The sequence below is a fragment of the Mizuhopecten yessoensis genome, unplaced genomic scaffold, assembly GCF_002113885.1.
Source record: "Mizuhopecten yessoensis strain PY_sf001 unplaced genomic scaffold, ASM211388v2 scaffold4723, whole genome shotgun sequence".
Classification (NCBI taxonomy): Eukaryota; Metazoa; Mollusca; class Bivalvia; order Pectinida; family Pectinidae; genus Mizuhopecten; species Mizuhopecten yessoensis.
The window spans coordinates 14602-71942 of record NW_018405689.1 but is presented as its reverse complement, the minus strand read 5'-3'; the positions used below and the strand labels follow the sequence as shown (position 1 = coordinate 71942).

At 39.0% G+C, this 57341-nt stretch overlaps 2 protein-coding genes across 2 annotated transcripts in view; both read right to left on the bottom strand.

The window, feature by feature from the left end:
• The window catches only part of LOC110449639, a 31239-nt gene extending 29623 nt beyond the window's left edge, over positions 1-1616 (bottom strand). Inside the window, exon 1 of the mRNA XM_021496624.1 lies at positions 1338-1616. The gene's annotated coding sequence lies outside the window, so the exon portion shown is untranslated. The remainder of the gene's footprint in view (positions 1-1337) is intronic.
• A 14080-nt stretch (positions 1617-15696) lies between these two features.
• LOC110449625 lies at positions 15697-55826 on the bottom strand. Its single transcript, XM_021496602.1, has 25 exons — positions 55435-55826; positions 53911-54192; positions 52094-52333; positions 50537-51165; positions 50028-50110; positions 49681-49825; positions 48552-48651; positions 45916-46131; positions 39639-39777; positions 37764-37924; positions 37239-37467; positions 35705-35784; positions 34707-34770; positions 31729-31923; positions 30354-30453; positions 27925-28072; positions 26370-26524; positions 25670-25815; positions 24836-24985; positions 24024-24201; positions 22619-22809; positions 21800-22033; positions 21123-21237; positions 17680-17902; positions 15697-17157 (listed from the first exon to the last, which is right to left on the bottom strand). The coding sequence occupies exons 1-25, from the start codon at positions 55761-55763 to the stop codon at positions 16914-16916; spliced, it is 4776 nt and encodes a 1591-aa protein (XP_021352277.1). The 5' UTR covers positions 55764-55826; the 3' UTR covers positions 15697-16913.
• Between the last annotated feature and the right edge of the window lie 1515 nt (positions 55827-57341).

Here is a 57341-nt window from a genome sequence, read left to right as displayed (position 1 = left end):
ATTGCCAAATCCTGTTACTACAAGATCAGGAACATCGGCTGTATTCGGCAGTTTCTAACTGCAGATGCATGCAAGATTTTGGTGCATTCACTTGTTACCTCTCGGTTGGATTATGGTAACGCCCTGCTCTGTGGTATATCTGACAAACGAGCTAGTTACTCGTACTCGAAAGAGAGAGCACATCACACCTGCGCTTTATTCGTTGCACTGGTTACCTGTACGATACATGTCGCAGTACAAAATTCTGGTATACACATACAAGGCACTGAATGGAACAGCTCCTCAGTACCTACAGGAACTTGTTACCCTGTATCAGCGGTCAAGATCACTGCGGTCGGAGTCAGAATCTTTGTTGTGTGTCCCAAAATCTCGTACTGTGACCTACGGAAACAGATGCTTTGGTAGGGTTTCGGCTACGTTGTGGAGTAGCTTACCATCTGCTATCAGGAAGCCAAATACCCTGGCCAAGTTCAAGAGGGACATAAAAACTCACCTCTCCACGTCTGCAATTTAGAATCTTTGCAAAGACGTCATGTAAATACCACCCTTTTATTTGTTCAAATATGTGCACATTGCTTGTTAAATGTATGAAAGTGATTGCAAGCCTTTGTTGTTTGTTTACACAATTATAACCATTACTATTATCCATATGTTGTAAAGCGCCTTAGAGTAATCTTATAAATTATATAGGGCGCTATATGAATGCTGTATATTATTATTATTATGAGAATCAGTTAAAATTGACAAAGAGAAAGGAAACCAACATTCCTCTATAAGGTCTTGCTAACGAATCTCTTCATCTGTAATGAAGTAGATAATGATATTTACGATCGAACCCCACTTTCCTCTATTGGACCCGCACATCTGTCCCTTAGGGATATTAACTCTTCATTTTTGCAAAATTGAATTCTCAGGTTTGGCAAAGCAATCCTTCACGCCAATTTAGGTTACAATTCCATTCAATCGTACTTTACGAGCTGTCTTTAAAATTCACTGTCTCCCATTGGGCTCCACACTTTAGATATCTGCTGGTACGTCTCATTGAATTAGGTTTGCCAGGGGATATTTTATACACATATTGATAATAGCCCTTCCCTCAAACCTAATTATATGCCTCATAAAGATTGTCTTCGCATTTGTAACGGTGCCAAAACATTAAAATGTTGAAAAAGTACCGATATATAAGTATTCACAGGAGGAATTCTCAAACATAAGAGCAAAATTGTGTCCTTCATTAGAAGAATCAATTAGATTAAATGTAATAAAGTATTCTGACAGATTGGTTTTAAGTATTTAAGTGGCCGTACTGTTCCCGTCACACGTACACACGTACTAACCGTAGATGTGGAGGGTTGACTCGTCCGATACCATCGTTAACCTGAGGACATGTGGGAGTCCACCGAGTCTCGGCCATTTAAAAAGTCTCAAGTTTAATCCAGTACGACTTTGTAATTAATTCTCTCTTTTTAATACGAAAGGACACGGCCGAGATATCACTTAAATGGATCCTCCTGACGTGTCTGTTTCTTACTCTTACGACTTAACATTTGTTTGAGACCAGAATACACTCAGACATTAAAGTATAACCCGTAGTCTCTGTTGGGGGATATAATGGGTCCGACTCCTGATCAGATATAGGTAGGTAATTGTACCAATGTATAGAATGTACACAACAGTATCGCACATAATAATCTGGAACAATGACACGGGGTCACAGTCTACTGAGCTGATTTAATACTAGTGTACCAGGGAATTCAAACACATTTTAATTACACGGAGTCGATCTATAGTCAACACTATACGGTATGATCAACCAAAAATCGCACTAAAGCAAAATTGAGAATAAGATATAAAGTCAAACCTTTTCATGCAACCGATTCGATCAAAATCTTTCATTAAGCAACCACCTTTAATATTTTCCATTGCCATGCTTCTTTGTTAACTGAACGTGAGAGCCCACTTTTAAGCTTCCTCATTTGAACCAGTATTAAGAGAACATCTGTATAGGGAGAACACCTGTGTTAAGAGGACATCTGTATTAGGAGAACACCTGTTTGAATAATAATCTGTATTAGGAGAACACCAGTGTTAAGAGAACATCTGTATAAGGAGAACACCTGTATTAGGAGAACACCAGTGTTAACAGAACATCTGTATTAGGAGAACACCAGTGTTAAGAGAACATCTGTATTAGGGGAACACCAGTGTTAATAGAACATCTGTATTAGGAGAACACCAGTGTTAATAGAACATCTGTATTAGGAGAACACCAGTATTAGGAGAACACCTGTGTTAAGAGGACATCTGTATTAGGAGAACACCTCTATTAGGAGAACACCAGTGTTAAGAGAACATCTGTGTTAGGAGAACACCAGTGTTAAGAGAACATCTGTATGAGGAGAACACCTGTATTAGGAGAACACCAGTGTTAAGAGAATTTCTGTATTAGGAGAACACCAGTGTTAAGAGAACACCGGTATTAGGAGAACACCAGTGTTAATAGAACATCTGTATTAGGAGAACACCAGTTTTAATAGAACATCTGTATTAGGAGAACACCAGTGTTAATAGAACATCTGTATTAGGAGAACACCAGTTTTAATAGAACATCTGTATTAGGAGAACACCAGTTTTAATAGAACATCTGTATTAGGAGAACACCAGTGTTAAGGGAACATCTGTATTAGGAGAACACCAGTGTTAAGGGAACATCTGTATTAGGAGAACACCAGTGTTAATAGAACATCTGTATTAGGAGAACACCAGTATTAGGAGAACACCTGTGTTAAGAGGACATCTGTATTAGGAGAACACCTGTAATAGGAGAACACCAGTGTAAAGAGAACATCTGTATTAGGAGAACACCAGTGTTAGGAGAACATCTGTATTAGGAGAACACCAGTGTTAATAGAAAATCTGTATTAGGAGAACACCAGTGTTAATAGAACATCTGTATTAGGAGAACACCAGTTTTAATAGAACATCTGTATTAGGAGAACACCAGTATTAGGAGAACACCTGTGTTAAGAGGACATCTGTATTAGGAGAACACCAGTGTTAATAGGACATCTGTATTAGGAGAACACCTGTATTAGGAGAACCCCAGTGTTAAGAGAACATCTGTATTAGGAGAACTCCAGTGTTAAGAGGACATCTGTATTAGGAGAACAACCTGTATTAGGAGAACACCAGTGTTAAGGGAACATCTGTATTAGGAGAACACCAGTGTTAATAGAAAATCTGTATTAGGAGAACACCAGTGTTAATAGAAAATCTGTATTAGGAGAACACCAGTGTTAATAGAAAATCTGTATTAGGAGAACACCAGTGTTAATAGAAAATCTGTATTAGGAGAACACCAGTGTTAATAGAACATCTGTATTAGGAGAACACCAGTGTTAAGTGAACATCTGTATTAGGAGAACACCAGTGTTAAGTGAACATCTGTATTAGGAGAACACCAGTGTTAAGGGAACATCTGTATTAGGAGAACACCAGTGTTAAGAGAGCATCTGTATTAGGAGAACACCAGTGTTAACAGAACATCTGTATTAGGAGAACACCAGTGTTAATAGGACATCTGTATTAGGAGAACACCTGTATTAGGAGAACCCCAGTGTTAAGAGAACATCTGTATTAGGAGAACACAAGTGTTAAGAGAACATCTGTATTAGGAGAACACAAGTGTTAAGAGAACATCTTTATAAGGAGAACACCTGTATTAGGAGAACACCAGTGTTAAGAGGACATCTGTATTAGGAGAACACCTGTAATAGGAGAACACCAGTGTAAAGAGAACATCTGTATTAGGAGAACACCAGTGTTAAGAGAACATCTGTTTTAGGAGAACACCAGTATTAAGAGAACATCTGTATTAGGAGAACTCCAGTGTTAAGAGAACATCTGTATTAGGAGAACTCCAGTGTTAAGAGAACATCTGTATTAGGAGAACTCCAGTGTTAAGAGAACATCTGTATTAGGAGAACTCCAGTGTTAAGAGAACATCTGTATTAGGAGAACTCCAGTGTTAAGAGAACATCTGTATTAGGAGAACTCCAGTGTTAAGAGAACATCTGTATTAGGAGAACAACTATATTAGGAGAACATGTGTATTAGGAGAACACCAGTGTTAAGAGAACACCTGTATTAGGAGAACACCAGTGTTAAGAGGACATCTATATTAGGAGAACACCAGTGTTAAGAGGACATCTATATTAGGAGAACACCAGTGTTAAGAGGACATCTGTATAAGGAGAACACCAGTGTTAAGAGGACATCTGTATAAGGAGAACACCAGTGTTAAGAGGACATCTGTATTAGGAGGACACCTGTAATAGGAGAACACCAGTGTAAAGAGAACATCTGTATTAGGAGAACACCAGTGTTAAGGGAACATCTGTATTAGGAGGACACCAGTGTTAAGAGAACATCTGTATTAGGAGAACAACAGTGTTAAGGGAACATCTGTATTAGGAGAACACCAGTGTTAAGTGAACATCTGTATTAGGAGAACACCAGTGTTAAGTGAACATCTGTATTAGGAGAACACCAGTGTTAAGTGAACATCTGTATTAGGAGAACACCAGTGTTAAGTGAACATCTGTATTAGGAGAACACCAGTGTTAAGTGAACATCTGTATTAGGAGAACACCAGTGTTAAGGGAACATCTGTATTAGGAGGACACCAGTGTTAAGAGAACATCTGTATTAGGAGAACAACTATATTAGGAGAACATCTGTATTAGGAGAACACCAGTGTTAAGATAACATCTGTATTAGGAGAACACCAGTGTTAAGAGGACATCTGTATTAGGAGGACACCAGTGTTAAGAGGACATCTGTATTAGGAGGACACCTGTAATAGGAGAACACCAGTGTAAAGAGAACATCTGTATTAGGAGAACACCAGTGTCAAGAGAACATCTGTATTAGGAGAACACCAGTGTCAAGAGAACATCTGTATTAGGAGAACACCAGTGTTAAGAGAACACCTGTATTAGGAGAACACCAGTGTTAAGAGAACATCTCTATTAGAAGAACACCAGTGTTAAGAGGACATCTGTATTAGGAGAACACCTGTGTTAAGAGGACATCTGTATTAGGAGAACACCAGTGTTAAGAGAACACCTGTATTAGGAGAACACCAGTGTTAAGAGGACATCTGTATAAGGAGAACACCAGTGTTAAGAGGACATCTGTATTAAGAGAACACCTGTGTTAAGAGGACATCTGTATAGGGATAACACCAGTGTTAAGAGGACACCTGTATTAGGAGAACACCAGTATTAAGAGAACATCTGTATAAGGAGAACACCAGTATTAAGAGGACATCTGTATTAGGAGAACACCAGTGTTAAAAGGACATCTGTATTAGGAGAACACCTGTATTAGGAGAACACCAGTGTTAAGAGGACATCTGTATTAGGAGAACACCAGTATTAAGAGAACATCTGTATAAGGAGAACACCAGTATTAGGAGGACATCTGTATTAGGAGAACACCTGTATTAGGAGAACACCAGTGTTAAGAGAACATCTGTATTAGGAGAACACCAGTGTTAAGAGGACACCTGTATTAGGAGCACACCAGTGTTAAGAGAACATCTGTATTAGGAGAACACCAGTGTTAAGAGGACATCTGTATTAGGAGAACACCTGTATTAGGAGAACATTAGTATTAAGAGGACATCTGTATTAGGAGAACACCTGTGTTAAGAGGACATTTGTATTTGGAGAACATCTGTTTTAGGAGAACGCCAGTGTCAAGAGGACATCTGTATTAGGAAAACACCAGTGTTAAGAGGACATCTGTATTAGGAGAACACCTGTGTTAAGAGGACATCTGTATTAGGAGAACACCTGTATTAGGAGAACGCCAGTGTTAAGAGGACATCTGTATTAGGAGAACACCAGTATTAAGAGAACATCTGTATTAAGAGAACACCAGTGTTAAGAGGACATCTGTATAAGGAGAACACCTGTTTGAATAATCATCTGTATTAGGAGAACAACTGTGTTAAGAGGACATCCGTATTAGGAGAACACCTGTATTAGGAGAACTCCAGTGTTAAGAGGACATCTGTATTAGGAGAACACCTGTATGAGGAGAACACAAGTGTTAAGAGGACATCTGTATTAGGAGAACACCTGTATTAGGAGAACTCCAGTGTTAAGAGGACATCTGTATTAGGAGAACACCTGTATTAGGAGAACACCAGTGTTAAGAGGACATCTGTATTAGGAGAACACCAGTGTTAAGAGAACATCTGTATTAGGAGAACACCTGTATTTGGAGAACACCAGTGTTAAGAGAACATCTGTATTAGGAGAACACCAGTGTTAAGAGGACATCTGTATAAGGAGAACACCTGTTTGAATAATCATCTGTATTAGGAGAACACATGTGTAAAGTAATAACCTATACAAGAATGACACCTGTTTTAATAGAACACCTGTATTAGCAGAACACATGTATTAAGAGAACACCGGTATAATGAATTTACACGTGTTAAGAAAACGGCTGTTTTAAGAGGATATCTGTATTAGGAGAACATATGTGTTAAGAAAACACCTTTATAGGAGATTACCTGTGTTAAGAGAACACGAGTGTTAACAGAACACGAGTGTTAACAGAACACGAGTGTTAACAGAACACCTGTATAAGGAGATTACCTGTGTTAAGAGAACAATAGTGTTAACATGTACAGAACACCTGTATAAGGAGATTACCTGTGTTAAGAGAAGACGAGTGTTAACAGAACACCTGTATAAGGAGATTACCTGTGTTAAGAAAACACGAGTGTTAACAGAACACCTGTATACGGAGATTACCTGTGTTAAGAGAAGACCAGTGTTAACAGAACACCTGTATAAGGAGATTACCTGTGTTAAGAGAAGACGAGTGTTAACAGAACACATGTATAAGGAGATTACCTGTGTTAAGAGAAGAACTCTGGATAGGAGGGAGATATGATCCGACAATCTGCAACATACTACTTTGGCTTCGGACTAGTGGGTAGACGAGTGGTGATATGGGCCCTCTACTACCAATCGGCTGGTCACACCATGCATACTGGTTATGTATACTCTTACGAGTATACTTCTTTGTGTATCCCTGACACTTTGGCGATGGATGTCCGCGCTGATATCAGTGTCCCCTTATTGGACTCCGGGGTGGGCGGGGACACAGATAGCGAACTAATTAAAAAACACACATAGGTAATGAAAAAAACGCTGAAAAAAATCCTACAACTACCAACTTTCCACAGTTCACCGTCATGTCGTCAACCACTCGTGGGCTCCTCTTCTGTTGAGGAAGGGTATAAAAGGGAGAGCTAGGGACGTAAAGTCCGTCAAAACTCTCCTCATCGAGTTTTTTCGCAAGCAGTAGGCGACTAACCTACTGGGCACCACCAGATTTGGAGGTATCAGCGTTACAGTTAAACCACATCGATCTATGAACAGCAGCAGGGGGTAATCGGATGCCCTGCCCTGCGCAATGACGCTGATACCGCCATACTGGAGTACTTCCAGGAGGAGGAGATCCCAGTCTCTGAGGTGCGACGGATATTGTCCAAGAAAAAAACAAGTTCGTTCCAACAGACACGTTTGTACTGACCTTTGCTACACCATCGTAGTACTATCTCCGGCGATGTAGGCGGAAGACCGTTTGCCAGTATTGTGGTCGTGAAGGTCATGATGATCAAAGCGACTGTGGTATTGCCAACCTGCGTTGTGTTAACTGTGAGGGAAAAGCATGCTGCTTCGTCTTGAGACTGTCCTGCCTGGAATTGCAAGAGAGATATATTGCGTGTCAAATATACCCGAAATGTGTCTTTTCCCAAGGCTAGGAGGATAGTGGAGAGCACGGACGTAGCTGCACTCTCATATGCACAAGTGACGAAAGTCCTGTCGCCGGTTGACAATGTCAAAGTCAAGGATGCGTCGGTTCAAGTGTCTGAAGACATACCTGCCTGGGGCTCACAAGTCCCAGACATGGCTGGCTAACAGAACTTGAAAAATCATCACGGGAGATCCATCCCGTTTCACGACAAAAACAAAAACAGATAAACCTCACAAACAACCAAAAACGACACCACTATCAACAGTCAATGTTTCAAAAACACCTTCCTCTTCGGGAGAAAACCCTACAAACCTTGGCCAATCTAGGGCACATATGCGTTTGCAGCGATCTCGCTCACTTTCCTCTGTACCTCGATCCCAACTAAGGTCAGAGGCAACATCACCAACCAACAGACCTTTTTTTTTTTTTTAAATAGCCAGGGGCAAATCTGACGGGCCCGATCTAAAGGTTACTTATGACAAAGGATCAGAGGACCCGACCCGACAAACAGGTTTAATGTCCTAGTGGATCTCGATGATGATATGGAGACGAATGCCTCAACGCGTCGTGCTTCGACTCCATCGAAATCCAGTCAAAATAGGAACAAATGAACAATACAATTATCCAATGGAACATCCGCGGATTAAAGGCAAATATAGAAGAATTTCAGAATCAATCAAAAGAATTAAAACCCGCCATTTTTTGTCTACAAGAAATCATGCTCAAAAACCCAATCAATCTTAGAAATGTCTCACTCTACAATAACATTCCAACTGTAGGTAGCAGAGCAGCAGGTGGTGCAGCTGTAGCTGTCCATAACAATATTCCTCACAGAATGATCAAGTTAAACACAAATGTACAGGCTGTTGCTGTCTGTGCAACATTACTCAGACAAATAACCGTCTGTTCAATTTATCTCCCTTCGAGTATTGTTTTCACTTGTGAGCAACTCAATAACATCGTCTCCCAACTCCCAACACAGTTCATAATCCTCGGTGATTTTAATGGTAATAATAGCCTGTTGGGCTCTCCAAACACAGACGGGAGAAGAAGACGTATTAAGGAATTTATAGATAAAAACAACTTGTGCCTTTTTAACAACAATACCCCTACTTATTTACACCCTGCTACAGGCTATCGTACCCACATTGATCTATCATTATGACATCCTTCCATTCTACTTGATTATGACTGGAAGGTAAATAATGATCTTTGTGGGAGTGACCACTTCCCATTTTTTCTTAAGAATATTGGGACTCCTCTTGATGATCATTAATACCATAGTCTTTAAAGAAAAGAAAAAAAAGAAACAGTTTAATTTCAAATCATCAAATAAAGAAAGTTACAATGAACCATTTACCCTACCAGAACTTGTTGATTCGCTTAGAAAATCACAGGACTCTGCTTCAGGTCCAGATGATATTCCATATCAATTTCTAAAGCACTTACCGGACTCGTCACTAACATGCCTTCTTTACATATTCAACCAAGTTTACGCTTCCGGAAAGATTCCCGATTCATGGAAGAACTCCACAATTATACCTATCCCAAAACCGGGAAAGGATGCTACTGACCCAAACAACGATCGTCCTATTTCTCTGACTAGTTGTTATGTAAAACTTAAGAACGAATGATAAATACAAGACTGATTTGGTTTCTTGAGACCAACGATATAATATCCCCTCTTCAAAAGTGGTTTTAGAAACAGAAGAGGGACAAATGACCATCTCATCAGACTCGAGACATTCATTTGAGAGGCATTCGCCAAGAAGGAACACCTTGTTGCCGTGTTCTTTGATCTTGAGAAGGCCTATGATACTACATGGCAGTATGGCATCATGAACGATCTTCACGACCTTGGCGTACGTGGAAACCTCCCCAATTTTATATCTAATTACCTATCAGATAGGCATTTCAAAGTTCGGGATGGATCAACCTTTTCTGAGTCCCACAGGGTGGAGTCCTATCAGTCACCATGTTTTGTCTTAAAATCAATGATATAGTCAAATGTCTTAGTCAGTCAACAGAAGGGTCGTTATTCGTGGATGACTTCTTGATCTGTTACAGATCTAAGAACATGCACACGATAGAACGACAACTTCAACAGTTTAAACAAACTACAAAGTTGGGAAGACGAAAACGGCATCATATTCTCTAAATCCAAAACTGTGTGCATGCATTTCTGTCAAAAACGAAAAGCATGCAATGACCCGAATCTTACTCTTGATGGCACCAGAGTTCCCGTTGTTGAACAGACTAAATTTCTCGGCCTCATTGTTTATTCGAAGGAAAGTAAAGTTATTTTAGATTTTTTTAAGATACTAGATATTCGAAAAGCAATGTTTTGTACGAGTGTGTTTTTAGGATCTCCTAACTGTAAACTTTGTAGGACAGATAGAGTCTGAACAAATGGTTGCCTTTTTAATGCGGTGTTCATCGATATGGTCGAGGGTCAAACCAATGGCGCATGCTTCGGCAGAAAAGATGGAGGCACAGTCTGGTAGTCGAACTGAAGTGCAAGAATTAGCAATACAGCAGGTTGCTGCCACTTTCTCACCTTCTTTGGAACCATCGGTGTAAAGTTGTGTTGCACCTGTAAAAGGAGAACACATGTGTTAGGAGAACACCTGTGTTAGGAGAACATCTGTTGCTGTGTATAAAAGACAATCTTCAAAATGAGTTTGTCACTTCACATATTTACAGTACAGTACTTAATGTGAAAGAAATAGAAGCGATCATTGCAATATGAGAAAGCTCTGTCAAGCTCTTCCTTCGGCCATCCTGGTTTTAGGATCACTCTCAAAATAAGACATGCAGGACTATAGACCAAGGGGAACCTACAAATCAAATTTGAGAAAGATCCCGCAAGTACTTTCTGAGAATAAACAATAACAAACTTAAACTGTCAAATCCAAAATGGCCGCCTGTTGATCATTTTGTTTTTTCAAACCGCCTCAAAAATAAATATGCGAAGTTAAGGACCAAGGGAAACCTATATTACAAATGTGAGAAAGAGAAATCCAGTACTTTCTGAGATAAAGTGATACCAAACCTGAACCGTCAAAATCAAAGATGGCCGCCAGTCAGCCATTTTGTTTATCAAATCAGTCTCAAATGTAAACATATACAAAAATAGACCAAGGGGAACCACATATCAAATTTAAGAAAGATCTTCCAGGAAAATATTTCCTGCGAAAAGAAGATAACAATCTCTCACTTTCAAAATCCAAGATGGCCGCCTGTTGGCCAGCTTGTTCATGCACAAATAGGGACCAAGGGAAACCGTTATAACATAGTTGACAGATCCTTCCAATGCTTCCTGAGAAATAGCGATAGCAAGCATTGTTTAAGGAGGGACAACGGACGGACCACTTACCACGGACAAAAGGCGGTTTCAATAGCCAAAATGATGGTTAGCTAAAAATGATCTTTATGTGTGGAAAACAACAAAAAATACACGTGTCTATTTGATGACCAGATTTTGCAATAGGAACACGGTTGTCTTTCTTCAAGGTAGTATAAAGTGCCATACTGAATAACTCACGGTTCTGACGTATGAACGAGGAAATCATTCGGTTGTTCGGTAACAAACGCAATGGTGATCTTAAGTGTTAACAAAATAGTGGGAACATAAAGAACAGGAAGTCCGCTAGGATAAACTAGTCGTTTAGCGGCTACATGTTAAGGAATGCTCGTCATGTGTTGTTTTTTTACGCTTCGCTTTATTTAAATATTTATTTAAAGAAGATAGAATACAGATTTTGACAAGTGATAGCATTCATTTAGAAATGACAGAAGAGGTATTTATAATTATCATCAGGTGAATTTTTCTTCCGTGCGTTCTGGAAATGAGGGACAAATAATATAAGATAAAGTCAATATAATGAGCCTGACATTGACACCACTAGCTAAATAAGAAGGTTTGTGTCATCGGGTCAAGGTCATATGACGACTGAATATCGACAGTACGATCTTTATAAGCAGCATTGATTCGATAATCGACCAATAACAGAACTATTTAGTTAAATAAAATGAAACACGAACAATCCCCTAAGGCTAAGTTGTGTAATTGTGTAATACCACGGACTTAGGTCTAATCTAATTCCGTGGTAATACTCAAACACAATGGATGTGGAACAAATATTTGTGTTCGTTTTAACCACTCAACTGCTGGCAGTTCGTATTGAGACAGTGTTTGTACAGTAAAGCCAGGACATCCCACGAGGATAAATGGCAGACACACAGTCATTTGTGATGAAATCCGACAATTTTAACTAGCAAATCCATCCACGTTCGTCTATATATGTGCCGTCCATAGATACAATGTACCTTCCTGTCCATTTTTTAATTAACTGAATATTTGTTGCCCTTGTTATATCACTGAATTAGATTGCTATCTATAAGTCTATGGTTATATTAAACAACCAAATGGTGATCGGTTTATTTTTCCTATGTGCATCATACTGTAACCATTCTCAAACTTTTTTTTGTGTCGACACCACAATTAGTGACCATTTTAGGTAAAAACACCCGAATGGAATGTCGCACATTTCATTTTTTTTTACTGTTCTTCCTGAAGTCTGGGTATAAAGGGCAATATCCAAACAATGTTTTAAAAGCTTGTGCATTAGAACCAGATATAGAAGGTGTAAGATTTGTTACAACATCAAACACAAGAGGCGCAGAGGTCCTATATCGCTCACCTGAATATGTTTAAAATAATTGGAACGAAGTATAGATATAGCACTTCATGGTACATGTAGGTGCTGTAAGCACATATGAAATTTCAGAAAGATCCATCCAGTACTTGAGATATAGTGAGAATAAACTTCAAACAGAGCCCCACCCCTATGCCCCTAGAAGGGTCATACCCATCGTTTATACAAAATTAAGTCCCCTTGGCCCAAGGATGCTCCAGACTAAATAAGGATACAATCCCTTAATCCCAATGGTCGAAGAAGGATTTCAAAGATTTTACCTCTATTTCTCCTATAGGGCCCTGTCCTTCTGTCCCCTGGGAGACCACACCCACTGCTTATACACAATTGAGTTCCCTTGGCCCAGGGATGCTCGAGACTAAACTAGGATAAAATCCCTTAATCCCTATGGTAGATGAAGGATTTTAAAGGTTTTTACCTCTATTTCCCCTATTGGGCCCGACCCTCAGGTCCCAGGGGGGCCACACCCACTGTTTATACAAAATTGGTTCCCCTTTACCCAAAGATGCTCCACACCAAATATGGACCAAATCCTTTCATTCCTACAGAAGAAGAAGGATGTTAAAGAAAAAAATGCTATGTTTCCCCTATTGGGCCCCGCCCGTCAGGCCCCTGGGGGCCATACCCACGGTTTATACAAAGTTGGTTCCCCTTCACCCAAGGATGCTTCAGACCAAATATGGAACAAATCCTTTCATTCCTACAGAAGAAGAAGGATTTTAAAGCATTTGCTATGTTTCCCCTATTGGGCCCCGCCCCTCAGGCCCCTGGCTGGCCAGACCCACCGTTTGTACAAAATTTGTTCCCCCTCCCCCTAGGATGCTCCAGACCAAATATGGATCAAATCCTTTCATTCCTACAGAAGAAGGATTGTAAAGAATTTGCTATATTTCCCCTATTGGGCCCCACCCCTCAGCCCCCAGGAGGGCCAGACCCACCGTTTATACAAAATTGGTTCCCCTTTACCGAAGAATGCTTCAGACCCAATATGGACCAAATCCTTTCATTCCTACAGAAAAAGAAGGATTTTAAAGAATTTGCTATGTTTCCCCTATTGGGCCCTGCCCTTCAGGCCCCTGGGGGGCCCAGACCCACGGTTTATACAAAATTGGTTCCCCTTCACCCAAGGATGCTTTAGACCAAATATGGAACAAATCCTTTCATTCCTACAGAAGAAGAAGGATTTTAAAAAATTTGCTTTATTTCCCCTATCGGGCCCCGCCCCTCAGCACCCAGGGGGCCAGACCCACCGTTTATACAAAATTGAGTCCCCTTGGCCCAAGGATGCTCCACACCAAATATGGAACATATCCTTTCATTCCTACAGAAGAAGAAGGATTATATTTCCCCTATCGGGCCCCGCCCCTCAACCCCAAGGGGGGGCCACACACACCCTTTATACAAAATTGAGCCCCCTTGGCCTAAGGATGCTCCAGAACAAATTTAGTCAAAATTTACTTGGCCGTTCAGGACTAGTAGCGTTTTAAAGGTAAAGTTGATGGACGGATGGATGGACGACGGACATTGCGGTATGGCATAAGCTCACCATGGTCCTTTGGACCAGGTGAGCTAAAACCCCAGAAGTGTCAACAAATAGCGGAATTTGCACTCAAAACCGACATGCTAAGGGCAAAACATGAACAAAGGAACGAGTTGGAGACCCTTGATTTCAAGATGAGGAAGGTATATACGATTGAGATGATCAATACATTTCAAAGCCAAGGCATCAACAATATAAATGAAAGTGAAAACGAAGGACATGGCAAGGTATCGGTTCTAAATACTCTTCAATGAAGCCAGCCTCATAATCATAAACAGGATGTCCTAGTCTGCTGGAAAATCTTGCCACCGAACTCAACAAAGATATTGTCAACCGGGAACTCAACTACTGTCACGATTTCATCCTCAGTATATTTCCCGAAAATCGGCTACACGATAGTTTATCAACTGCCGTTCACCTTTCTTGGCAAAAAAATGTTTCCATAATAGAACAAAGACTTTCCTTCTGTGTGGTATGAGGTATAGTGAAGGAAGAAAAGGTCAGATGTTCTGATAACATTTTTCGACGGAAGGACGCTTAAGATTGATCAATCGATCTCTTTGAGTTTTCATAATTCGCATTCCAGAGAGGCTGATGGAATCCGAAATAATTAACTGATCAACCTGACAGTGTCAGCGTTTATTTTGTTGAATTAGTTTTTATTATTAAAGAATTCAACTTGTAAACATGATATTGAAATTTGTAGTAGATTTTGACAAGTGCTAACAGAGGAGGACCACAGTAATGGTCGGGACGTTAAAGACAGGTAGGCCATTCTACAGGATAGCTGTTCGTGGGGTGGAGGAATATTTATAGGACTCTTTCGTTGTCTGTATAGGTCCTTAGTAGAATGAATTCTGACTAGTAAGTGTTTGATTGGTTTTATTTTGTTTGACGTCCTATTAACAGCTAAGATCGTGGAGGGCGTGCCTCCATGTGCGATGTGTAAGCGTGCATGTGTGTATATGTGCAGGAGACAGGGTATGTCGGTGTGCTTGCCTTCTTGTGATAGCGCGATCTGAAGCAGTGTTTGAATATTTCCAACAATTCTGAATAGTTGGCAAATGTATGGATTCCATCATGTGTCCCCTAACTGGTACTGTGGTGCCAAGGTATATAACTAGCAGTCCTTCTCTGTCGTTGGTTAATGTTCCTTGTGGGCGATATTTGGGTTAGTCTTGTCCCTGGTTCAATGTGGTGTTAAAACTAGTGTTTATATAAGCATAGCAGAAATACCTCTCAGATTTGATAGTTTTGGTACTATTCATCCAGATATACTCCGGCTGACTTTTTATCTGTGTGGGCTGTCTTCACCAAATACGTTTATCCTTGGTTTTGTTGTCAATATAATATGAACTGCTCAGTGGCGGATCCAGAGGGGTTTTTGGGGCTTCAGGCCCCCCCCCCCCCCAAGCCTGAGATTTTTCTCTAAAAATCATGTATTTTCACCATTTTCCTCAATTTTTCACCACATGGAACCCACCCACCCCCACCTGGGAATATGGAAACCCATCCAGATAGGTCTCTGGATCCACCACTGCAGCTCTAAGCTAAATCAAGAAAGGCTGTATAACACAGATAAAAACAACATCAGTATCCTAAATAGATTCTTTATTATCAAAATAGACTTATTTTTCTCATTTTAATAACGGTAAAATATAACTATACCTGTAGAACATGGAGCATAACAAATGTTTTGATAATAAAAATTATGATTTGGAAACGAAACTATTTACAGTGTACAACAAAATTCTATAGCGCTACATATGTAGTTGATAATCTGATGTAAGAATGATCTATTGCTCAGACATGCCACTAAGAATGGTGAAATGGAAGGCGCAATGAGTTACCGGATGAGGTTACCTAGTAGTGTAGTAATACATCAGGTTATCTATATACATGTAGAAGTCATACAAATATTGCTTTTGGTTTTCAGCAGAACAATGTCAAGATAAGCAAAAATATACAAAAAGAAAGACTTACAAAACTTAAAGTTTTACAAATACAGAATGTATGTCAAACATCAATATCTTACTCATAACTATCAATAATCAACTTACTTCTGGTACAAAAACATACATCTTATTCCATTTTTTGTTTTTAAATGAAGACAAATTAGTTTTAAACAAGGAATGTATAAACAATACAAGAAATCCAAGTATTTTTTTATCAACAAACAAATAGAACTGTACATTAATACTTTAGTATACAATAAGAAAGACTTGATTGTTCATGTGTTAATACAAATAAGTATAAGTATCTGAATATTAACATCCAATACATCACAGTCACATGGTCTCGTCTGAATGTCATACAGCAGTTAAATATTGTCTGGATTATATTATACATAATGCTTGTATCAAAGGTTAGGTGTATTTGTAATCCAAATATTTCTCTGGGAAATGGACCCTGTCTGTCTATACAGGTGGTCCTACTTACGAAATTATTTATCCCCATTTCAGGTAGAAATACCAAGAAATAAAGCATCTACGTAGCATTGAAGTCAATTTCTTTTATAATCTCCCCTTTTTAATAAGTTTTGAATGAGTTAGTTAAACATGAACTGGTTCTGAATGAAAGCTCAGAAGTGTGAGTAGCCATTTTGACCCAATGAAAATTGAGCAATAATATTTGAAACAGAAAAATTGTTGTTAGTTTAATCTTTTTTCAAAATAAGTAAAATACATGTATAAGCGTACTATTTACATTCACATTGAAAGGTAATTAAGAAACATTTACGTCCATGTGTTATTTTTTTTGCATACAATTTGGATTTGCCGGAGTTATGAAGAAACAAAGGCCATGAGATCAGCTCAGCTTCGACTATCGCTGTGGTTGAGGGTTGGATCACGTCGCGACATCTGACTTTGTCTCTTGGGTATGTTGTTAGCGAATGCCTCTTGCGGGTCGTTGTATCCATAGTGGTAATGGTAGGCTGAATTGTCGTAATACAAATCTGGGTTACGATGGGTTTTACCCCATCCTGGTCTAGAACCACTCCCACTTGAGGACTCGGAATCGCTTTCCCTCAACCTCCGGTCTTTCAGCATTGAATTCCTGTTGAAAATACATTGTTGTTATTCTAACTTATTGTCAAGACTGTTCAATAGGATGAAGAATTCTATGTACATTATGTGTAAACATGTTAAGAAACTCTCTGGCTTTCTACTGAAGTTTGATGTATATTGATACTAGTTACTACATGGGCAAATTAGAAGTAATAACGACAGTGCAGACAAAGACATTTGTCAAATATTCGGGCGATCTACCCCTTTATCAAGACAGGAACATGGAAATCATGCTGGCAATCTCATGATCAGACAAGACAAATGAATGACAAAACTGTACAAGTTTTGTTGAAATTGACCATTTTTAGGGAGTCATGCACTGAAACCAATAAGAATTTATGATTTTTGTGTAAATATGCACCCATTGATTAGGTAAATATGCACACATTGATTAGGCAATCAATCTTTGTCTGGCACTTGAATCAAACCCTTTATAGGCGAGTTCTAATAAAAGACAACTAAAATGTATCAGACCAATACCAACACTATTTCCTGGCTTATGATTACTTACCTTTTCCTATAGATTAAAAATACACTAGTGACCACAACCAATGCAAGGAATGCTACTCCAGCAACTATTCCGGTGATGATTATTGGCACAGCAGACTCTGCCTGTTGGGCGGCTGGGTCGTCCCTGGAGGGGGCCTGGGTGGCAGGAGCTACCGTGGTAGGTGCAGTTGTGGTTGGGCCTGGGGTTGTTGTCGTGGTAGTGGTGGCGTCTGGACAGTAGTGAGCTGTAAAAGTCAAAACCATACCACTCAAAGGTCAACATCATAAACCATTCAACTCTATACGAGAACACTGACAGGTCAGTAAGGGCCCCGTCTTGTGGCAATATATCCCCCATAATCATCAAGAAGCAATCTGCCCATATAGCTGAGCTTGAAGTTTGACATTTGGACTTCAAAAAAGAAGCAAAATATACATTTTACATGTACTATGATGTGAGTCTTGTTTCCTTCCACCTCCATATTTGCTGGGCTAACAGAAATGTAAATACCGGTGCAATACACATTTGTTAGCTTTGATTTGTTTTATTTCACCTTATATACCTCCTACATCAAGAGCCAGGGTCAAAGTCAGAGATCCACTTTGTCTTTGACCTTTGAACCCAAATGACCTTGACCATTAACCTAGTGACCCTGAACTTTGGTCAGTTGACTTATTCTTTAATTCCGACCATCTTTGCTTCTTGATATCATAACAAAATGTTCATCAGTGAAAAATACAAAACTTGAGCTTGACCCTTTGGACCCCGTAACCTGAACCTAAGGTCATTTGACTCTGTGTTAAGTTCTGAACAACATTGCTTCATAATGTCATAACAAAATGTTCATTAGTGAAAAGGTACAAAATTAAACCTTGACCTTTGACCCAATGACCTTGACCTTTGGTCAGTTGACTCCTTGTTTAATTCTGATCAACTTTGCTTCATCATGTCATAACAAAATGTCTATCAGTGAAAATATGCAAATTTGACCTTGACCTTTGAATCTAATGACCTTGACCTTTGACCTCAACTTTTTACCTCAGTGTGTCTCTTTGTTTGATTCCGAACAACTTTGCTATATAATGTCATAGCGAAATGTTCACACCAGTGAAAAGTTACAAAAGTTGACCTTGACCCCTGACCTGATGACCTTGACCTTTGGTCAGTTGACTCCTTGTTTAATTCTGATCAACTTTGCTTCATAATGTCATAACAGAATGTTCATCAGTGAAAAGATGCAAATTTGACCTTGACCTTTGAATCTGATTACCTTGACCTTTGACCTCGACTTTTTACCTCAGTGTGTCTCTTAGTTTAATTCCGAACAACTTTGCTTCATAATGTCATAGCGAAATGTTCGACAGTGAAAAGCTACAAAATTTGACCTTGACCCCTGACCCGATGACCTTGACCTTTAGTCAGTTGACTCCTTGTTTAATTCTGATCAACTTTGCTTCATGATGTCATAACAAAATGTTCATCAGTGAAAAGATGTAAAATTTGACCTTGACCTTTAAACCTAATGACCTTTACCTTTGACCTTGATTTTTTTTAACCTCAATCTGTATTTTTGTGAACTGAACTTCTTGACCAAGTTTCATGTACATCGGTCAATAAATACCAAAGTTATCAGCCAGGGACGGACAGACAGACAGACAGACAGACAGACAGACAGAGTGATTACTATAGGGCACCCGTATCTCCGATATGTGGCCCTAATAAACCACTCATAAGTCAACATCACACCACTCAAAGGTCAACATTACACCACTCAAAGGTCAACATCTTACCAAAGGTCAACATTACACCACTCAAAGGTCAACATTCTACCAAAGGTCAACATCACACCACTTAAAGGTCAACATCACACCACTCAAAGGTCAAAGTCATAACAAAAGTCAACATCACACCACTCAAAGGTCAACATCACACCACTCAAAGGTCAACATCATACCACTCAAAGGTCAAAGTCATAACATAACAAAAGTCAACATCACACCACTCAAAGGTCAACATCACACCACTCAAAGGTCAACATCTTACCAAAGGTCGACATTACACCACTCAAAGGTCAACATTCTACCAAAGGTCAACATCACACCACTCAAAGGTCAACATCACACCACTCAAAGGTCAAAGTCACACTACTCAAAGGTCAACATTACACCATTCATAGGTCAACATCTTACCAACATCATAAACCATTCAAATTCCAATTTCACACCACTCAAAGGCCAACATTACACCACTCAAAGGTCAACCTCAAACCAAAGGTCAACATTACACCACTCAAAGGTCAAAATTCTACCAAAGGTCAAAATCACACCACTCAAAGGTCAACATCACACCACTCAAAGGTCAACATCACACCACTCAAAGGTCAACATCATACCACACAAAGGTCAACATCACACCACTCAAAGGTCAACATCATACCACTCAAAGGTCAACATCATACCACTCAAAGGTCAACATCACACCACGCAAAGGTTAACATCATACCAACGGTTAACATCATACCACTCAAAGGTCAACATCACACCACGCAAAGGTTAACATCATACCACTCAAAGGTCAACATCACACCACACAAAGGTTAACATCATACCAACGATTAACATCATACCACTCAAAGGTCAACATCACACCACGCAAAGGTTAACATCATACCACTCAAAGGTCAACATCACACCACACAAAGGTTAACATCATACCAACGGTTAACATCATACCACTCAAAGGTCAACATCACACCACACAAAGGTTAACATCATACCAATGGTTAACATCATAACACTCAAAGGTTAACATCATACCACTCAAAGTTTAACATCACACCACTCAAAGATTAACATCATACCACGCAAAGGTCAACATCACACCATGCAAAGGTTAACATCAAACCAACGGTTAACATCATACCACTCAAAGGTCAACATCACACCACGCAAAGGTTAACATCATACCAATGGTTAACATCATACCACTCAAAGTTTAACATCACACCACTCAAAGATTAACATCATACCACTCAAAGTTTAACATCACACCACTCAAAGATTAACATCATACCACGCAAAGGTCAACATCACACCATGCAAAGGTTAACATCAAACCAACGGTTAACATCATACCACTCAAAGGTCAACATCATACCACTCAAAGGTCAACATCACACCACTCAAAGGTCAACATCATTCTACTCACAGGTCAACATCAGAGTATAACATAACTGTTTTGTGTTTTATACTAAGATTGGCAATCAACACTAAAGTGAATAAACCTATAGAAATATTTAGATGAACTACAAAAAAGTATGGCGCGCACATCAATTCTATTTTCAAACATAACATTCCTTTTCTTCTGATCACAATACATATAATTGAATTATTTGTTCAATAACCATCCACATATTGTGATAATTCTATCCACTTTATTAGGGGATGACTGTACTGTAATCTTACCTATTTTGACAGTCCAGTCTATGACCGAGGTGACGGGGTCGCAGAAGTGACAGGGGTTAGCTGAACTCACATCTCCAATACCATAGCACTGAGATTCAATCACGCAACCGGTCAGCTGTAACATAGCAATAACAGGTCATTAGGTCAAAAGTCATCACTGATTCTACAAAACGTGTTTTACCATTAACTCAAAACTCCCCACTGATGGTAATCATTGACTCAAAACAAAACTCTTCAATTATTCTAACAGAAATCATGAATAAAACACAACCTGTTAAGAAGTCACAGTATTTGCTCCAAAACTGCTCATTTATTTTTTAAAATACCATTGACAATTTCAACCACTTCTCCATTAGTCACTGATCCTTAACTCAAAATTTCTATCACTTATTGTATACCTCAAAATTCCTCACTCTTTTGTATAACAAAATTGAACCTCTTATCCTAAGCATTGTCTAGCCTCAATAATTCATTGACTTTGTTTACAACATAGGGGTCTGCAATTGAACAAATTAAATAAACGTAAAATCCTGGGATATTGAATATCACATACCCAAGATTCATACATTAAGTTTAGTCACAGTTATAAAAATAACATACACACACACAAAATAAACAAATATCCATATTAACAATCGAGGCTGTTATCTAGTCCCATTGGAGTGATCTCCCCTTACCGTTGTCTGACAGCTGGTGTCACCACAGGTGTAACATTGAGAATTATGACCAATGAAGTAATGGTCCCCGGTACTTTTCGTGACTCCATTGTTACTGACAGAGACCAAAACAGCCCTTAAAGGAACGGCTGGCGTTAGACTGGCCGGTATCTCACACTCCGCCAGGTTAAAGGAGATAAAATTGGCCAGGGCCGTTGTCTCTGAGCCTGTCTTCAGGAACACACCAGCAATCCTCTACAACAGAGGCCATACAGAACAACCATCACATCAACTGAATAGGGGAGGGCAAGTTTAAGTAGATTATAAAACTTAATAACATAATGAACATAACAAAGGCGAAATACAAGGATTAAGCACACAACTGACTCATATGATAAATGGTATATGTAATCAGATCTGTTAGAATAGGAAAAACTTTTTTTGCAACAAATCATACTGATTTCTTAGAACTTGTAAAAAAATCTTTTCTTTACAGCATATGAATACAAATTGGATAGAACCTGTAAAAGCGTCTTTTCTTAATAGCATATAGAACTAATATGTTAGAAATTATAACAAGTTCTTTACATCACATTTGTTAGACGCTGTATAACATATGCAGAGCAGTGGCCTTTTTCGATACAGAAAATCATTACACATCTATAAAGCTCTAAAAGTGTATCACCAATTTATAAATCATCACATGATCAATTAGTAAATAACAACAGACATTGATTTTATCCGTCAGTCTGTCATTATGATTATACGTAACAGATGTGTCCGAAACAAATTCAGGTAATTACTCTTAATGATAAGCTAGTCATCACAATATGCCCTTACCTCTACAGTTTCAAAGTGACATGTAAGAGTTGGTAGATCGACAAACTTCTCGCCTTCCACAGAGACACTGTTGCATGCGGCCCCTGTTCTGGTATCGCAGGTGTTCTGTTGTAGCCCGGCAACAACAGGTGGTTCTCCCTCTCTCATTGAACAGCTCACACCCATGAAACCAGTATAGCACCTACACACACCTGTAACAAGTTACACCCGTGAAACCATTATAGCACCTACACACACCTGTAACAAGTTACACCCATAAAACCAGTATAACACCTACACACACCTGTAACATGTTCCACCCATGAAACCATTATAGCACATACACACACCTGTAACAAGTTACATCCATGAAACCATTATAGCACCTACACTCACCTGTAACAAGTTACACCCATAAAACCATTATAGCACCTACACACCCCTGTAACAAGTTACTCCCATGAAACCATTATAGCACCTACCCACACCTGTAACACGTTACACCCATGAAACCATTATAGAACCTACACACACCTGTAACAAGTTACTCCCATGAAACCAGTATAGCACCTACACACCCCTGTAACACGTTACACCCATGAAACCATTATAGAACCTACACACACCTGTAACAAGTTACATCCATGAAACCATTATAGCCCCTACACACACCTGTAACAAGTTACACCCATGAAACCATTATAGCACCTACACACACCTGTAACACGTTACACCCATGAAACCATTATAGCACCTACACACACCTGTAACATGTTCCACCCATGAAACCATTATAGCACCTACACACACCTGTAACAAGTTACACTTTGGAATCATTTCTAGATACTACATTATAACCAGAATTTGCGGTAGATATTTAATATCTAAATTATATTTAAATAATGACTATTTTCATGAAAAAAAATAAAAACCAAGGAATCTTTTGAAGCAACCTCAGTGATATAAACAGATTTTAATCATGACAAACTGTTAAGGTTTATACGGGTAGATTACAGATGTAATAAGTATACTGTAAACATAGTTAGTGATTTAGCATTATAATAATAATAATAATAATTTGAGGTTCTTAAATACCGCTTTATCACATCTTTGAGTTCGTAGGTCGTCTCAACGCGGTTCACAAATTATTATTCATGGTTATAAGGCCTTTGCAACCAGCCTTTCTCAACTCCCTGGGGAGCATACAGTCGGTGCTGCCATTTCGGTGCTCACAGCTAGCATTTTACAATTCTAGCACTGCTCAACCACGTACTCATTTACAGCTGAGTAGACTGGAACAAGCGGAGTCAAGTATCTTGCTCAAAGATACAACACAGTGCCGTGCCGTGCCATGACTCGAACTATATTGTGAGGGCTAAATGATAAGAGATATTATTATTATTGATACCAGTTCATTCCTGCTTACCTTTTTGACAATCTCCATTGGTGTTACAGTTGTCCTCACATGTCTGGTCTAGGATGCCAGTAGCGACGGCTTGAGCGGCAGGGTCGGTGTTGAAGGTGGGATCTTTGCTGAGCTCATTAATACACCGTCCCATCTGATTGGTTGTACTGAAACTGTCGTATTCTGTACCTCCGGTCCGCTGTGAGATTAAAACAGAAATAAAAAAGTAATGTGAGAATCCATCTCAATTTTTTAACTGAAGTTTTCAATCGGTACAGATTTAACTAAGAATACTGAGAGGTCAGCAAGAGCCCCACCATGTGCCTTGCTGTATCTCCATGGTCTATTTTTAGAAACAGTGACCTTGACCTTAAAAACATTTTAAACCCCTATTGCAGATCTACATGTATATGTCACAGTGTATCACCATGTCAAATTTCAAACAGATTTGTCTTTTGAATTCTGTGATAAGGACAATATCCGCATGGTATGTTTTTAGAAACAGTGACCTTAACCTTCAAAAATCTGACAACCCTTTTTGCACATCTAGATATCACCATGTCAAATTTCAAAAAGAGAAGTCTTTCGGATTCCGTGATGAGGACCGTAACTCCATAGGTCAATTAAAGTTCAATTAAAGGTCACAGTCATATATTTTATAGTGTTAACAGCCTGCCAAAGCCAAAGAACTCCCTGTTTTAGATCTTGCATTCCTTGGAGGTTATTGTCAAAATATTATACATGTATGCTTTAAAGGAAAATAATTTAAACATGTAATGTTGGTAGGAGTGTAGGCTGGTGAACACTAGTAACTGTTTGACAGCAGGCTCTACCTGGATATCAGCCATACAAGCTCCCACATCCGTCCCATTGGCCACATCCACGCCTGCACAACTCTGGCCCAGGTTTGAGTTTGTCAGGAGAGCCTCGCAGTGAGCTTGAGCCATGGCCTCCGTCCAATTTCCTGATGGCCACGATGCTGCCTGTTTAATAAATAAACAAACATAACTGTCAGCTTTTATTTTAATTTTAGATATGTCTTTTCTACCAATTTACAAAACTTCATTACATTCGATTTCATTTAACATATTTTTTCAAAGACCTCCATTCCTTAATTTGTTAATAACAGGACTTTGAATCCAGGTTTGTATTAAAACATCAAAGTGTGTCTAGCTTAGGCCACTTCTCATCCGATATACAGTACACATATCATTGTACAGGGACAATGTCCAGCGATTCATTTTATTTCTTTTCTTGGAAGAAAAAGACTGTAACTACAACATCGATGTAATAAATACTCATGTAAAACTTATAATTATCCACATATCGACTTGGATTTTTTTCTAAATGTGATATATGAGGGAATATTAAAGATGTCACTGAAGCATAAAACGTAAGTCCCATTCAGCACTGCACACACATTCAGTGGAATGACCCTAGCTACATCATTGATGCATGTATTATCCAGATATGGCATTTTCTTTATCTGCATGGATGGATAATTCTTTATATCCGCAGCCAACTTTGTTGAGCAGGAGATAAAATACTAATGTTTATTGAAGTACAAAAGGCAATCATAAAGTGTGACTCAGTTGACCTTAAAAATATCAATTGTTAAAGAAAAAGAAAAAACTTCAAGAGGAGTTAGAGGCTAGATATTGACTTGCCGGCACTTCAGCATCCTCAACCACTCCGATCTGCTCCAAACCAGTTGCGGCGGTCTGTCTGCGACGTCTCCTGACCGTTGTCTGATCCAAAGCATTCTGGGAAGTGTCGGAGATCAAGCTCTTAGCCTTAGCTATCAAGTCAATTCCTACAATAAGCAGTGAGATATATTACAGAAACTTATTTTTGATATTTAAATTAGGTCACAATTTTTTCATCTGTAATAAATCTGATTTGCGTATTAATTAACACCTATTTCATCTTTTGAACCAATCCCTTCTCTTTTCCCTGTGGGGGAGGGGCATACATTTCATATATACAACACTGCAATCCCGTGACCCAGAGATGATTCATTCTTAATATAGTCAAAATCCCTGCAGCTTTTCTAAATACAAAAAATAATTGATGACAGACAATGGTAAAACTTCAGTTGGCCTTTCAGATATGGTGAGCTGACAAGAGGCCCACCCATCCAGCTGTAGCCCTCACCTTGTTCTTTGTTATTTGAACTTAACAAAAATTTGATATTATTCACTGAAAAATAATCAATCATTCCTATATGTGAGTCAAACAGAAAAATCCTGAACTCCCAAAATCTGACCCTCGTGCGGGGGTTTCTCCGTCTACCGCACACAGGAGTGATAGATTCTATGATCTTATCAATCTGTATGTAAACACAGCATTGTTAATGGGAAGCCTTACCAGGAATGAGGAATGGACATGTCTTGGCGTGAGGAATGGACTGACAAGGATCAGCAGTACCCGACGCAGACACTGGACAGGTACAGTATACTGGGTTCTGTTCAGGGGAAGGTTGGAGAGGGTAGTCCTTGAAGTACCAGTAATTGTCTTTTATCCTGAAAATGTGAAGAATTAGCTCTAGAAATGACTAACAAGTGGCCCAATGGGCCTGAATCGCTCACTTATATCATACTTAGTACCCTTCTGAAGTGTTCTTTTAACATATAATACTGAAATGGCTCAAGAAATAGTATAGGGTTCAGATTGCTTTACTATCACAGCATTAAAGTTGCTGAGGTTTCGTTTTGTCCACCTATAGCCTAAAGTAAAACATTTTTGGTATTATGTTTATCAAAGTGTCATCCATTCAGGCAAGTGAGATACAAATCAAATTATGGCAAAGTATCATAGAGTTCACTTTTCTTTTCAAATCAAATTTGTGACAATTATTACAGGGTGTCCACTCACTTTCAATTAAAAAAATATAAGGAATATAGGATTTTTTTCTTAAAAATAAAGGAAATTTATAGGCTTTCCTATCTATGTTTTGAGCTAATATTTGAGTTTTAAATGCTACATATTTACTCATTATCATCATAGAGCACCACCCCATGTCCACCTATAGCCTAAAGTAAAACATTTTTGGTATTATTTTTATCAAAGTGTCATCCATTCAGGCAAGTGAGATACAAATCAAATTATGGCAAAGTATCATAGAGTTCACTTTTCTTTTCAAATCAAATTTGTGACAATAATTGCAGGGTGTCCACTCACTTTCAATTAAAAAAATATAAGGAATATAGGATTTTTTTTCTTAAAAATAAAGGAAATTTATAGGCTTTCCTATCTATGTTTTGAGCTAATATTTGAGTTTTAAATGCTACATATTTACTCATTATCATCAAAGAGCACCACCCCATGTAGCATGTACTTGTATCACAAATGAAAAATGGTAATGATTTAAAAGATTCCACACTATTCTGCATAAACACATACTGACTTTTTAATGGTTTCTTGGCATTTACAAAACAACAGCTTTTGAAGAACTGCATAGCTCACCTGTTGGTGATGTAAGTGCATGTTCACGTAACATAATGTGTTGTAGGTGGCTAAACTGGTGTTGCTATTTTGAGGTTTTGTTGTACAATGTAAAGACGGGCTCCATGCAGTGAAGTTATAGTGTTTTATATATCTATGTATATCCGAATATTACAATACATAATTACAGCATCATAAAATGATCCACACTGAGTTGATTTTAAAGTAAGTTGTTTCGGCCTCTAGAATAGGAATAATGGTTAAGCACATTGCTCACACTTCATGTAATGCCTCAACCTTATAATAGCCAATTACAAGTTGGTGTGATGACGTAATAATGAGCCTTGTGTAATGAAATTTAGTTTTGATAAAGCACCTTAATTACCATCAAAGAAAAGGATTTGGTTCTAGCATATCTGGGTGTGAAGATGATTGTTCAAAAACAAGTACCTCCATCAAGGTGGGTAACTGTACTTACTGCCATGCCTTGTTGAAGAGGTTTGGAAACAGAGAATCCTTGCTGTTAGCCCTGTTTGCCTTGAGGTATTTAGCATCCACCTGTTCCTGTGTTCCATCTGGCATCATTAGGTCGTTGGTTGGATCACCATCAAAGTTACCACACAAACCTTACAAAATAATACATTACTGATCACCTGTCAATTACAATATGAGTCATTTCTGATGGATTTAATTTCATTCAAAAGTGACTTACAAGCATAGTTATTATTTGAATATGATGTATGACAACCCCTCCCCTCCCCCCCCCTCCAAAAACAACAACATCTGTGACCTTCAAAGAGGGTCAAGGTCAAATTCTGTAAACAGGCGAAACATCATTTTCCAACACATGATGAATCTTAACAGGAAGAGTTTAGCTTGTTTTATTGATGTGACCTTCAAAGTTATTCTAAGCCATTCATTCAGATCTTAAACTTCAAAGCACTTCACATCAGCTACCAGCCAAATATCATGACCCTATGCCTCTTGGTTACATGTCTTCAAGGTTGTAACACAAGGTCAGGGGAACACTGGTAGTGACGGGAAGTAGAATGCAAAACAGACAGTGAAGAAGGAAGAAAGACTGAGGCACAGTGACATCGTTGGAACAGTCGCAGCAGGGCGCCTTGGGCTAGCAACAATCTCCATACCTAATTGGGTAAGGGCTAGCCCATGGAGATGACTCAAACAGAGGATGGAGGGGTACAGACTTGGCTTTCTGTTGAAGGCAACATATGACGTGCTACCTAGCCCAATAAACCTACACACCTGGGGACTGAGGGACAATGCAGCCTGTGGAGACTGCGGACGACCTGCCAATTTGGCGCATGTGCTATCATCTTGCACTGTCGCACTTACAGATGGCAGGTACACATGCCATCCATCAGAGTATAGGTTTCCCAGTAGAGGTGGCTGCTACACCACTACGCCAAGACATTGTGTTGTGGTCCCGGAACTCCAAGCAGGTTGTGATGGTAGAACTGACAGTTCCATGGGAGGACAGGATAGAGGAGGCACATGAGCGGAAGAGGACGAAGTACCGGCATTTTGTAGAGGACTGCCAACAATGAGGTTGGAAGGTATGGTGCCTGCCAGTAGAGGTTGGATGCAGGGGTTTCCCTGGCCAATCTCTATAGAGGACTTTGAGGTTGCTGGGGATGCTAGGGACAGAGCGAAAGAAGCTTGTGGGTGCTGTAAGCAGGCAGGCAGAGATGGCATCCAACTGGATATGGAGGATTATAGAAGAGCCATGGGGTGGACACCAACAACAGTGCTAGTCACACGTGCTACAACACAGGATATCACAAGACTCGATGGATGTTGCAGGAGGCTGCAGCAAAAACATGGCAGCAAAAAGCTGCAGCAAAAACATGGCAGCAAGCTGCAATTCCAACCAGCAGCAGCGAGAGCCTACCAGTCCCTGGCTGGTTCTGATCAACCCAGTCGGCCCACCTCTGGAGGATAAGCGCCGAAACGTCTAACGAAGGAGGACCATCCACCCGATGATTGTACTGGCCAGCATTGGAATATTCCTATGTATTCAAGGTATTTGTGTGATCTTGAAAGTGACTCAAGGTAATTTATTTGAATGTAGCTGTACATCCCAGCATGTTATACTAGCCAGATATCATCATCCAAATGCCTCTTGGTTATTCAGAGAAAGTAATTTGAAGATTTTGATTATATGATACGTGTGACCTTGAAAGTGGTTAAAGGTTATTGATTGAAATACATTTTATAGCCCTTCATCTCAGCATGCTACTGGCCAAATATCATCACCCTTCACTTCTTGGTTATTTACAAGAAGCTGTTTAAAGGTTTCAAATTTGACATCTATGACCTTGAAAGTGAGTCTAGGTCACTTATTTGAACAAACTTGATAGCCCTTATCCAGGCTGCTACTGGCCCAATAGCATCACACTAGGCTATTGGTTATAGAGAAGACATTGCTGAAATTAAAAGTTGACAATGGAACGATGATTCAAAATTTAGATGCCATGCCAGGTGAGCTAAAAATATTCAGCAAACTGTGACCTTGACCTTTGGCCTCAGTATCCTATAAGCTTCTTTATTATGTTTTAAAAACAGTTGTAGAAAGTATTTAGTTTACAATTCCTCCCAGCAGTCTTTTAAAAGGAAGTCAACAGATCTAGAGGGAGGACAGATGTCTTGTCATGGAATAAGGTAGATGATCCTAATGGAGATTAAACACTTTCAAAAGCCCCGTCATAAATTCAAGCACCTTATTTGTCTGTTGAAAGCCTAGTTAGAGATAAAACCTGTTTCTCACAAACAAAAAAATCAGAAATTACATCCCCGTTCCACACAAACTAAATAGATCAGACATGAAACCTCAATTCCACATACACAAAGGATGTACAGTGTACACACACAAATTCCTGGCTTTACCTTCTGTACGCCCGCTGTCGCTAGGTGATGGGGTTATCTGGACGTTGATTAGCCCACGTAATACTTGAGCCACCACCTTAGTTCCAGTTGGCAGCATCACCTGGTAACCAACACATGCTTGTCTAATTTATACATGTTTTCAAAAACAGAAATGGTATTATTTTGGTTTTTAAACTCATTTTGAAAACAGAAAACTATATTTGTGATTTACCATACCCCTTTTGGTACCCCTAGAAACCCACTTTCGGTCAAAGTTTTACCATAGTTTTTCCGCATGTCATACAATAGGACATGTTTAAACAAAATAAGGAGGTGAAAATCTGGATATACTGGGGCCCAAAAAAGGGCCTTATAAACACCCTTCCTTTACAGCTGGGTTAGAGATTTTTCTTTCAAAGCAAGTTCATTGTCTATTTCTTTATAAATAATGATAAGACAAACTTAAACTGTCAAAATAAAAAATGGCTAATTGGCGGCAATTTTATTTTCTCCAATCAGTTCCAAAATGAAACATGCAAAACTATGGACCAAGGGAAACCTTCATACGAAATTTGAAAAAAAAATTGAAAAAAAATTGTTAAGTGCCTTTCGAGAAAGACCGATATCAAGAATTGTTTAAGGATGGACAGACAGATGGACTACAGACCATAGATGACGGGTGATTTAAGACATTAAGACATCAATCATCCTTGATACTCCAGGGGTTATGCTCACTTTCACTATCTACACCCCTGGAATATGTCACAGCAAAATTGAAGGCATTCGGATAGCTGTTTGATTGGTCACAGGTAAAAACTCTGACCAATCCCTTGGCTGATTCCTGTCCTTTGAAAATTACAGAGGAGCGACACTTAACTTCAAAGCTAGGCAATTTTACTATTATGCGATCGCGAGATACTTCAAAGGATCAAACTAGTCTTCTCATCACATCCACAGGGTGGCACACACTGTGCCTTCAATTTTGCTTTGACATATTCTAGGGGTGCTGAGAGGGAAAGTGAGTGGAACCCCTGGAGTATCGAGGATGGACATCCATACATTCTATAAGATAGCTGATATATACGTATACAACTTACATTATGAAACCAGTAATAACAGACAATCAGATCATCACACAAATAAATGAAATTTTATCAGATAATGTTCAGCAGCTTGTTCTCTAGGCAGATATTGCAGTGATTTAACTTTCAGCCTCAGGTTTTGACCTGGGGTTTGAGCTAGACGTCTGTCAGCGGATTGCTGCTATATAATCTCTGTATTTTGTTGAGAGAAAGAGTATGTGAATATGTACAGAAAAAAACCCAAAACAATGATAAATAACATATATAACTGTACAAGGCATGTCATGTAAATAGACAAACATAAGTATTCTGACCTCAAACTGCTGGTATTTCTCGCCACTTGGGATGATGAACATCTGTGTACCGACAGTGAGCTGATTGGTGAAGTGCATAGCTATTTTGATGGTAGATGAGGAACAGACATCAACGTTGAGGAAATCATCACCCGATTTCACCATCACAGCACAATTACATGTTGCCTTGAAACACTTTGTAAACACCACACGCACCTGTAAGTATAGTATTTAACAAGAATTTTGTTTTTGTGAACAAAAACATATGTCTCCCCTTATTAGCCAATAGAAAAACTACGGTATATAAAATTAATAAAGGGCCATATCGCTTTATATAGTGGGGCACGAGACCCGAATTTAGAATTTGACACTCCTACTTACCCAAGATACATTAAAGCTTTAGCATGTTTGGTCAACGTAGGTGAAACTAGAACACTGACAGGTCAGGAAGGGCCCCGTCTTGTGGCAATATATCACCCATAATCATCAAGACAAACTAGAACACTGACAGGCCAGTAAGGGCTCCGTCGTGTGGCAATATATCCCCCATGATCATCAAGACAAACTAGAACACTGACAGGTCAGTAAGGGCTCCGTCGTGTGGCAATATATCCCCCATGATCATCAAGACAAACTAGAACACTGACAGGTCAGTAAGGGCCCCGTCTTGTGGCAATATATCCCCCATAATCATCAAGACAAACTAGAACACTGACAGGTCAGTAAGGGCCCCGTCTTGTGGCAATATATCCCCCATAATCATCAAGAAGCAATCTGCCCATATAGCTGAGCTTGACGTTTGACATTTGGACTTCAAAACAAATTGCAAGGAAGCAAAATATACATTTTACATGTACTATGATGTGAGTCTTGTTTCCTTCCACTTCCATATTTGCTGGGCTAACAGAAATGTAAATACCGGTGCAATACTCATTTGTTAGCTTTGATTTGTTTTATTTCACCTTAAATACCTCCCCCATCAAGAGCCAGGGTCAAAGTAAGAGATCCACTTTGTCTTTGACCTTTGGACCCAAATGACCTTGACCTTTAACCTAGTGACCCTGATCTTGGGTCAGTTGACTCATTCTTCAATTCCGACCAACTTTGCTTCATAATATCATAACAAAATGTTCATCAGTGAAATATTCAAAACTTGACCTTGACCTTGAACCTTTGGAACCCGTAACCTTGACCTTTGGTCAGTTTACTCCGTGTTAAGTTCTGAACAACTTTGCTTCATAATAACATACAAAAAATGTTCATCAGTAAAAAGATACCATATGTGACCTTGAAATTGACCCATAGACCTTGACCTTAAGTCAGTTGACTCCTTGTTAAGTTCTGAACAACTTTGCTTCATAATGCCATAACAAAATGTTAATCAGTGAAAAGATACAAAATTTGACATTGACAATTGATCTAGTGACCTTGACCTTTGGTCAATTGACTCCTTGTTTAATTCTGACCAACTTTGTTTCAAAGTGTCAAAACAAAATGTTCCCCAGTGAAAAGATACTGAATTTGACATTAACCTTTGACCCAGTGACCTTGACCTGAAGTCAGTTGACAATTTGTTAAATTCCAACCAACTTTGCTTCATAATGTCATAACAAAATGTTCATCAGGGAAAAGATACAAAATTTGACCTTAGACCCAGTGACCTTGACCTTTGGTCAGTTGAAACCTTGTTTGATTGTGACGGACGGACGGATGAATAAGTATAGGGCACCCGCATCTTCGATGTTGGGCATAATAACATGGAAGTTATGCCGTGGACAAACTTCGGTATTAAAATTAAATAAAGGGTCATTACTCTGTATATAGTGATGCACGAGACCTAATTCTAGTGCACTGCACACCTTCTGTGGGTGATGCAGGTATACTTCAAGTTTGATTAAGATATCTTTAATGGTTTAGAAGTTATGCCGTGGACAAACTTTGGTATTAAAAATAAACAAAGGGCCATAACTCTGTATATAGTGGGGCATACAATCTACACTGCACACCTACTGTGGGTGATGCATGCATACCTAAAGTTTCATCAAGATATCTTTAAAGGTTTAAAAGTTATGGCCCAGACAAGTCCGATTAGAAGAAGAAGAAGAAGATACAATATGTCTCCCTTCATTTGAAGGGGAGACATGATAACTGCAAGTACAATGCTTACTGACCGTAATTAACAACATTTTGACTTCCATTTTCAAGCTATTATATCAAAATTGATAAGAAATTGGCAAATAAGTTGTGGAATTAAAAGTTGTTTGCATTTAAAAGTTACTTAATGGTGTAGGCTACAAAAGTCACATTTTTACACTATGTATTCAGCAGGCAGAAATTACTTCTCTCATATATAAACCTTCCATTGTATTGTCCAACACTCCTAGAGTAAAACCAACAACAACCGTGTCAAACACTTGTACGTAAAGACTGGCTAGCAACAATAAGGAATATTTTACATAAAATCAAGACATTCTTGTAACTCCAAAAACTTTTTGAAATTATTATATTGCAGAATGTATTTGTCTTAAACTCAGGCTGACAACAGATAATTTCTAATGTCCATCTGGTAGGGAAACATAAACATTTGTTTCCCCAAGATTACTGTATACCAGTAAACTGTTGTCCAGCCAAACATGTGCCCTTCGTTGATAAAATTGATGTCTACCCACTGTTAACTCTGCCCTTCACATGTATAATAACTATATATGGTATGCTGTCTACTTATATTCACTGTCTTGATGAATTGGCCCTCATTACAGAGGACGAAAAAGGTAAAAATTGACACTATGGTGAACATTTCCTGGTATAGAGTAATACTGTCCCTCAGAGGTGCAAGACAGGAAACATGACAAATTATTCTGATGTCATCTTACTGAAAGTGATTATTATATGTTTAATGAGCAGGTCATTACATTTAAAACAACTGTATCTACTATTTTATCTGACTTAAAGCTCATCAGTTCCTTGTCCCTTGGACATTTACACAGACAGTTTCATACCTCATACGGTAATGTTGTGTGTCTGTACAGAACAAACTCTCCTTGGTAAAAGTTCTCATAATATCTGGAAAATAAAAAAAGAAAACATATAAATTCAAGAAATATTATTATTCTTGAAAAAAATGAATTGGTTGATGGTACAGGGCAGACCCCATTGGAGGCATGTTTGACCGAAGGGTAACAGGAGGTTCAAAATCTGTCATGGCAGTGTATTGTATCCTTGAACAAGATACTTTATTCTGTTTGATAGAGTCTACTCAGCTGTAAATGGATATGTGGTTGGGCAGAAACTCTTGAATGCTAGCTGTGAGCGCTAAAATGGCAGAACAAGCTGTATGCTCCCCAGGGAGTTGAGAAAGATATTGGCTGATTGCAAAGGCCCTATAACCATGGATACTAATTTGTGAACCACTATGAGACGACTTAGTTTGGAATAAATTGGTAAATAAGAACTGTAAATTATTTATAACACCATGAGATAAGCAGTAACGTATGCCCCCTCCCCTAACACTACTTCATGTCAATACATAGGGTCAGTAGAAAGGTACAAATCTGTTCAATTATTTTCCCATAGATAAAATAGAGCAGAAATACATAAACTACCCATAAATAAAGAAAAGCCATACAGATTTTGGATATCTTTGAAGCAACAAACATAATTTTTCTGTGTGTTTTAAAGTTTTTTTTGTATCCTTAAAACAAATCAGTTATTGCAAAGGTATAGAATAACTATTTGTTTAAATTTTAGTCTTCTGATGTACTTTCTCAGATGACATACATAACACGTGAAAATGTGGATGAATGATAAAAAAATTCTACAATTTGTAGTAATTACAAACCAATTTCTACTTTTTAATTACTTTTCAATAGTAATTAATACTTGGCCAAAAATATGTGACAATCAAATGTAAATTACTGTACATATTATAATACCACCTGACCAAATGTAAGATGAACCACTGAGTCAATTTTGTTGATATATGTTATATAATACTTACAGTTTGTCAAATGTCAGTATGTGAGGATCGTTGATGGAGGTACAAACTGACCCCTTTTTATCCCCATCTATGACAACAAACTGAAATATAAAAAAGATAAATTTACTATCAACAGGACAACATCTGTAAGACATATATGCCTCGACTCCCATGCAAATGAGTATTCTCACATTTGGCCTTAGGATACAATTTGATCACAGTCTATAACAAATGAAGATTGAGTGATGTCACTGAATTGGTTGTTGTTAAATGATGTCACTGAATTGGTTGTTAAGTAATGTCACTGAATTGGTTGATATTGGATGATGTCACTGAATTGGTTGTTGTTAAGTGATGTCACTTAATAAGTTGATGTTGAATGATGTCACTGAATTGATTGTTGTTGAGAGATGTCACTGAATTGTTTGATGTTGGATGATGTCACTTAATTGGTTGATGTTGAATGATGTCACTGAATTGGTTGATATTGAGTGATGTCACTGAATTGGTTGATGTTGAGAGATGTCACTTAATAGGTTTTTGTTGGGTAATGTCACTTTATTAGTTGATGCTGAGTAATGTCACTTGATTGGTTGTTGTTGAGAGATGTCACTTAATTGGTTGATGTTGGATGATGTCACTGAATTGGTTGATGTTGAGTGATGTCACTTAATTGGTTGATGCTGAGTAATGTCACTTGATTGCTTGTTGTTGAGAGATGTCACTTAATTGGTTGATGTTGATTGATATCACTTAATTGTTTGATGTTGGGAGATTTCACTTAATTGGTTGTTTTTGAGTAATGTCACTTAATTGGTTGATATTGAGTAATGTCACTAAATTGGTTGATGTTGAGTAATGTCACTTAATTGGTTGATGTTGAGTGATGTCACTTAATTGGTTGTTTTTGAGTAATGTCACTTAATTGGGTGATGTTGAGTGATGTCACTAAATTGGTTGACAAATTTCTATGAACAGTTACAATGACCTTGAAACCCTGAAATACAAATGATTGTGATGTTTACTCATACTTGACCTTCATATCATAACATTTCAAGACCCTACCTGAGTACCAGTACATAACCTTTTCGATACAGTGTGTATACACTCTTTATTGATAGGCAAATATTTACAATTTTGTCACATCGTTGTACCGGTAAACAATTCAAATACGCATGTTTAATATGTACATTGTTTGTGAATAAAGTAAAACTTTTGATAGGTACATTAAAAAAAATTGGCCAATGTAGGGAACAGAGCATATAAAATCCGCTCCAAACAACGTATGACAAGATTGGACAGACAGAGGGAGTGTAACCTCTATTCCCCTCCAGTGTCATCTCACTTTAACTGTAGTCTACTATAGGATTTAATATGTAATTCTTTAGCACCAAATAGATGTTCATATTTAAAATAATAACGTATTAAATTTCAGTTTTCAGAGCCAAGTCACCAAATATTTCTTTACAAATGCCAAAAATTTCTGATAAATGTTGGTACCAGACACTGGCTGATAAATAAATACGAATAAGTCATATGGCTACAGTGTACCTACCTGATAGGTGGCAATCTTTCTGACCAGCACAGAAATGTCATCTTCATATTTAGTAGCGGTCACCTCGACTTCAACAGTCTGCTCCCCATCATAGAGTCCATCACTGACCGCCACAAACGGCACACTGACCTTCGTGGCCCAGTTGTCTGCTGTGAAGTTATGACCACATAGCCCTGCAGTGCTGTAGTCCCCGATCACCAGCTGAGGGATCAGGCTGTTGTCTGCACACCTACATAGATAATATGTTTTGATCAGTTGACATATGATGTCATTAGTTGTCTTATTAATTGTAATTCTCTAATAAAGGCTATGTGTGAAGATGGTATATGTGAACTAGGACTTATATGAATAGATTTATGTCTGTATCGAAACATTACTACGTGTACCTTAATAAGGGCTATGTGTGAAGATGATATATGTGAACTAGGACTTATATGAATAGATCTATGTCTGTATCGAAACATTACCACCTTAATCAACATGTACTTGAGTTGCATCCTTTGCTAACACGACATGAAAACTTACGTGCGCATTGTGTCTTTGCCGGTATGGACTATCACCATGGAGATGACCACATGACATGAGTTTTTATTACATTTAGTGGCAGGGTCCTCTTTCAGCACAAACTCGATGATCTTAGCCTCGCCTCCCTCCACGATACGTATCACATCAGATGGCAATGTATACTACAAAATTATGTGCACAAACATCAGAAATAGGATATAACCTACACAAACATTAGATGTATGAATCATGTAATATTGAACTGCTTTCAGTTGGCATTCATGGGCAATATGAATACCAACTGGACAAAAGCAAATTCATTGAAGAGGGGCTAGCGCCAACTGAAAGCAGTTCAATACTTATATTTACCATTTTTTGAATCTGTTTATCTCATAGGAAATTCAATTATACTTATCAATATTCAACATCGAGTTCAAATTGTGTATGTATCTTATATGCTTTTGCCATGAATAGAAGAGCGATCGCCCAGGGAGGGTCAGAGGTATCCAAAGTATCAATTATGACATCATAATAACTATGACATCAAAAATCAGATGATGGCATTCATATCCTAAATGAATGACATCTGAATGTGGTAGAACAATATAGTGGAATTATGGCAAAAAATGGTAAGTATAATGTACACAGCCATCAGGGGAAGGAGACTGATTTCATTTTATAGTAAAATTGCTTCAAAGTAAAGTTGGAGTAAAAAAATGAAACTCAGAAAGTGTGACGTATAAGTAAGAATAGAAATAGCATGCCTCCCTCAGACAGGATAGGCAGATAAACGAATATTAAATACACTGGCAAACCCATACCCTCATGAAGTATTTACCAATTATCAGTAAAATTGATATAAATCAAGCGTTAATTAAAATTCCAAAATAAAGTTCACCATAATATACAAAAACTTAATTATATAGTGAACAAGAGTTAAGTATTTCTCTTAACCAATTGATGAGGTCCATACAACTGACAGATTAGCAAATGTATCATCCTGTTCCTGTCATAACACTTTCAGTCACCCTGACAACATACAGTGTCTACCAAACCAGATATCTGGTTCTCAGTACGCCACAAGATGTCATTTTAACAGTTAGGTTATTTTACACCATAGGATGTCATTTTAACAGTGTTTATTTTTTACACCATAGGATGTCATTTTAACAGTGTTTATTTACACCATAGGATGTCATTTTAACAGTTAGGTTTTTTTACACCATAGGATGTCATTTTAACAGTGTGGTTTTTTTTACACCATAGGATGTCATTTTAACAGTTTTTTTTTTAACACCATAGGATGTCATTTTAACAGTGTTTTTTGTACACCATAGGATGTCATTTTAACAGTGTTTATTTACACCATAGGTTGTCATTTTAACAGTGTTTTTTTTTTTACACCATAGGATGTCATTTTAACTGTGGTTTTTTTACACCATAGGATGTCATTTTAACAGTGTTTTTTTTTACACCATAGGATGTCATTTTAACTGCGGTTTTTTTACACCATAGGATGTCATTTTAACAGGTTTTTTTTTTTACACCATAGGATGTCATTTTAACAGGGTTTTTTTTTTACACCATAGGATGTCATTTTAACAGTGTTTTTTTTTACACCATAGGATGTCATTTTAACAGTGTTTTTTTTAACACCATAGGATGTCATTTTAACAGTGTTTTTTTTACACCATAGGATGTCATTTTAACAGTGTTTATTTACACCATAGGTTGTCATTTTAACAGTGTTTTTTTTTTTTACACCATAGGATGTCATTTTAACAGTGTTTTTTTTTACACCATAGGATGTCATTTTAACAGTGTTTTTTTTTACACCAGAGGATGTCATTTTAACAGTGTTTTAACACAGAAACATGAGGTGTCTTGTGTAGTTACCTCTATAGCAGGCATTAGTTGACAGGTCAGGTCTACACTAGCTGTGACACTATCCAGGATGGTCTGCATCTCCGCAATCTCACTATTCCCACAGGTGCTCCACTCGGTAAACAAGTACTGCATTGTCTTCTGATATTCTCTGAATCACACAAATGATAGAATTATAAAGGTTTGAGATTTCACTTATTCCTATCTCAAATGCAGGCGTTGATTGCATAATTTTACAGCAAATCTCACAAATTGCCTTTTATGATCTGCTTTTGTTTAGTGACATAATATATAATAATAATTGTTTTTATACTGTCACATCATTGTCTTTAGAAGAGCATGTGTCTCGTCTTAAGGTTCCTGATCCTACTGTAGACACACCACTACAGAATTCAAATGTATTTTTTGCACAAACTGTTTTCTGTCCTTTATTTCATCTTTGGATGTCACTGTAGCATGAATGGGCCAAGAACTGCAGTTGACCAGGTAGCTGAGTTGGTTAGAGCTGGCCGACTCCCTTGCTATCTACCTTCACCAGGCTTGGCCAAGCACTACAGTTGACCAGGTAGCTGAGTTGGTTAGAGCTGGCCAACTCCCTTGCTATCTACCTTCATCAGGCTTGGCCAAGCACTACAGTTGACCAGGTAGCTCAGTTGGTTACAGCTGGCCAACTCCCTTGCTATCTACCTTCATCAGGCTTGGCCAAGAACTACAGTTGACCAGGTAGCTGAGTTGGTTAGAGCTGACCAACTCCCTTGCCATCTACCTTCATCAGGCTTGGCCAAGTACTACAGTTGACCAGGTAGCTGAGTTGGTTAGCGCTGACCAACACCCTTGCTATCTACCTTCACCAGGCTTAGCCAAGTACTACAGTTGACCAGGTAGCTGAGTTGGTTAGAGCTGGCCAACTCCCTTGCTATCTACCTTCACCAGGCTTGGCCAATCACTACAGTTGACCAGGTAGCTGAGTTGGTTAAAGCTGGCCAACTCCCTCGCTATCTACCTTCATCAGGCTAGGCCAAATACTACAATTGACCAGGTAGCTCAGTTGGTTAGAGCTGGCCGACTACCTTGCTATGTACCTTCACCAGGCTTGGCCAAGTACTACAGTTGACCAGGTAGCTGAGTTGGTTAGAGCTAGTCAAATCCCTTGCTATCTACCTTCACCAGGCTTGGCCAAGCACTACAGTTGACCAGGTAGCTGAATTGGTTAGAGCTAGCCAACTGCATTGCTATCTACCTTCATCAGGCTTGGCCAAGTACTACAGTTGACCAGGTAGCTGAATTGATTAGAGCTGACCAACTCCCTAGCTATCTACCTTCATCAGGCTTGGCCAAGCACTACAGTTGACCAGGGAGCTGAGTTGGTTAGAGCTGACCAACTTCCTTGCTATCTACCTTCACCAGGCTTAGCCAAGTACTACAGTTGACCAGTTAGCTCAGTTGGTTAGAGCTGACCAACTTCCTTGCTATCTACCTTCACCAGGTAGCTGAGTTGGTTAAAGCTGCCCAACCCCCTTGCTATCTACCTTCACCAGGTAGCTGAGTTGGTTAGAGCTGCCCAACCCCCTTGCTATCTCCCTCCCCCAGGCTTGGCCAAGCACTATAGTTGACCAGGTAGCTGAGTTGGTTAAAGCTGGCCAACTCCCTTGCTATCTACCTTCACCAGGCTTGGCCAAGCACTAAAGTTGACCAGGTAGCTGAGTTGGTTAGAGCTGACCAACTCCCTTTTTATCTACCTTCACCAGGCTTGGCCAAGCATTACAGTTGACCAGTTAGCTCACTTGGTTAGAGCTGACCAACTCCCTTGCTATCTACCTTCACCAGGCTTGGCCAAGCACTACAGTTGACCAGGTAGCCAAGTGGTTAGAGGTGGCCAACTCCCTTGCTATCTACCTTCATCAGGCTTGGCCAAGCACTACAGTTAACCAGGTAGCTGAGTTGGTTAGAGGTGGCCAACTCCCTTGCTATCTACCTTCATCAGGCTTGGCTAAGCACTACAGTTAACCAGGTAGCTGAGTTGGTTAGAGCTAGCCAACTCCCTTGCTATCTACCTTCATCAGGCTTGGCCAAGTACTACAGTTGACCAGGTAGCTAAGTTGGTTAGAGCTGACCAACTCCATTGCTATCTACCTTCATCAGGTTTGGCCAAGCACTACAGTTGACCAGGTAGCTGAGTTGGTTAGAGCTAGCCAACTCCCTTGCTATCTACCTTCACCAGGTAGCTGAATTGATAAGAGCTGACCAACTCCCTTGCTTTCTACCTTCATCAGGCTTGGCCAAGCACTACAGTTGACCAGGTAGCTGAGTTGGTTAGAGCTGACCAACTCCCTTGTTGTCTACCTTCACCAGGTACCTGAATTGATTAGAGCTGACCAACTCCCATGCTATCTACCTTCATCAGGCTTGGCCAAGCACTACAGTTGACCAGGCAGCTGAGTTGGGTAGAGCTGACCAACTCCCTTGCTATCTACCTTCACCAGGCTTGGCCAAGCACTACAGTTGACCAGGCAGCTGAGTTGGTTAGAGCTGGCCAACTCCCTTGGTATCTACCTTCACCAGGCTTGGCCAAGCACTACAGTTAACCAGGTAGCTGAGTTGGTTAGAGCTGACCAACTCCCTTGCTATCTACCTTCACCAGGCTTGGCCAAGTACTACAGTTGACCAGGTAGCCGAGTTGGTTAGAGCTGGCCGACACCCTTGGTATCTACCTTCACCAAGCTTTGCCAAGCACTACAGTTGACCAGGTAGCTGAGTTGGTTAAAGCTAACCAACTCCATTGCTATCTACCTTCATCAGGCTTGGCCAAGTACTACAGTTGACCAGTTAGCTGAATTTGTTAGAGCTGACCAACTCCCTTGCTCTCTACCTTCATCAGGCTTGGCCAAGTACTACAGTTGACCAGGTAGCTGAGTTGGTAAGAGCTAGCCAACTCCATTGCTATCTACCTTCATCAGGCTTGGCCAAGTACTACAGTTGACCAGGTGCTGAATTGGTTAGAGCTGACCAACACCCTTGCTCTCTACCTTCATCAGGCTTGGCCAAGCACTACAGTTGCCCAGGCAGCTGAGTTGGGTAGAGCTGACCAACCCCCTTGCTATCTACCTTCATCAGGCTTGGCCAAGTACTACAGTTGACCAGGTAGCTGAGTTGGTTAGAGCTGACCAACTCCCTTGCTATCTACCTTCATAACAAGAGGTACATTGGACCTGTATCACTCATCTGGTTTTATATTTAAGTCATTACAACTGAATGCATTAGTACATTTTTATATGAAATTTCCCCAAGACAAGATCTATGTTTGAACTCAACTGGGACCACAATATCTGACTTTCAACTAATCAGAGGCCTCCATTGAGTTGCCATGTTAACAGATTTTGAAATAAGTAATATGTCATACTACAGGGTGTAATTAGACAATACTTTAATTTTCATTCAACTATAAGCTTTTATAAACCTAGAAACCAATTTTTAACAATTTATGAAAACTACACCATAGAATATGATAATCTAGCTGTACCATTTCTTAGGACCGCAGGGGTCAAATCAACCTCATTCAATTAAGAAATGTTTGTTCTTCCACAATAATGTTTTTGACCAACTTTTGTACAATCCACTCAGGCAATAAGGGGGTATTAGCGTTGTAAAGCAAAATATTAGACAATTTTCCTCTTTGGGGCCCGGTCTTCCTAGCCCCAGGGGTTGAACCAGTCTCATTTATTTAGGAAATGATTGCCCTCCCCCAATGAAGTTTCAGAGCAAATTTGGTTGAAATCTTCTCTGGCATTTAGCAGGAGATGCGTTTTAAAGCAAATTTAGCTAAGTTCATCTTCAGGGCCGCGCCCCCCTGCCCTCAGGGGTCGAACCAACCTCATTTATTTAAGAAATGATTGCCCTCCCTTAGTGACGCTTCATACTAAATTTGGTTGAAATCTTCACTGGCGTTAAGTAGGAGATGCGTTTTAAAGCAAATTTAGCTAAGGGCCCCGTCCCCCTGGCCCAAAGGTTCGAACCAACCTCATTTATTTAAGGAATGATTGCCCTCCCCTAGTGATGCTTCAGACAAAATTTGGTTGAAATCCTCTTTGGCGTTTAGGAGGTTTTAAAGACAAGAGGTCCAAGGGCCTTAGCGGTCACCTGAGTTATAACATAGGTAGCTTTATTTTATTGTTTAGATGTGATGTGGAAATCAGCATGTAAACTTAGTGATATACATTCGTGTGACCGCACAACGCACCAAAAACACTGTGCGCACACCGTGCATACATCGTTCACACACCGTCCGCACAATGTCCACACATGGTGCGTACAACTGTGCGATTTAACAATTGTTCGCCCTGTTGTGCGCGTCTCTCTCTATGCACAACTGTGCAATTTGGTACAATTTGTTGATCAATATTACGAAATGAAAAAAATACGGAAGGCTCGTATACAATAATGTATACTGTATATATCACTGTAATTCTTTCATCTCTATAATTAAGATTATGTACAATTTTATAATGCGTGTAACACAGTATACAGTGACCGTTAGACTGTCAAGAATTGGTTTGGCTCCTCGGTAACAGAACAGGTAAATAACAATTGCCTTTGTCTGACACATATAGAGCTGATATGTGATACCACAGACTTATGACCGTTATGAAAACACAGCTTGGTCTATAGCTCCCCTTCACCTGGTTTTCACACCTTGGCGAGTTACGTAAGTGCCCCGGGCAGGGGAAAACTACGGTCCAGGTTCAAAAAGGCTATGTTTACCTGTGTTGCCGAGACTGTGTTGTAATTTTACATGTGTCGATTAAGGTCCTTTAAAAACACCGAAATCACCATTTAAGAATTTAAGAAAGTATAGGCAGAAAGATAAACTTATAGATGTAGCTTGAATAAACACGAAACCGTATTTATTGTTAAGCCATTCCTCAATTTACACCAACCGCGATTGTTATCGCACAACATTCGTCGATCGTCCGCACAAATGTGCGCAAGCAATGATCATCGTATTTTTTATCGTTCGCAGTTCGTGCACACATTGTTCACACCCCAAGCACACACCGTTCACCCACCGTGCACACATCGTGCGCACACTGCACATCGTGTAACGTTGTGCAATCCCACAACTGTACAATACTTGTCATGTCACCAAAGGATAAGAATTTTAAAATATTGGTAAATGTTCCTTTTGGGGGCCCCACCCTAGCCCCTGGGGATGGGGCAGGAATTCCAATGTAATACAATGTAATATCCTCATCCACCAAAGAAGATTCTGACCAAGTTTGAATAATTTCCTGCTGAAAATGGATAAAATATACCCAAAAGTGTTATTTCCCTAAATAAACTACATGTATAGTAAAATTTACCCCCTCCACAAGGGGGAACGGATGGCTCAGGGGTCCTGAAATTTACAATTTAAATAAAGCTCCTGATGATCTTTCTATCCATGCACTGATATTGACTGTAGATAACCTCTGATCATGAGTCTGAAGAAGATTTTTGAAATATTGGTATTTTTTCCCTTTGGGGCCCACCCTGGCCCCTAGGGTTGGGGTAGGAATCCCAATTTTACATTTAAAACCATCTTCCTCCAAGGATAATTCTCACCAAGTAAGAATAATTTCCCACAGAAAATGTGTCAAAATATACCCAAAAGTGTTGTTTCCCTATATAAACTATAGTAAACTTTACTCCCTCCCCAAGGGAGAATGGATAGCTCGGGGGTCCTGAAATTTACAATTTAAATAAAGTCCATGATGATCTTTCCATCCAAGCAGAGAAAATCACTGTAGTACGGCTTGAGTCTGGAGAAGAAGATTTCTGAAATATTGGTTAATTTTCCCTTTGGGGCCCCGCCCTGGCCCCAGGGGTTGGGGTAGGAATCCCAATTTTACAATTGTGTAGCCTCATCTACCAAGGATGATTCTGACTAAGTTTGAAAAAATTCCATCCACTGGTTCTTGAGAAGAAGTTGAAAATGTGAAAAGTTTACGCATGACGGACGACGACGGACGGAAAGTGATCGGAATAGGTCGCTTGAGCAAACCTCGGGTGACGACGGATGGCGGACGCTGCGCCATGGCATAAGCTCACGATGGTCCTTCGGACCAGGTGAGCTAAAAATTGTGTAAGATTTTGTCTAGCCCTCCGTAAAGCCCTGGTTTATATGGATAAATTTAATATGAACAGGGTGTAGTAATTGATTCATTAGAATTGGTATTTAAAGCTACACTTCAGACTTTGTTAAAATTGGGGAAAACATTTCATAAATCCATTGGTTTACAAAATGAAAACTTACGTGCAGATGAGGTCCGAAGACGCCGAGGAATGGATGGTGGTGTTAAACCCATAAATAGAGTCCAATGCTAGCTGTCTCTTACACACAACCTGTATAGTACACATAGACTCCTCAGCTGTCAGCAGCCGACTCTGTAGAGCACGCATTTTATCCCCCGTTAACACTGAACAGGTACTGGATACTGTTGTCAACTCCTTTAAAGTCAGCAGCACATTGCTACAAACAAGATAACTCTATGACACAAATAGAAAGTCATCAATTCTTAATCAGGACTTGAATTCTAAACCATGGCTAACTGATATATAGTTCATCCTCTCCCCCTGCCCCCATACAAACAGTTGAATAACAGTCAATTGTGGTGCATACTTGTATAAGGTAATGACAATGTGTAGAAACTCAAGTTTCATAAAAGTCTGTTCAAGATTTTATGAGCATTAATCTTGATTATTTATGACAATGTATGTTAAAATAATGTGTGAAAAGTTTGTGGGGAAACAAAAAAGAGCTTCAATGGTTTTCTTATTCATGTTTTACACATTTATACACTTCTGTTAATGTTGAAACTTGGTAAGTAAAAGCAGAAACAGTTAATTGTTTTAGAATTCTTAACAATTAATCAAAAATATGTATTACAATACATCTCCAGCATACACGCAGGGATACACACATAGGGAGATATTAACCAGGTGGAATGGGACTAGTAGTTAGCGCCTGATAAGGCAGCTCTTGCGAATTCCTGGAAATTGTATTGTCTAATGTAAAAACTAATTGTATTGATTGTATAAATAGAATATCTATGTACTGTAAAGCGCTTTAGAGTGGCTTAAGTTAGCTAGATAGGGCACTATATCAAATGTTGTATATTATATTATTTATTATTACAAAAAATGGCCATATCTTCAATAAGAAAAACTAAGATGCGTAAGTACATGATGACCTGATCATGTGTAAGAAGTTGTACAGACAAATAGGCAAACAATAAAGCATTAAAGGGCAATTACTCTATTAAAACTCATGCTGGAAATAAAAACAAACCTATGTTAACATAGCAAATGTTGACAGAAATACATAATCCAATAATAACACTGGTGTTGTGACAGGTAGGAAAGTGATTTAAGATGAGACAATAAAGAGACTTTAAGGGGTACACACATTGATATAGGGGGTGACAATGTATCAGAGACTTTAAGGGGTACACACGCTGATATAAGGGAAGACAATTTATCGGAGACTTTAAGGGGTACACACGCTGATATAAGGGAAGACAATTTATCGGAGACTTTAAGGGGTACACACGCTGATATAAGGGAAGACAATTTATCGGAGACTTTAAGGGGTACACACGCTGATATAAGGGAAGACAATTTATTGGAGACTTTAAGAGGTAAACACGCTGATATAAGGGGAGACAATGTATCGGAGACTTTAAGGGGTACACACATTGATATAGGGGGAGACAATGTATCGGAGCCTTTAAGGGGTACACACACTGATATAAGGGAAGACAATGTATCGGAGACTTTAAGGAGTACACACGCTGATATAAGGGAAGACAATGTATCGGAGACTTTAAGGGTTCCACACACTGATATAAGGGAAGACAATGTATCGGAGACTTTAAGGGGTACACACGCTGATATAAGGGAAGACAATATATTGGAGACTTTAAGGGGTACACACGCTGATATAAGGGGATACAATGTATCGGAGACTTTAAGGGGTACACACATTGATATAGGGGGCAACAATATATCGGAGACTTTAAGGGGTACACACACTGGTATAAGGGGAGACAATATATCGGAGATTTTAAGGGTTCCACACATTGATATAAGGGATGACAATATATCGGAGACTTTAAGGGGGACACACACTGATATAAGGGAAGACAATGTATCGGAGACTTTAAGGTGTACACACGCTGATATAAGGGGATACAATGTATCGGAGACTTTAAGGGGAACACACACTGATATAAGGGGAGACAAAATATCGGAGACTTTAAGGGGTACACACGCTGATATAAGGGAAGACAATGTATCGGAGACTTTAAGGGGTACACACACTGATATAAAGGGAGACAATGTATCAGAGACTTTAAGGGGTACACACATTGATATAGGGGGCGACAATATATCGGAGACTTTAAGGGGTACACACACTGATATAAGGGGAGACAATATATCGGAGACTTTAAGGGTTCCACACATTGATATAAGGGAAGACAATATATCTGAGACTTTAAGGGGTACACACACTGATATAAGAGGAGACAATATATCGGAGACTTTAAGGGTTCCACACACTGATATAAGGGAAGACAATATATTGGAGACTTGAAGGGTTCCACACACTGATATAAGGGGAAACAATATATCGGAGACTTTAAGGGTTCCACACACTGATATAAGGAAAGACAATATATTGGAGACTTGAAGGGTTACACACACTGATATAAGGGAAGACAACCACAGTATTTCTTTAACAATAATCAGATAATGAACTGCATTTCATTCCCTGTTAAATCAGACAAAAACTCTTTAAAAATCCAAAATTTATGTCACAAAAAGGCACTCCATTTCAACATAACTAATTCAATTTTGAAGGGAGACAACTCTATTCAATGGGAGACAAACCTGCAGAAGACAGTGCTGTAGGCATTGGAAGCCTCGATGACCTTAGTGAGAAGGCTGATCACAATCCGACTGTGGATGAGGATATCACAGGTGGGAGGGTCTACAACAGTCAAGGTCACATGATCATAATACTGTCATGTGATCTTTAGATCATGTGACAACTAATCCTCTATATTATATACTTTTACTCTTTAACATCAGTCTATCTAACATCACTTAATTCCATTATACTCACATTACCAGCTTAAATCTTCCAAAAGATTTAACATTTGGTCATCAACTCAGCCAATAGAATAATGATATCATTGTTATGTATTCAAACGCAATCTTGGTCTTTGTATAGTATAAATGTTGACCAAATATCAACATAATCTGGTCATATCGGGTTTAATTGTTGTGGAACAGGTGTTGTGTTACATTGTGTTGTGTTATATTGTGGTGAATGTGTTGTGTTACATTGTGGTGAAAGTGTTGTGTTACATTGTGGTGAATGTGGTGTGTTACATTGTGGTGAATGTTGTGTGTTACATTGTGGTGAAAGTGTTGTGTTACATTGTGGTGAATGTGGTGTGTTACATTGTGGTGAATGGTGAATGTGTTGTGTTACATAATGTGTTGTGTTACATTTTGGTGAATGTGTTGTGTTTTATTGTGGTGAATGTGGTGTGTTACATTGTGGTGAATGTGTTGTGTTACATTGTGGTGAATGTGTTGTGTTACATTGTGGTAAATGTGTTGTGTTACATTGTGTTACATTGTGTTGTGTTACATTGTGGTGAATGTGTTGTGTTACATTGTGGTGAATGTGGTGTGTTACATTATGGTAAATGTGTTGTGTTACATTATGGTAAATGTGTTGAGTTACATTGTGGTGAATGTGTTGAGTAATATTATGGTAAATATGGTGAGTTTCATTATGGCAAATGTGGTGAGTTTCATTAGGTAAATGTGGTGAGTTTCATTGTGGTAAATGTGGTGAGTTTCATCGTGGTAAATGTGGTGTGTTATGTTTTGGTAAATGTGGTGTGGAAAATGGGGGGGGGGGGAGTTTCACTGGTAAATGTGGTGTGTTTTATTGTGGTAAATGTGGTGTGTTCAATGTTAAAATTGTTAATTAGTTTTTATTTACCATCATAGACCATGTCTCCTGGTTCATTACAAAGGTGACCATAACAGCAATAGGTTGTCTTCTTGCCCTTTGTCCCCGCCTTACACTTGTCAGGAGCAACACATCCCTTTGTGATCTTGTCTTTCTCAACCACAGTCTGACATGCCTGGAAATTATACATCATGTCAAATACATCATACTTTCTAAATTCTAGCTATACATGACAATGTATCATGTGTTTACATGCATTGTACTTTCAAAGTTTTAATTATACAATGTATCATGTGTTTTCTTATATTGTTTACTGAGTTTTAATTATACAATGTATCATGTATTTAAATACCTATTTGAGATACATGTACACTTACCTGTTGTGAGGCAGAGCAGATGGACAAGCCTTGATTACATTCACCGTTTGATTTCTTCTTTTTGCAATAGTAGCATGTCATTCCTGTAACCATTCATAATAAAACATTATATTTTTTGTCAATTCTTCAACTTTGATCAATTAAAATGTAGTTAGAAGGTGTGTGTTTGTGTTAAGACCCTGTGGTCAATCCTACAGTATTGTTGCCAGCAAAACTGTAAATATTTTTATGACTGGGATCTTGGCCATTATTAACCAAGTCATATAGTTGAGATCTGGAGAATGTTTAAGAAGTACATCTGAACACACTTAATTCCTTTGTAAAGTCCCATCTCCTCCAGCTCCAGCGGTGATATCAATTTATCATATACAAAATATCATCATCTTTTCCAAAAACTCACAGAATGAACCAGATCCATAAGACATATTTACAGAGTACACGCACTTGCAAATCTAATCAACAAGTCTACCATCATAAACATGGTATAATAAATCCAGCATTATACCCACCTTGACATTTCTCATCGGTGATGCTGTATAGGTCCCCAATGACCGACTCCACCATTCTTATAAGAGCCTTGGGTAAGCCAGAACTAGGCAGCTTGTCTGTCATACAGCTGTATGCATCCGCAATATCATTACAGGATGCTGAATTGTCCCAAACTTCAGGTGATCCAGAGGCGGGCTTGCTCTCAGACCCAGAGGGTTTCTTGCTCGCAGACCCAGAGGCTTTCTTGCTCCCAGACCCAGAGGCTTGCTTGCTCGCAGACCTAGCAGACCTAGAGGCTGACTTGCTCCCAGACCCAGATGCTTTCTTGCTCCCAGACCCAGAGGCTTTCTTGCTTGCAGACCCAGAGGCTTTCTTGCTCCCAGACCCAGAGGCTTTCTTGCTCCCAGACCCAGATGCTTTCTTGCTCCCAGACCCAGAAGTTTCTGGTGCAACTGCATTTGGCTGTTTGGTCAATATTTCCTCAACAATGTCAATGTATTTGTAATAGCACACCTGTATGTTGTCCTCACAGGTAAGGAAGGAAATCTGATTGTGTAGGGCATTCAGTGTTTGTTGAATTGACATGACATGATTACTTGGGCAGTCAGTAGACTTGGTATTGATACAGTCCCATGCACTTGAGAATGCACTGCAAATAGAGGCTCTCACAATAAAAACTTTTTGTATATAAACAGATTTGTACCAATTCAAAGAAGTGCAATTATTGTAACATTTCTACAATAGAGATATTGAATTCTAATCAACTTGATATATAATAGGACAGCCATAACCTCCACTGCCCTTGTGTAAAATACACAAGGAGTTTTGTTGCTAACTCAAGATAGTGATATGTGTTTTAAAAATGGCAATGGAATTCTTCTGTAAGTAAAACCAGATTAATACCTGTTTATTGTATCAATCAATATACCTTTTCTATGTGTTAAAGTTTATATTTTATCTTATGATTCATACATGTTTGATAGCAAATTCAGCAGGATAACACTTAATACAGTTAATTTAAGATGAGAAGTTGTATTGTTTCAGTGCTAAAATAGAACTGCCGCCAGAAATCCAGATTTATACCTCACCTGTGCCAAGAATTGCAGGAATAGTTCTTTCTATTAGTTTTTAGACAAAGGGGCATAACTCCAATTTATATACTTTATTCATATCCCCTTGATCATTTAAATCTTTGCTGTACTTAGACAGAAGTAGTGCAAACAGCTTTTGAAAAAAGAGGGCATAACTCTACAAATAGGAGAGATAACTCTAATTTATAAACTACTTTATTAACATTTACACCTTGTAAGGGTTCTTTGTAGCAAGTAAAATTTGAATAGGTGCAGTACTGTGGAAGGAACTTAATTCACCATGTAAATCTTTTGTATACCAAGTACCATTCTAATCGGTGCTGCATGTTCTTAAGAAGGAAGAGTGTGAACGCTGTTGTGTGTCTACAGACAGACAACCTGATTTCAGTATCCTTTCCCCCTCCCCTCCCCCCTTTAATGGGTATAAAAAGAGAACCTCTCCCACACTACAGCCAAATTAAGTGATATTCCATCAGTTTAACTTACACACAGAGCTGGGCATCTTCAACGGAAGTCAACATCAGTTCCCTAACCACATTCACACAAGCAGTCAGTTCAGTGTATTTACAAAGATCTTCTTCTTCCTGGCAGGGAGATCTTATTTTAGTGGGGCAACCACTCACAAAGGGAGCAAACTCTTCCAATGCAGTCTTAGCTTGGTCCTCAACCGCGGTCAAACATCCACTCACATTATCCGCAAAACATTGCACAGATTTTGAATAGGATCTGCAAATTAACAGTGAAGGTATCAGTTTTTTTTTATATATCTGATCATTAACCCTTTCACCACTGTAGACCATAATGGACTCATCCAGATCAATGCATGGTAGAGTATACTCAAGTTACAAAGGGGTGATAGGGTTCACAAAATATTTTTTCAAACAATTATTTAAAGAAATATTAAGTTCTTATAACACTGAATAAATCTGAACAAGCAAAGGAATTTCAGAAACAAAAGCTGTAACTAACTGACACAGGCTATTCCTGATTTGTATAAGGCAGGTGACAGGTACATGAGGGAGGGATGACAGGTTATTCCAGTAGTTGTAAGGGAGGGGTGACAGGTTATTCCAGTGGTTGTAAGGGAGGGGTGACAGGTTATTCCAGTAGTTGTAATGGAGGGTGACAGGTTATTCCAGTAGTTGTAAGGGAGGGGTGACAGGTTATCCAGTAGTTGTAAGGGAGGGGTGACAGGTTATCCAGTAGTTGTAAGGGAGGGGTGACAGGTTATCCAGTAGTTGTAAGGGAGGGGTGACAGGTTATTCCGGTAGTTGTGAGGGAGGGGTGACAGGTTATTCCAGTAGTTGTAAGGGAAGGTAACAGGTTATTCCAGTAGTTATAAGAGAGGGTGACAGGTTATTCCAGTAGTTGTAAGGGAAGGTAACAGGGTATTCCAGTAGTTGTAAGGTTATTCCAGTTGTAGTAAGGGAGGGATGACAGGTTATTCCAGTAGTTGTAAGGGAGGGGTGACAGGTTATCCAGTAGTTGTAAGGGAGGGGTGACAGGTTATTCCAGTTGTAGTAAGGGAGGGATGACAGGTTATTCCAGTAGTTGTAAGGGAGGGGTGACAGGTTATTCCAGTAGTTGTAAGAGAGGGTGACAGCTTATTCCAGTTGTTGTAAGGGAGGGATGACAGGTTATTCCAGTAGTTGTAAGGAAGGGGTGACAGGTTATTCCAGTAGTTGTAAGGGAGGGGTTACAGGTTAATTAAGTTGTTGTAAGGGAGGGATGACAGGTTATTCAAGTAGTTGTAAGGGAGGGGTGACAGGTTGTTCCAGTAGTTGTAAGGGAGGGGGGACAGGGGATTCCAGTAGTTGTAAGGAAGGGGGGACAGGGGATTCCAGTAGTTGTAAGGGAGGGGAGACAGGTTATTCCAGTAGTTGTAAGAGAGGGTGACAGATTATTCCAGTAGATGTAAGGTTATTCCAGTTGTAGTAAGGGAGGGATGACAGGTTATTCCAGTAGTCGTAAGGGAGGGGTGACAGGTTATTCCAGTTGTAGTAAGGGAGGGATGACAGGTTATTCCAGTAGTCGTAAGGGAGGGGTGACAGGTTATTCCAGTGGTTGTAAGGGAAGGTAACAGGTTATTCCAGGAGTTGTAAGGGAGGGGTGACAGGTTATTCCAGTAGTTGTAAGAGAGGAGTGACAGGTTAATCCAGTAGTTGTGAAAATATTAAACATTTTACCGGGCATATAAAAACATGTTTTCTTATTCAAATGATTCAGCTTGCTATTAATGATTATTGTTATATTGTACATCTTACTCTCTTGTTAACCATATGACATAAATGTGATCTACTCACGAACAGATACTGCCTGCTCGACTGAAGGGGGACGCTATATTCCATCTCAGATCATCGAAACACCTCATGGCATCTGCTAAGGCGCACCTGGAACCATCAGACGTTACTGTGATATCTATACAATCAGCAGGTTTCTCTGTCACAGGTGGGTCCTCAATAATTTCACACTGATTTCCCATCAGGCATTCCAGTTCTTCAAACGTTTTCTGTACAGACTGCTTTTTGGTAGCACCACATCTATATAGATAGCGGGTCATACAGTCTCTGCTCCTCTTGTACACACTAGAATTACAGAAAACATTACTTAGAATGGGACAAGGCAAAGGTGACTGACATAATTCAAGTTTGGTATTACTGTTAACCAGCGTAGCTTGCCCCTTTCACCCATTTGGTTCAAATGTTTCAACTAGCTGAACCTGAAAAGAAAACGAGAGGCTCAGATCTGCACCCAGACTGACCTTTGGAAAATTTGGCAAATGGATATTGAAGGGTCAAAACGTGCCCTGACCTGAACTAAAATGCTGACTATTAAAAGTTTGCACTAGTTCTGCATAAAACAAGATTAATTCCACGTCGAATGTAAAATGAACACGCAAAGACAGGTTTGGGACTTAGAAAATCATGGTAATTTATTACGCAATAATATGCAATGAATACTTATGCAAGATAAGTAATATTGTGCAATAATATATAATCGCCTAAACAACGGAAGATGACATATGTGTATGGTCATACAATGACCTTGACATATGCCCCGCACATGAACCCAAAAGCTGTTCAAGTAATATATATAAATACAAGTAAAATTACCATGGTTCTCCTACTATAGCTACATGACCTAAACTACAGAAGATATAACTGAAAACATGGGAGGGAGGGAGGGAGCCAAGGGAATTGCCACCAATATGTCATTTGACAAAGTCTGTCATAAAGCAAACAATTAGAATAGAATTGCCACATACGTGTTGCTGGGTCAAAGCACAGCGGGACTCTGGCATTTGAATTTGAAAAACCAAGCCACCCCTGCAACTGATGCTGACCGCTGGTCAGTTGAAGCTGATTGGTCAGTAAGCTGAAGGGGCGCCCTATGGGGGTGTAAATGAGAGGCTCACTGCAGGGTAAAGTGGGCCTATTATGTGAGATAGCCTCTCAAGCACTTGGCTCCCTCCTCCTTGAATTAATACACAATGAACAACTTAATTATCAAGTTGATTCACATGCATAATTGTAGATGTCATTAAATTCAGACAAATTATCTTGATATATTGTTATTTTTTTCTACAAAATTCTGAAAACTGCATTTTAAGTTCAGCACAGTACTGTTCAAAGTGAGTTCATTTATCATGGAGAGTATTTCTGCGCCACCTGAACTGTTCCAACCTGGATTCTTGTAACTTGCTATTCAGAGCATTCTTTTTATTCGATCTTTTATCAAAGTTGGTTCAGTATGCATAGAAATCTCAACGACGACATCTTCCAACTTAGGGAAAAGTTTGGAACAACAAACATATACACTGTTTTTACCTGCATACGTCGGGGTCATCATTCATGGAAGATGTGTGATCCAACATGGCAGAGTTCTGTCCAATAAGGAAGCCCAGTTCATTCATGCATTGAACAGCCTCAGGAGCCGAGCAAGTGTAGACGTTCTCCTCACACAGTCCTGTCATGTGGAGTCCTGTCCATGCCAGATAACGCATCATATCAAAGTGCTGATCTATGGTTTTAGAGCAGCCTACAGTTGCTGATATCACACACCTACCTAGACTGGTAGAAGGGGAACCACACAGATGCTGCTTGTCTGTATCACCAAGGAAGGGAGCAAACAGACTATAAGTTGTCCACGTTGTCATACAGGTCTGGGCAAGGCCAAGATCACATGTACCCTGGTCATCCTCTACAACAAAAACTAACCTTCATTGCTTCCAAAACTATACACCATGGTAAACAAGCTGATAACACAATTATATGTGATTGTGGTGGCACAAAACAAGTAGACTTTGCTGGTAGGGGGATCCCCAACCCTAAGAAACCAAACTTTGTGTCACTGCAATCCACGTGCTTACGACATCTGTACCGTATTATTTTTGTTATTTAGAAATAGTTGGAAAGTCACGTTACATATTTTAAGTTGGGCTAACTATTTAAACCTGAACATATATATATGTGTGTTTTTTAGATTATATAGTCATTACGGAATTACTATAGGTACTGACAATAAAGTTAATATGTTGTCATTCATTCCCTCCTGCCAAAATCTTTCCCCGTGATCAATATAACATGGACCCCATTGGAAATAAGCTTTCGAGCTTTCATGGGCTATCCTCAGGTTTATAGATCAATGTTTGTGTTGTATTAATTGTATAAATATAATTACCTATATCTTAAAATCAGTTATGAATTTTAGTTTCATATATAATATAATATTTTAAGATAATACAATATTTTATTACTGACGATAATTTAATGCATGTAGGTTCATTAATATTTGAGCGTCCGGAGAGCTTGTAGGAAGGGGATGCCCCAATCACCTGCTCCTTGGACTGCCCCAAAAACCTGTGATATTCTGTTTAANATTATATAGTCATTACGGAATTACTATAGGTACTGACAATAAAGTTAATATGTTGTCATTCATTCCCTCCTGCCAAAATCTTTCCCCGTGATCAATATAACATGGACCCCATTGGAAATAAGCTTTCGAGCTTTCATGGGCTATCCTCAGGTTTATAGATCAATGTTTGTGTTGTGTTAATTGTATAAATATAATTACCTATATCTTAAAATCAGTTATGAATTTTAGTTTCATATATAATATAATATTTTAAGATAATACAATATTTTATTACTGATGATAATTTAATGCATGTAGGTTCATTAATATTTGATCGTCCAGAGAGCTTGTAGGAAGGGGATGCCCAATCACCTGCTCCTTGGACTGCCCCAAAAGCCTGTGATATTCTGTTTAATATTTTTAGTAATATATATGTATGTTGTACTGTAATATGTATGTCAACTGTCATGTTACATGTGATGTCTATGATCTATTTCCTGAAATAAACATTATTATTAAGGCCCTGTATTTGATGTACAGTTAGGTATGTTAAAACTATACATCATGGTAAACAAGGCCGTTTATTTGATGTACAGTTAGGTATGTTAAAACTATACATCATGGTAAACAAGGCCGTTTATTTGATGTACAGTTAGGTACCATGTTAAAATTATACATCATGGTAAACAAGGTNCACTGTAACAGTTGGATTGATTTTCTGTAGGACTAGGCTAGGTTATACTGAACCAGTTAGATTCATTTCCTGTAGGACTAGGCTAGGTTAAACTGTAACAGTTGGATTGATTTCCTGTAGGACTAGGCTAGGTTACACTGTAACAGTTAGATTGTTTTCCTGTAGGACTAGGCTAGGTTACAA

Coding starts and splice junctions, on each gene's coding strand:
- LOC110449625 (XM_021496602.1), bottom strand. CDS start 55,763: ATGACAACGTGGACAACTTATAGTCTGTTTGCTCCCTTCCTTGGTGAT. Junction 50,111..50,536: donor CACCGATGAGAAATGTCAAG/GTGGGTATAATG, acceptor GAATGGTTACAG/GAATGACATGCTACTATTGC. Junction 37,468..37,763: donor GGCAAAGACACAATGCGCAC/GTAAGTTTTCAT, acceptor TTATCTATGTAG/GTGTGCAGACAACAGCCTGA.